This window comes from Aplidium turbinatum, chromosome 9 (assembly GCF_918807975.1).
Source record: "Aplidium turbinatum chromosome 9, kaAplTurb1.1, whole genome shotgun sequence".
Lineage (NCBI taxonomy): Eukaryota > Metazoa > Chordata > Ascidiacea > Aplousobranchia > Polyclinidae > Aplidium > Aplidium turbinatum.
Window position 1 is genome coordinate 17916664 of NC_137480.1, and position 72089 is coordinate 17988752.

Consider the following 72089-nt stretch of genomic DNA (forward strand, 5'->3'; position numbering starts at 1 on the left):
ACCTAGGCCTGCGAAGATTGAAAAACGACCTCTCACAAGCAGCAGAGCTTTCCGGGCAAACTAAGAGGATTTTAATCAGCTGGTGTATTTGAAAATAGAGAGGTTTTTCCAGCTCGGACAATGCTTGCTGTGGTAAGCTCTTTTAGCATCGTACAGAGATTTTGCTCCTGTTGCCTTTCTGAATGAATCAATTTGATAACTTATCGATTGTTATTCAGCTCTGGATAATTTTTGATCATTTCAGGAACTAAGCCGGTCTTGAAAATTCATGCAAGTTCTTTGTAGCCTACTTTGCCGAATCGGAATTCAGGGTATTTTCAAACCGTTTGGTCAGTTCAGAAATAACTCTGTCCATGAACTGATTGTAAAGTATTTTATAATGCAGTTGAGGGTCTGCAGTAGCTGCCATCGAGCCTCTCCCCAATCTTTAAGAGCCTCTTCTTTGCCGTGGTGCTTGCAAAGGCGTGATAAAATTAGCAGCAAATTTTTCCGGAAGTGAAACTGCACTTTTGCAATTGTTCTCAAACTCCAAATCACGATATTTCTCTAGAGTGATTTTCAGGGTCTAAAACAGCACTTTACAAGAGTCAATATCAAGTTTTTCTTCTTGCAGCGTGATGCTACATTGCTCCATAAGTGACAAAGGCTTCAAAATCAGCACAATTCCCAATTATGTTTTAGCTTTATCTAAGCTTGTTAAAATTCCTTGTGCTTTTATTTTTGCCTCTAGCTTAGACAGTAGACCAGACGCAACAATTTCTGACTAAGTTTTTTTGATAACATGATAGTTGACCACCGTTGATTGTATCGGTGTCACCCTGCACAACCATCTCGTTGGGCACAATGGCCGCAGTTTGCTTCAATGAATGTCGATCCTTCATTCTCTAGCAGCGTCAAATCCAAGACAATTTAGAGCTGTGATCAAACATCAATAAAAGAAAATCAACAGAAATCCGAGATGCTTGCAAACAACTAAATCGATGTACAACTTCATAGCAAATATATTTTTTTAAATTATTGGGGGGGGATGCTGCCAAAATATTCGGCACCCCTCGGCATATTAAATATTCGCCCCCCCCCCCCCCTCCCCCTACTTCGACACCACTGGTTTTCTTTGAGGATGCGCATTGTCATGGAGCGGGAAACGCCAGCGAAAACAATTTTGATGTTTCTGCTTTTACTTTCGCATTCATCAGACTAACGTTGTAACTAGTGCTAGCAAAGATAATAATTCTAATAAACACCCAAACATTTCAGTAGAGTACTCAAGAAAGGTAGGCTACCGGATTGCAAATGCGATTATATAAAGTTCAACGGAAGCCAAACGTGGGGTTTGTCAAAAAACTGGATCATTACACCAGCCTACCCTGATCGCAGCTACTTCTACTACGACAGTGGACCACATATTCACCTGATATATAAAATGACACTATGGAAACCAGGGCCTTTGAGAGGATAATTTGGTCCCGCGGTAGCCCCAATGAAATTCTCGGGCCCCGAACTCAGTCTCTTCTAAGAAAAACGCACCACATCCAAAGAATGCGCGGTGTTTTCTTCAAGTAGTCAGTAGACTCAGTACCTTGGCAAAATTCCGGGTACTGTATCTAAAATTATGCCGGGTCCAAAAGTAGGCTATTCTTTGGACCCCCTGTCAGTCAAAGTGCCTGGTACGGTAGCAACTCAGAAACTTTTACAGAGCCTTTTATAGACTGTGGTCACTCAGGTTAAGGTTTCAAAGTTGACTGCAGTAAATAATCTCAGACCAGTGGGGAAACTGTTCATGTCAGCGAAATCCCTAGAGCACCAAGGTGCCTACCACTTGCCACAATGTGTAGGCCACCTTCACTTTATTTTGCATGTGCTTATTTCATTTCTACCAGCTTGGGACACAAACAATGATTTATTGTGAGAATCTTTATTCAAAAACTGGAAAAGTTTATCTGGAAGCTTAGCTATAGCAGTTTCGTATAGTTGTAGAGACTTTGAATCCCTGACGCTGGCCCGGTCACCGAGATTGATAGAGTGACGTTTGGCTTGATGAAATGTTGTTGTATTGTCTGAGATATTCTATCTATTAGGCGTCGCTGAATGGCGAGTAGTCCTCATAATGTGTTATACAAGCGCACACTCTGAGAATCGAACCAGCACTGTTTAATCTTGACGTCTTCTCGTGCACAAAGTCGGGCGCTTAACCCATTGAATCGAGCTATCGGTGATGTTAGATTTTCAACAGGTCCTTGATAGGCCTACCTTTCGTTTTACTGCATTACTCCCGTTAATTTGTGTATTCGCCACCTAGCGTCGTTTCCCCTTCATTGTTATGTTATCGCTCTTTGCAAATGGCAACAGTCACCATGAGATTGTCATCGAACTTTCGAGACGTTTTCGTTTAGTGCTAGTTTGCCAGCTAGCCGAACTTGTTAGCTACTGTAGTTTGTGAATGAAAATTGATTGAGTGATGTTTATGCTTTGTTAGCTGCTTCTCTGTTATGTATTTCTACAGGACTTAAGTTCGACAACTGCTATGGTAGCCTAATATTTACGTGTAGGTTGAATTTCATATTTGCAGCTTGCTATCTCTCAAAGTTCAACTTACTGAGTCAATCACTATGGAATCCTCCGCGTACAAGCGCATCATTTCGCCTTACTGACCGGTTATACTACCGTGCGTCATTGGCCAACCTGTGGAACTTGTGTACCGTACAGTGGATTGAGAACTGTTAGTCAACAAATTTGAAAAACCGTATAAACTTCATTGCTGCGAAGCAGTCATTGGAAACCGAGTGATTTCTTCAAGTTGGCGTGCTTTAACAGTTGCTCATTCCTGCCGGGTGAATTAGGAAAATCGTGACGTCACCGGCGCAATTACCGTACCTGTTGTGTTCGCGTCGCACACAACATCGTTTTTCAAATTTGACATCAAAGCTTAACCATCTTTGAACTGAAGCTGATTTCGTCAATTGAACCGAACTGCTGATCTTCACTAACCTGACGATCAAATTTGCGTTTACTTACCAAGTTCCCATCAGTGTTACGTGACATCTCTCATTTGCTGAACTTAGCTTATGCTGTTACGAAGCGGATTTGCATACACAGTTATGGATTCTAAAGCCGAAGCTATTCGACAAGCAGCTGATACTTTGAGAGACAGCTACAAGCGTGGTGAACAGCTGATGAGCAAACGCGAAAACCTCACAGAAGTACAGACTATCCTGTTAAAAATTGACAAAAATTATGCCTCTTTAATGGCGCTTTGTGTCGATGTCCCTGACAATGAACAAATTCCAGGAGGTCTTTCAACCAAACGGGATTACATTCAAGGTAAAAAAGAATTTTCTGATAGAGTCAAACAGTGGTTCACTGAATGCGAGAGGACAGACACTAAAACTCCTCCACTACGCTCACATCACTCGTCCTTGCGTACTCACTCTCACCGCTCAAAATCCCGAAGCATTCGGTCATCGAGTACCATGTATAGCTTGCGTCAACGTGAAGCACATGCCAAGTTAGAACTAGCTCGTTTGACAAAAGAGCAGAATGATGCCAGGCGACGAGAGGAAGAACAACTAGTTTGCGTGGAGCAGGATAGAGTTCGCTTTGAACGTGAGAGAGCCGAAGCTGAAGACCTGCGTCAAACTAAAGCTGCCGAAACTGAAGCCGCACTCTGGCAAGATGATTCTTCTTCGGTTATCAATATTGGATCAATGACACCCGTACGATTGCCACAGCAAACCTTCACTCACAAAGACACACACCTGGAACCTCTGCGTCACGGTGATGAGCGGCACAAACAAGAACCAACTGCAACGTCTGCAAGAATGCCAGACCAAAAGGTAAATTACCCTTGTTATTATACTAGCCGACAACCTGATCTTTCAGAACGACTTCTACCTAAACCAGATGTTAAGAAATTCTTTGGTGACTCGCTCGATTTCTGGGCTTTCTGGCACCGTTTTAAGTCTCATATTTCTGATTGGTTGACACCCGACAGGAAGATGTCTTACGTCATGCAGCACTGCTGTGATGCAGTCTGTGAACAAATAAGGCACCTTGCCGATAGCAGCGAAGGTCACAACTGCTATAATGAAGCGTGGGAAGAATTGAAACGGAGGTATGGCCAACCGCACGTTATTGCGCATGCTTGCGAGGAACGCTTGAGAGCTGTTACCAGAATTTCTCACCACGAACCCGAACAATTGGAGAAGTTGTCCGTCCTGTTAAAAAGATGTTATTCATCATTGAGCTCTAACACCGAAGCTTCGAACTTGGATACCGTGCAGTTTATCACCTGCCTTGCGAATAAGCTGCCAGTGTCTCTGAAGGAAAAGTGGGTAATTGAAGCTCTGAAAATCAATGATGACACTGGAAAAGTGGCTGGATTCCAACACTTTGCTGACTTCATAACGAACGAATCTAGGATTGCTAATTCAATCTATGGCATGAAACTCTTTTCATCAAATGTCGACAAACTTAACTCTTTCGCGCCCAGCGATTTTGCACGGTTTGACCGCAAAACCCAGCCATTTTCTCTTTTTTTTCTTTAACTTTAACGAGTTGACACGCGTAACACCGATTGTGTATTTTGACATGGAATATCTCATTGGAAAGATAATTTCAAGTTCTGACTATAAATGTTAGAACCTACTTTCCTAATACAACATATTTGAAGATACAGTGTTTTCAAAATGTGCACTTTTTTAACTTTTTTGTTTGTTGAAAATTTTGTGAAAATGAAGCATCTTACAAAAAAAATACTCCCACCTTTTCTGTAGAACCTAAAAAAGATTTTTTTTTTTCAGTGGACTTCCTAATGATATGAAGTGTCAAGGAAAAATCAAACATGCCTTGTTCCTTTATATACATACTTTTATTTTAACTGTTGGTTAAAGTAAGCACACTTTGTCCAATTTGAGCAATTTTTTTTTTTGAAAAACACGAGAATATCAATAAAATAAGCATGTTACAAGGGACCAGTAAATTTATAGATATTTTGCTACAAACACAAAGTTTTATATCACGCATCAAACAGCATCATTTTAAAATGATGCTGGGCATTTCGCATTAAACCTCAGATCATTTTAAAATGATGCTGGGCGTTTCGCATTAAACCGCAAATCATTTTAAAATGATGCTGGGCGCGAAAGAGTTAACAAGCCTGACACCAAAGGGAAACAAAAGGCTTCACTGTTTAATGTAGTTACAAAACCTATTGAGAGATCTGGACAGCTCCGCATTGGCAACAAGCGACTCATACAATGTATCCTGTGCGATAATACACATTTTTTGCAACACTGCAAAGAGTTCAAAGCCAAATCCATCACTGAACGTGAGCAATTTGTAAGGAAGAACAAATTGTGCTTAAACTGTCTTGGACCAGATCACATACGTGCCGACTGCAGAAGCCGAGGTAAATGCACTGAATGCGGAAGCTCATCACATCATTCTCTCTTACATCGGTATCTGTTCACAACTGGAGAACACGTCCAGAGACGACACCCCAGCTCCATTGCTAATAGAAGAAATAGCCAGCCAGATGATCCCGGAAGAAGACCAATAGAAAGGAGCACAAATGAAGTTGTGGAAACCTTCCATTCCAGAACAAGCAACTCGGCAACTTACTTGGACATCGTTCCCGTACGTGTGACAGGAGAAGGAAAGGTAATACTGTACATACTTATGCTCTCCTAGATTCTGGTTCAAACCGCTCCTTTTGTGAACGAAAACTTGTAGAGATGCTTGAAATGAAACCTGAGCCATCTGGTGACTTCCAGGTGCAAACACTGTCTTCGAGTGGACCATATTCCTTTAATTCTTCAACTGTATCGTTGAAAGTTCTACCAACAGTTGGCGGCGAAGTGCAAGAACTGACAGATGTGATCGTCGTTGACAAGATACCTACCAAGCCAACTCCAACGCCTTCTCCGGAGTATCTGCAAACGCACAAGTACCTCCAAGGCATTGACTTGATGCAACTGGACCATGGTACAGATACACTATTGATCGGAAATGACCATGCTGTCTCCCACCGATGCATTGAAAGCCGCTTTGCACCTAACCCGAAACAAGGACCTGATGCAGCCAGGACACCCTTAGGCTGGTTGCTTAGAGGTACTCGACCAAAGGAGACAGGCTTAGGCAATTTCGATGCTGAATCCGACGTTTCAAATTGTCTTGTCCGTGACACGAAGCAGAACCCTGCTGACCAAGCTTCAAGGGGCATGACGGCCAAGGCCTTGATGAATTCTGGGATGTGGCTCAATGGTCCAGATTTTCTGAGGAAACCACCAGAAGAATGGCCCAATCAAACCGCACAGAAACCACAATCTGAAGATATCTTTGCTGCTTACAAACCAAAGAGAAAAATCGAAACCTTTGCTATTTCTACGACGGAAAGCCAAGAAACCAACAGGTTAATCTCCTACTTCTCATCTCTGCGCCGACTGAAACTATCAGTAGCCTGGTTCCTGAGATTCAAATCATACTTACTGATGCGCATGAAGAAAGAAACCCAGATTACACTGAAAGAACCAATCAGTGTGCCAGAACTTAATGAGGCAGAAATCGAGTTAATCAAGTACGAGCAGCGTCAGAGTTTTTCCTGCCTGGATCAGATCTCTATCCAAAGGAGAACACCCAAACATGCCCAAATCCAAGAGGATCCCACTCGAAAAACTCAGCCCTGTCCTAATGAAAATTGTTCTTCGTGTTAGCTCCAGAATCGACAGAGCCGACTTACCGTTCGAAACGCGACATCCTGCTATCATAGCTCCAGAGCGCCACTTAACGGATTTGATAATTGAACATTGTCATACCAACGAATCGAAGCACATGGGTGAAAGCCATACACTGAACAATATTAACCAAAAAATACTGAACAGTTGCTCATTCCTGCCGGGTGGATTAGGAAAATCGTGACGTCACCGGCGCAATTACCGTACCTGTTGTGTTCGCGTCGCACACAACAGGTGATATTTATTTGCACTTTGTCACCTGGAAAAATCAGTTTTGTCTTTCAGTCACGTTTTACATTCCAAGTAGCCTAAGCCTAATTCTAGGCCTTTCACATAGTCACATCCATCACTAGTCTCAGTCATTGAACTGACATGTAATTTAGCGGCTAGCCGCTAGTCAAAAGTACCAATCGAAGCCAAATTTTTGTAAAGTCTACATGGCAAAAAGCCAAAAATGCTGACCAGGGGCTTATCCAGCACAAAATTTCCGGAAGTAGGAGGAAAATGAGAATTATTGCACATGTCAGTGACAGTGAGTCCGTCGGGCAAAGCCCGGCAACACACCCACGGGGGTTCTGAGGAGGTTTTCCCAGAAATTTTTGAAAAAAGTCTTAAAAATTGCACATTCTGAGAGTAGGCTGTTTTCAACCTAAATCAATGGTAAGACTCTGTCAAATGATGGTGTATCAGAGGGTTAAGAGTTTAAGTTATATAAAACCAAAACAGCTGTAAGTATAAATAGAGTAGGCCTATTGTGGTTGATTTAATGGTAGGCTAAGCTTCAGTTGGTCGATAAATAGATCTTAAATGTAGCCTACACTTAACGCTTGTTCGGCGTGCATGGAAACAAACATTGGACAATACAATGGGCTTTTCCCAGACAGCAAATCAGTTATTTTTTACGTTGAATCAATGTAAAAAATAACTGATTTGCAGTCTGGGCTGGAAAGCAAAATGTTATACAGTACAACAAAATGCTTAACACTACCTCTGACTACTGTTAGTGCTCAGCGAAAGCGTATCATTGCTGAATGCCGCATAACTTGATCAAATATATCTTCTAGAAGCTTTTTTATAGCTTTTCAATATCTTAAAAGTCTATTTTAACTTGCATATAAAAACATATTTTGCGGCACTGACCAATACCTTATCTCACTTGTCATGAATGTGTAACGGTAGCCTATTAACGCATTATGATTAGGAAAAATTTTTAGAGTGCAACTGTTATTTTTATTTAAAGCTGGATGAACCTTGCAAATAGTAGGCTACCATAAACCGAGCAACGCGACCAAACTTAACATATTAACAGTTATTTTTAACAATTGCAGAAAACAAAAACTACATTAAAACAAATTTCACATCGAACGTTTTCGACATCACATGACGTACCCTTCAGGTATAACAGTGACGATCGGTGAGGAAAAGCAAGGAAAGCAGTGCTTACCTGAGCAAAAACTATGCAAAATATAATGACTGAATTCTAGGTTTAACTTCTTATTATTTTTATCACGTCTATTTTAACTTGAAAATTACTGTGTTCGTGACTAGAATTACTCGTAACGCTTGTGAGTAGTCTAAGTCCTCACCAAACCGCATGTCTTGCCTATAAATGCCAATTAACGCAAACGCTCCTGTCAGAAACAATCACTGAGGCTCCAGGGAAATCAACTTTCCAAGTTGCTTTCCCCACGTACAAAAACGTCAAAAAACGCCTTCGTTTTATCCGATCCTCACTCGTTTTGCAAAACGTCACCAGCTGCTTAGCCAATCAGATGTGTTATGGTTAGAGTTGCTTTCCTAGTGACGTCAATGCGTACAATGGCTAGACTATCTCGTCATACGCACAGAATGGTCTCTCGTCACGGTACACAGCGCAGCATCATAAAGGCGAAAAGATTGTTGCTGTTTTTTGATGTCTCCTCGCAATGTACTTTAGCCTACTAGCTTTCATAGTCATGCCTTTGCCCTTTTTACAGCGTTGATATAACGTTGCTTCGCCAATGAACCTTCAGGTGCGGATGCAATATTTAGTTCGTTAAGCTTCTATACGCAGGAGGCAAACTTATCCAGCTTTTTGTACAAATTGCTTGCGGTTGTAATGTTTAGGCCTAAGTCTTAGTTTTTGTAGTGTAGGCCTAACTGAATATCTGAGAATGAACATTCATGACGAAATAAATATTTAGACAACTATTATTCCATGTCTAACACTGGATTTTGGTCCTGCAACGTTAAAATTAAGATTGTTCATGACTTCTAAACATTAAATGGATGTATGATCACAACATAGGCGAAGCACAATTTGACAGATTTTTATTTTTGATTTGTTTTGGAAATGCTCTCAGAGCGCACCAAATTGGAAATGTTTTTCAAAAATTTCTGGGGGAGGCTCCCCAGGCCCCCCGCTGGAAGTGTTGCCTTCGGCAACACTCCTTCGGGCTTCGCCCGACGGTTACGCCCTTCGTGCCTACTACCTTGCTGCAGCATATTTCCAAGTTGCTTTCCCAACGGTTTAAGCCACTGAACGTCACTGAGGTATAACAATTCTGCAGAAATTTTATCTACATCTGAACAAAATACAGTTATTAAAGATTTAATTTATCAAAAGGAAAAAAAAAACATTGTAAATGGTAATTCAAAAATGCTTTAGTCATTGCCTTTAAAAAGTCAGAAAATGAATGTAACAAGTTGTATCTGAATCTGTTTCACAATTGAGCTCTAATATCGAAAGCAAAAAAGCTTTCCAAATGTTTTCAGTTCAGTTCAGTTGTTTTGTGAACGCACGTTTGTGCACGAAACAGACTAGCTACGTCATCAAGAAACACGTGACGATGACGAAGACAACATCATATAACGTAGTTCCTTTCAGCGTGCGCCTTGTATTTATCGCGATGTGCGTGGTTTCAGTATCTTCGCAACAATGTTTCACTCTAGTTCAGCAGCTTTGTTGAATTTTGAATCTTCTGCGAACAATAGAGCAGGCTTCGTTGTAGTCTGGCTATGAAAATCATATCCGTTTGCTCTTCGGAAAGTTTTGGGACAGTTTTACCACAGATGGTTTTGCACAGTATGCAGTTAGTACTTCGACTAGCTTTGCAGTCTACCTTTGACATGGTAGGCTACTGTTAGGGATCTAGGCAATCTTCTGCGAACAATAGAGCAGGCTTCGTTGTAGTCTGGCTATGAAAATCATATCCGTTTGCTCTTCGGAAAGTTTTGGGACAGTTTTACCACAGATGGTTTTGCACAGTATGCAGTTAGTACTTCGACTAGCTTTGCAGTCTACCTTTGACGTGGTAGGCTACTGTTAGGGATCTAGGCTAGCATGAACTTTGTATCACTGCTACCCATCGAATGTAAGGCAGCACATGACAAGTCAGAATATCAACTCTCTTCAAATTTACAGTAAGCTGTATATGTTCTAGTTTGACCAACTTGAATTACTCCTGAGTCCTGAACATACTTGTACGGCTGTATTCACTGACAAATTGTCAAAATTGAGTGATTTGTAAAGTCAACGAATCACTTTTTTCGATTTTATGCGTGAGTAAGCCTATTGTATATTACAAGGTGGACTGGACTTATTTGACAAAAGGTCGGATTTCAAGGTCAAAACCATTTCAAAAGAGATGCCTTTCGTTTGCTTGAGCGTTTCTCTCATGTTTATATTTGTTTTGATAGCTCAGTTTTGAACTCAAAACCACTCTGTAAGTTGACTAATGAAAAGTTATATAGCCAACAAGCATTCAAACTATTCAGTATAGTGATAAATATGTTCAATGATTTATGATGCAACAAGAAAACAAACAGTAATTTATTGTGAATCTTTAGCAACAGAATTTCTATGCAACATTGTTAAAAACGTTGAAACAGCGTTTAACAATGTTAAAATAAAAACATCCGCAATGCCATAATTCTTCAGCAATAAGTTCTTGAGTGGATCGATTTTATTAGTGCTCTTTTTTCTTTTGTATACCAACCGACTGCTGTTAATCTTACTTAGGCTTTTCAATTTAATTGCCTGTAAGCTGGCAAAGATGCAGCAGTAGGCTATCATAACGATATGCCTGAGCTAAGATATCGAGCTTAATTTAATTTAAGAACCTAGCTTCTAAGTAAGACCATGCTACGTAGCCTATGAAAGTTGAGCTGCACTTATTTTTGATTCTTTTTTTTTTGTCTGCAAGTGTGACACAGAAACGTAGCTACGGGCACCTGAGGTTAAACTGCCCTCAAAAATTATGTTCTAACAATGACATGACTTTTTTTTAGTAGCTACGGTTTCTTCAGTGATGCTTGCCACTGCATAGGTGGAGTTTTTGCAGATTGCAAACCAGACATTATAAATCAAGGGTCTCAAATTCAAATTGCTCTCAGGGCCAAACGAACGCTTGTCAATTAACTCGAGGGCCGCAATACTTTTTGCATTTCGGAAAGTTAAGCCTGTCTCCCTGGCTCATTTCGCCATTTTACATTTTGCGAACCGGTGCTACAGTCCACGAATTTTCGATCTACACGCTCCTTCCACAAGCACCTCGACTCCACAGCCTGGCCCCCGCAACCTAAGCTAGTGGATCTTCTCCAGGGTTCATCGCCACCCCAAAATTACACTGCTCCCCGCCACCACGGGTGTGGCACTGTGGCAGGCCGGTTCTTTGATATGTCTGACCTGGCTATGTTTATTGCGCTCTTCTCGCCGTGTCAATTCTTTTGTACTCGTGTGTTATCGATGCTGATAAGTGATAACTAGGGCGATTTTTTTATAGCCTAAAAAACTCAAAAAGGTGATATTAATTTTGCAAAACAGTAACCAAAAAATAACTTTATTCAATGAAAACAAGAAAGCGAAAAAATTGGCAGCAATTCAACATAAAAAAGCATCTAAATTAGTTTCAGTTTGTACTCAAATCAGAATTAAACATTTAAAATACACAATGTAATGTTTTACATTCTCTGGCAGAAAGTTTCCGTCAAACATTTTGCTGTTGCAGGGAAAACAAGTGGCTAAATACAGTTAACACAATTTGCTTCATCGACACGCAGCACGAACAAGCATGGGCTCGTGCAAACCTAAATTCCGTACCATAATAGAAGATATATTAAAGTCTTGGCATTACATAGAATGTAAATTTATCTCTCCAGTAGTAATGAAAGATAAATACATAGGGAAATTAGGAAAAAAAGTACGGTAATCGGTAACCTAAAAACACAAAAAGTGACTTTTGGTAACTTTATAACTTCTTAAATATTGACCCCAAAACCATGAAATTTTAATTCTACCTTTCTTTTTGTTAATTAGTACAACTAAAAAAAGTAACTTTAGTGACAAAAAATGGCCCTAGTGATAACACAGTTCATCACCGTTCAATAAATAAAATAACAAAGTAAGGTCGCAATAAAATAGATAGTTAAGAAGGAATGACCGCAAAAAAGAAACAGTACTAACAACAAACAGATAAACAACACTGTAAAAAAATGCAAACTGGACGACGGACCTGGAGAGCAAAAATCTTGTAACCCACTCTCAAAAACGAAGGCAAAAACGAAATCCTTGAAGAACTCAATGGCCCTACATTGCAAATAGGCTACCAAGGTTACTATTGCGATGATGGCACGAGAAGTGAATAGAACGTGATTGTGATGTAACAATACGAGTTTCTTACACGCAATAAAATGGCGCCACAATGGGCTAGCGCTAAAAAGTCGTGTGATGTTGAATGGGCATTTTGGATTTTTCAGCAATTTTACAGTTAATATTATCTTATAAAGTGATTAAGAGTGAGTTTTAATTGTTAATTATTTGAAAGTTTAAAACTGCATCGCAGGCCGCACCAAAACGTCTTCGCGGGCCACGTGTTCGAGACCCTTGCTATAAACAGATTAGCTAATGCCGACTACTGAAGTTTAGAAATATTACGTAAAACAATTTTTTATTTGTGTTTTCAACTTTAATGACCTATTTTAAAAAAAGTTTTCAATTATTAATAGCCTAATCATCTTAAGAGATCGTAAAGATACAATTTATTGTGACAGCTGTGTCTTTGCTATAATTTTCTTTTGAAAAAAATCTCTGACGATTATGGCTGCCAGTGACGAAGAAGTTGCAATGGTCAACAATGAGCAGTCTGTCAGCTATCCGGACATATCCACAGACGAACAATTGTTTAGAATGTATGCCAAACAAAAAGAAGAAGTGTTCTCACTGCGCGAATACATTAGTGAAACTGCGAAGCATTCCTGCACGTGTTCGGGTGAGGCGATTTAACCTGAACTGTGGTTGTGGTCATATTTTCACTGTGTTGCTGTGCTTATGTTTTTACTTGGCTTTGGGAAAATCTGTGGTATTAAAATGGAATTAACTTGTAAGTTATAACCAAACACGTTGCGGTTAGAGTTTAAATTTTATGCTAGTCTAACTTGGAGATCAATCGATCTATTTTGTGTCAGGTGCAAGAATTAAAGAAATCACACACTCTGTGTTGCCAATCACGAAGTGGTTGCCAGAATACAAAATAAAGGAAAATTTTCTTCGAGATATTGCCTCTGGTATCACTGTGGGAATTGTGCATTTACCGCAAGGTAAGTAAATTTAATACTCTGTGACTCACGGCCGTAGTCTACATTATAAGCAGCAGAGTACAAAAGTAGCCTTCCCCTGAACCATAGCTTTTCGAGAACTTCTTTATCAGCGAATTTATAATCTTGTGAACGAGGATAGAGCGACAATATAAATTTACTGGTGATTACTTTCTCAAGGGAATGTTGAGTAAGTTTTGTTTTATTTTAGACGTGCTGTCTTGTTTGGGGGTCTGGAACTCTTATTGGGCTCAAATTATGCAGAGACTGCCTACGTACCGTACTTAAATTGTGTATTTAGTATCTCACTTATGCTAATGGTGTGTCGGCTGCCATACGATGCAGATAATATCCCCCGATAGCTTATAGTTGGTTTAAACGAAGAAGCTTCAAGATCTGGGTGTGCGCTTGAGCAACGCATTCTGAGGACTGCTCGCCATTCAACGGCACCTAATGGATGGAATAAATCCCCGGCAACAACACTTCAACAATCGGAAAACTTCACTCTATCGATCTTGGTAACCAACCCTGCATCAAAAGCCTCTGCAAGTATGCGAACTATAACCTATCAAAGCTTTGTCAGTCCGAGGATAAAGATTCAAAACCAAACCAATGTTATTTTTACCCACTGGGCTTGGGTTTCGCAATTTACAGACACGTGTTTTATTCCACCCATCCGGTTTATTTGGGGAGTTTTCAAAGTAGAATTTAGTAAATAGGCAACAACTTACTTGACATGCATTTGTACATTGTTGCAAAAGCAATTACAGCAGATTTACAGCCATCTTTGAAACATCTGAGTAAGACTGACTATAGCCTACAATATTTGTCATGCAACGTTGAAGCAATGTCAGATAGCCCAAACCGCTTTTGTTTCTCAGGCAAGCTACTGACACTATGCATGTGATACAGATAATGTCCCAGACAGCAAATTAACCGGTTTTTACATTGATTCAACGTCTGCAGACATTGAATCAATGTAAAAACCGATTGATTTGCTGTTTGAGATCCTGAGTCCTGTCATGCTGCCGTGAAACAATGATGTCAACGCAACGACTGCAGGCTAGAGTGCACAATCGTCATATCCGTCAATCAAACACTTTCCACCAGATAGCCTACGCCTTGAACAACTTGTCATTGTGCAAAGGCCCGAATTGTAACATAAATTGTTTTTCTGAGAATTTATATTTTTATGAAATTCCTTTGTAAATATATTTAGTTCAAAAATGTTGTTCATGAAATACCTCGCATTTGATTGGCAAACTATTATCTCCCTCATTAGTTTGATTCAGTTTTCCAGATATTTGTTTGAATTTACAAAAACATTTTAGGTTATCACTCAAACTGACCACATTTTTGTGTTTTTGACAGGTATGGCGTATAGTCTTCTTGCCAGTCTGCCTCCTGCGAACGGTTTATATGTTTCTTTCTTTCCTGTGCTTATTTATGTATTGATGGGTACCACTCCCCATTTATCCATCGGAACTTTTGCTGTAGTGACTCTAATGATAGGGGCTGTAATTGACAAGGTACCTCATAAATGTGAAACATTAATACCACACATAATAAAGAAATGTACAGCTAATCGCCATCGAACAGTATCTTTATGTATTTATGCATTCCAGTATTTGTAATGGTAAAGCATGAAATCCTAGTAAGATACATCTGTCGTGAACCTACTGTTAGATACTGCGAGAAAAAAATGATCTCGCCAGACGTTGAAACAATATAAACAAGGCAATGTTTTCAAAATGGGATCTACTGTAGTGTGGGTTTGTGACGCGTGTTAGAATTGGCCAACTGCAATTGTAACATTTTGTAAATAGCCTACTATTTTGGTAGAGCGGTGACTTTTTTAACCATAGACATATAAAACTTAACAACCAGACGGCATTTAACATAATAACATAAAAATAAACTAAAAATTACAAACGTTTTCGGCCGTACCGACGTACTCATATTAGCCATTTTTTTTAAATAGGCTAAAGCCTCCAAAGGACGGAACGTTATGTATCGTCAGACAGGAATAAACTAATGCAAGATGATCCAACTAAACTACAGACGGTAGCTTATTTTTTTCCGCTTTTGCAACTCTTTGTCTAATCCAGTGGTTCTCAACCTTTTTGTTTTGGCAGACCCCTTTTGGTACCTTCGAAGCAGTCGCGGACCCTTAACAAATTTTTATCTGAAATTTTGGTATAGGCTATCGCTTCTCCTATACTAATGGAATCTTAGAAGAAATTTGGATGAACACTTGGAAGAATTTGCTGAACTCGCGACGCACTTGTGACGATTGATGACATTGACAAAATTATGTTATGAGCTTTTTGTTGGCACACAGCATCAAACATCAGTAATCTTATCTATATGTTGATTTGGGTTTTTTTTTATAACTTTTATCAAAAATCAATAGAATGTTGCGACCATTACAAACAATTTCTTCCTCTTTTCGTATCTAATCCATATTAATTCGTTACAATCTTTGTCATTGTAAAACTGTGAGTGGTGATAGACTGCTCACTATTAAACGGTTGCATTTCTAAGTTAAGCATTGATCATTAGACTGCTGTCTTAAAAGAATTAAGTTGAACATAGCCTTATTAAATAATTAAGTCATTTATATGATATTTTTTTTAGTTAAGAAACCAAACCTTAAGGACATCGCACCAGTTCGTTGGGAAGTACAAATAAAGCACAACCAATCAATTTTTAAATTTCGAGATTTATCAATCATGCTGTAAATTCGGAAACTTTCACGGAACCCCGGTTGAGAACCACTGGTCTAATTAAACTTAATTCAGCACTGTACGTTCAATTATAACCTATATTAACATTTTTATATGTTAATAAACCAGACTGTGCTACACCAGACTCTTTCTAATTTTATGATGTCACGGCCCACCTTTTTCATTTTGTTTCGGCCCTTAAAAGACCAGCGAGTATGCAGTAAAAAAACTGTTGCGGCTTGTTGCTAAATCAAACCAATGGGAAGTAACTTTTTGGAATAGAATTTATTTTTCATTTTTACAGCATGTTCCATCATCACTTTGTTTGGACGGTAGCAATTCCTCTGTGAATCTGCCGTCACTGTTAAACAGTACAACACCTTCATACGGACCAACAACGAGGAGTTTGGTAGAAGATTCCAACGTCTTCAATTGTGATGAGAGAAAAATTGAAATAGCAATTGCCTTGTCCGTTGCGGTAGCAGTGATTCATGTGAGCTAGGTTATGACCAGAGCGATTTTTTCATTGATCTACAAACCTTGTGGCACTATTGTAAGGGACTGTTACTCACTGTTCAAATATTAAGTGATCCCCTTCAAAAAGGAATGAGGTCAAAACCGCAATATTGAGTTACACGGATCGGTGCCATGTGACGTTTGAACAGCTTAATATGAGTTGATGAACCAAAAATGTATTTCAAACAAGTTATTGGCAACATGCACGTTAGTGTGGATTGCAGTTGCCGTAGCCTGTATTTACAGAAAATTGTTCTGGTGGTGTTGCAATATTAACGTACTTTTGATTGACAGCTTGGGATGTATGTACTTCGTCTTGGAATTATCCACGTGTTTCTTTCTAGCCACATGGTGTCAGGGTTTACCTGCGGAGCAGCATTTCATGTTTTAACGTCGCAAGTGCCAAAATTATTTGGCATTAATGTTGCAAGAAAGTCAGGAGTTTTTTCGATAATATACGTGAGTTGCGTCATTTACCACAGTTGTATCTCAAATAGTCAGGCTGTCTTACGAAATTTCTGAAGATTATTTTCGATGACCATTTTCTTGAGCCAAACTCGTAAGCGATTAAATTTCAATAAAGATCTAAAATGGCAAGAAGGCGGATGTACGGATTTATCTTTTATTATAATTCAAGTCACTGCCTAGTATTTGACAATGAACATGAATGATTTTAGTTGAAGTATTGTTTTCCAATTTTTCTAATTTTGTTGCGTCAGTTTTATTCAATCACGAATAGTTGAATAATGTAGCTAGATAGAATACCACTGATATTTATTTTTCAGACTTACATTGACTTCTTCAAGATGATTACAGCCATTAACTGGGCGACTGTAATTATATCTTTGTGCTGCATACTCGTACTTGTGTGTGGTAAGGTAAGCGATAACTAATACTTCACCTAAATTGCGACTGTGTAAAGCGAGATTAACTACATTTTACATATACCTATATATTAGTATAACACCGTAGGCCTATATGCAATATATCCCTTCCGATGATCCCGCAAAGGGTAAAACAGGCTGGTTACATTGATTGTCTAATAGTGAATTAGTGATTCAATCAACTTGATTAATACTTATATGTAAGTTATTAATTACTGCAGATGATGGCGCACCGTGTCGGCCTAAATGGCCTCATGAGTGCAATAGGTACACTGGGACCACGAGGATATAGGCTAAACCCCGTGAGGCGATTTTCAATTCTCTTTGTAATTTAAAATTTTTATTCGAAAATCGCATCATTAAGCACGTGTGACAAATACAAGACTGCATATATATAAAAAGAACTGTTTTAGTGATGATAAAAGCATAAAGAACTGTTTGAAAAAAGTGCATTTCCATCTCCTAAATCGCATTTGAAATGCTCAGCAATGCATCTCCGACTTGAATGGCCTTGTTCATGGGGTCCACCATGTCTTGATTTAAATGATTGCCTAATACGAAAATCACAAAAAACAAAATCATGTTATGTTTAGGAAATAAATCGCAGATTTGTCAAGAAGTTGCCATTTCCTCTTCCGTGGGAATTGGTGATTGTAATATTTTCCACTGTCGCTTCTAGCTTTGGTTACTTCAAGCTCAACTATGCAGTTAGAGACGTCGGTAACATACCACAAGGGTAAGCTCTGAACACTAAAAAAACTAAAACAAGGTTGTGTAACTAACTAATTATCATTCATACCAGCCTATTCTTGCTTTTTAGAATTAAAACATCAATTCCGGACGGCAGTGATGTTGGTCTTGTTATCGTGGATGCCATTCCTATTGCCATTGTTATTTTCAGCATTTCGATATCACTCTCTACTCTGTTCTCAGAAAAGCACGGATACAGTGTGAACCTCAATCAGGTTTATTGAATAATTCAATCCCTTATAAATTAGGCTTTTTTAGGTATAGCTAGCCCAACATACAGTAATGAGTATAGGCTGTTATAAAAGGTCATTGGAGTAATGTGAGTTAAACTTTTTCCGCTGTTAAGGAACTGTTGGCGTATGCTGTGGGAAATGCATTCGGTTCATTCTTTCAATGCTTTCCAAGTTCTGCATCTTTGTCTCGTTCTCTAGTGTGGGAGCAGTCTGGCGGACGCACACAGGCAAGTGGGGTGTGATTAAATTTGATGCCATTTGAGACCGTTAAATTTGTGGCTTAAATTTAAACAGTATCTGAGTTTAAAACACTGTGTTTTTCAAATTGTAACTTTCAAAGAGAGATAACCTTTATTGATAAATCCTAACTCAAAAATCATCATCACGTGCCAGCTCCGATTCAAAAATTGACTGTCAAATGCATCTTTAAATTTTAATGTTCTGTTTTTATATTGGCTTCACGAATATTCGATAAGTCAGCCCATTGATTTAGATTACAGTAGCTCTCAAGTTCTCTATTTTTTGTCATATGTAGGCTATTCCACTATGAACTTACCTTTAACGATCACTTGATGCAGTTGCCGATTCAACAATACCAATTTACCGACTCAACAATATCTTTATTTCAATGTAGATCACAGGTCTTGTGTCATCGGTCTTAATCTTGATAGCACTATTATGGATTGGTCCGTTGTTTGAAAGCCTTCCACAAGCCGCTCTTGCAGCTATTATTGTAGTGAATTTGAAGAACATGCTGCTACAGTTTAATCAAGTAAGTCTCCGAAGTGTTATTTAAAGCTGCCAGTAGCCTACATCGACGTAAACAACTTATAATGTGCACGGATTTGACATGCCAGCTGAGCTTAATTATCTTCTTTCCATACATCTAGTTGAAAAAGTTGTGGCAAGTGAGCAAGCTTGATGCGATTACTTGGGTAGTATCCTGGTTGTCCGTTGTATTATTTGGAGTTGATCTTGGTCTCTACATTGGAGTTGGATTCTCTCTTTTTACGGTTGTATTGAGAACGCAAATGTAAGTAAAAAAAAGGCTTATAAAAGTAACTGTATTGAATGTAAGAAATAACTTAGGGACGGAATTATTGGCCTATGCCGTTTTAAAAATCCGAACAGTTTCAACTTAGGCTATATTAGCCTATGCAGAGACAAAGTTTCACAGCAGAATGATGAATAACAGAAAAAAGAGTCAATGAAATGCACGTGATTTCCAAGGTTGACTGCAAAGTACAAATTTACAACTTTACTTTTTGCAGAACGTTTGGAAATACTATGGTAGAGATTCCTGATGGCCAGTCTGGAATCTATCGAAGTTCAAAACGCTTTGATGGGGCGACAGATAGCGACATACTTGTATTCAAGTTTCCTTCACCGCTTATTTACGCAAACCAACAAAGGTATTTTCGTTATAGAAAAAAAAAGCGTTGGATTTGCGGATTACAAAAAATATTTATGATAGCCTACTAATAACCCTGAATAATTGGTCCTAATTATCTGAAAACAAGTATAGACTGTTTATAATCTTAAAAAATTAATTCCAGAGTGGGGTAAATGTTAGCCTGAATCTGTACGAGAAGAATAAATGAAATCACAATAGATGTCACAACAACCGTATATTGTACCAAATTTTTCGAAGAAAGTAATAGCCTACCGTTACTTGTAAAATATTTTTTCAATATGTGATTTCTCTATAAGGCTATCTTTATAAGTGAAGAACTCTAAATTTCTCGCCGTTTTTCGAATGAAGACGAATTTTTTTTATGATCAGTGGAAGAAAAGGAAAATCATTTTCTTACAAATCAACACAGGTTCCTGCAAGACATATCAAGGATCCATTGCGTGTGGATATTTTTGCATTCAGTTCTTATGAAGACTTATTATTGTTTATCACGAAAACATTTTTAATCATCAAGCTAGAACTAGATCACCAGTTTTGGGATCTTGAAGATCAAATCACCAAAACAACGTGATCTTGAAAATCAAGATCTCGCTTTCTAAACAAAAGTTAAGCTTTTGATTAATGATGTTGCAAAAAAACAACGAATATTAGCCTACTACAGTGGTTCTCAAACTTTTTTTTGTTGCGACGCTTCTGGAAAAGTTTTCTGGACTTGCGACGCACCAGCAAATAAAAGTAAATGAAGAAACTTATGATTAAAGTTTTGTTTATTGATACAACAACAAAAAGAAATGCATATTATTTAATGTGACGTGTGGGCTTTTTAGTTCATTGAATCTTGGGAGAATTTTTGAAATTGCCACTCGCATTTCTCTTTCAGTATTTATTCGTGATCGACATTTGGTTTTATCACCACCAAGGCAGAAAATTTTGCTTCACATAAATACAACGTAGCGAATGGGGTAATAATTCGCAGTGCTTTCTTTCACCAAACCTGGATAATCGTCATTCATTGAATCCAAAAATTTGCCGGATTTCCTACGACGAAAGGATTGCGAATCCATTCGTAGTTTGAAAAATTTTCCCGGAAATATTTTACAAATTTTGACTCGAGCTTGGACAAATGTAAATAAATATGTTTCGCAAATTTGAAGGGAGAAAACGCACTTGCAACCTCAGCTCTTCACTGTGTTTTCAAAATGAAATTACACCAAGAAAAATGATTCAGAGCTTTTAATTTTTTTTTTTTGAAGGATAGACATCCAACACTACGTTAGGGTATCAGCAGTGGCAAATATTTAGTTGATTGCGGTGTAATCAGCTAAATGCATGGGACACATGTGTCCCAGCGGTCCTCAAAGGTTTAACCTAATTTTTATAATCTTAAACTGAGTTCAGCCAAGAAACGGAATTATTCTGCGACGCCCTTGGAAAAGTGAAACGACGCACCAGGGCGTCGCGACGCACAGTTTGAGAACTACTGGCCTACTATATAAGCAACCTGGGTAAAGGTAATTGGTTGATTACTAACTGTTGCTTTTAACTACTCGATCGCTGGCTTAAGAATTGTAATAAGTTAGTGACTGCTGCTATTAGGCCTATCAAGCGTTGTTGTAGTTTGCGAAGAATCGCAACGTCACACCCAAGGCTGAGGTTAATTACAGCATTAAAAAAGTCACAAAATTTGCTATAGTTTTATGCTTTTTATTTAAAAAACACTTTGAGCTGCACCATTTTTCACCCAATTTTTGTCTGGTTCGTATGGGAAGCTTTATTCGTATTACTGAGCACTTTCGATTTTTATGGGACAAAATCCAAAAATTGGTTCGAAGAAAGAAAACATTTTTTTAGAATTCACATAGGCCTAGGCCTAACAGAATTCTGAACAAAATTGAATTATTTTTTATCATAAATCGACTTGAACTATCGGCTATACAATACACGGAAGTTGATTTATTTATAACCAACTCAGAAAACTTTTTAAATTTAGAAATGATCACAGTAACAAAAGTATTGAAATTTCAAATCGACTTTTCGTGGACGCATGTCATATTACCAGTGGCTTAATGTTAGTAATTACCACTAATTACTTTTTACAGTACGGGTTCTAAAAAAATGCCTCTATCTCGTAAGTAGCCTAAACTTGAGTTTTAAAGTGATCTTGATCTTATTGTACTTCAAGATCAAGGTCACCAAAATAAAAGTGATCTTCAAGATCAAGATCACCATCTTGATGTTAAGATTGTAGCCTAGAAATCTTGTAAAATTGAAAATAGTTTATAGATATCAATCTTGTTTGTAGGTTCAAAAACCAATTAGCTGTTGCACTTGGGTTCAATCCTGCGTTTGAAATTTCGCGAAGCCAGAAATTAAAAGAAAAAAGAAAGCATCACGTTAATGCAGAGGGACAGGCTGAAGACCAATGCGAAGAAAACGAACTCCACGCCCTTGAAGGAGCGGCAACTGACGCAACAATTACTTTAGCAAGAAATAATAACGAACAATGCTGTTCGAATGAAAGAACTCTGAAAGCACTGGATACTGCAGTTGAGATAGAAGCTGATGGTCAACTTACGATCTCGAACTGTTCACAACGTATTGCAGCAACCGGAGTAAAGATTCCATCTTACGTTATCCTGGACATGAGCATATGCTCATTTATTGACAACGACGGAGTCCATGCAATAAAATCTCTTCATCTGTGTCTTTCAAAACTTAATATTCAACTCTTGCTGGCTCGCTGCACAGGTAGGATAGGCCTAACGGATTGATTGCATGCCAAATGACATAGGCAACCGGTTTACAGTATTTATTAGCGTTTACAGTTCTAATTCGCTGTAAATTCTCTACAGAAATAGCCTAAAAGTACTACCTTAGCCTATTCCTTAAATCCAAATTGTTAATTCAATGTCTTAGTTGTTTTTTGTAATCTCGTAACGGCACAGGGCCCATATCAAGCATTGAAACTTTGTGTTATCAGCGATTGGCTAATTTTTGTAATTTACATTTATTTCACTTACAGCTGACGTCAGACGTTGTCTCATTTCGGGAGGGTTTCCAGAACAAACAGAAGACTCTTCGGATGAAAAGCCAGTATTTTTCATTCGATTACAAAAAGCCGTTAATTATGCAAAATCCAAGGCCAAAACGTCATTTTATTCGGAAGAAACTTTATAGTTCATTTAGGCTACCTAATAGCGATGATGACAAACGTTCTGGCTCAATTGACTGCAAAGAACGAAATTCATCGAAAATATTTAGAAACACGTTTCAATTATTTTGTTGCATAGCCTTTAAATTACCAAAGATTGTGTGTGCAAAAAAGTTGCTTTCCACTGCGACTTTTCTGTTCCTTTTGCTTTGTTGTTGACAAAGCCTGTCATAAGAATTGATATGTCAACTTTCCTAGCTTTCCTATCCAGTGCATTATTTTTTTGTTTGTTTTTAACTTAGCCTATTTTGCTTTCGCTTTGATTCGTAACATCAGTATTTTTATACAGCAATTTATCAAAAGCTATGCACAACTATCAGGCCAGTAGCGCACCCCAGAAAAAAAAGTTAGGGGGGGCTAATTCAGAAAAGTGATTTGCAACAATAAGCCTATATGCCCATCCCTTTTATTAATATTTAAAGGCAATCATGGCCCACGACCCACCGGTTGCCTATATACCTGTGCCAGGGTTCAAGCTCCCTTGAAAAATATTGATTTAAATATTTGACTACGAGGCAGAGCGAACCACCACTTATGATCGCACAGTCTATAAAGGGTCATCAATAATTAACGTTACAACTGTATTTAACATCAATATTTAGGAATATAATGTTAATTAATTAAATATTTTTCAATTTTATGTTTTTTAGGCCTAAATTTTATAGGTCATGAATGAAAATTTGAATATAAGAATAGCTAATTGTAGAGCTCTTCAAATCGTGCAAGTCAAGGAGTAATTTTGCAAGGACTTAAAAATTAACAGAATGTTGGTCTGGAGAACTCTCAAAAAGCACAAAGAAACTGGAAGTGTCAAAAATCGACCTGGCCAAGGTAGCCCTGGAAGCGCCAGAACTTCAAAATTGATAAAAGCAACCAAAGAAAAGGTGCGAAGAAATTCCAAGAGATCCATTGAAAAACTGGCAAAGGAGGCGAACGTGGCCTATGGAACCATGTTCACAGTTCTCAAAAAGGATTTGAAGATAAGCCCATTCAAATACATGAAGAAACAGTTGCTAAATGCCAATACCATTGAGAAACGTCTCTCCAGAGCCAGAATTCTGCTCTCATGCATTGAAGGAGGAGGCACGCTGCCAAACCTTGTGTTCAGCGATGAGAAGAAATTTGATGTCAAGCATCATTTTAACAGTCAGAATGATCGTGTTTGGTCAAGAGATGGTGACGTGGAACCCTGGGTAGTCAATCGCAGACAAGGGGCGGCATCCGTGATGGTGTGGGCCGCAGTCAACGAATCAGGAAGAAGTCCATTGATTTTTGTAGACCAAAGGGTGAAACTGAACCAAGAAAACTACCAAAATGATATTCTTGAGGGTTCATTGTTGCCTTGGGCAGAAAACACAAAAACACTTCAAAAAACGTAGTTGGTCATTCCAATAAGATTCTGCCCCTTCATATGGAGCTAAGAGAACGCAAAACTGGCTTTCAGCCAATGTGCCGTTCTTCATTTCCAAGGAAGAATAGCCTCCTTCATCCCCAGACCTGAACCCCTAGCCTAGAGACTTTGGCATCTGGTTTTACCTGGAGAGCAAAGTCTCGACTAAACACCACCAAAGTTTGGAAGCGCTGAAGGCTAATCTGAAATAAGAATGGACCAAAATACCTCAAAGAGTTATTCGTGACTCTTGCAGGTCCTTTTCGAAGCGTCTTCGACTTGTTATCGACACAAATGGCGGACACATTGAGTAAAACTTGTTTTTCCTAAATATTTATTGATTTGACAATAATATTATATGTTTATCATTCAAAAATTGTTTGCCATTTGTTAAATACAGTTGTTTGAAGTTGTAACGTTAATTTATTGATGACCCTGTATCTATGATGTCACAATTTTACTTATTCCTTCGGTACTTATTCATATCTAACCCGTAAGCAAAAGGTATAAATGGGGAACATAAAAAAACTTCATTTTTGGTGGCGGGTTTGGGGGGGGGGGGGCTTTAGCCCTATGCTGGGTGCGCTATAGTATCAGACATAGTCTGTCAGCTTTGTGAAATCTAAACAGCATTTTTGAAGTCGCCTACTGGTAGTGGTTTCTGTTGTGAAGTACTTAGCGTTATTAGCCTATCAACAACGATTGTGTTTATCAGTGACCCTAAAAAAGTTTGATGTGGTTTTAATAGCACAACGGAACCTACGACGTAGAAACAAACGCTTTTAAGGCGGTAGACTATAGAAACAAGCCTTTTGAGAGCAAGTCCATTAAACAGCCAAAGAAGTGCCAAGAATGAATATAGGCTGTTGGAGTGTTGGTGTTGAGAAAGTAATGTTTGACAGGAGGACAAAATCAATGTTTGAACGATGCAACTAACCAAAAGAACGCTTCGCAGCAGCCAAGATTGATGTATTTCAGAAATCAAATAATCTTGGTTTGGTGACAGCTTTCTCCGATTGGATACCAGGTAAAATAACAAAAAAGTATCATCACGAAGTGTAGGCTATAGAAAGGCTATTTTTTCAATTTCTAAACTTTCTTATGCACAATTGAATAAAAAACATAGACCTACTTCCGTAATAACGCTTCATTTTTTTACAAGTTTTGTTGTTTTTAAATTTGATACACCGCTGGCACGGAATTCCACAATAGTAGCCGATCTTTTCTGTTAAGATTTGAAGCTAACAACAACGTTTTGGTAACTTTTCAACTGTAAAAATTCCACATTCAAAGCAGACAAAAAAAACACATTTTTTCCATTGTAATACTGACGCAAGAGTTATCAAGAAACAACACCAGCAAGTTTTTTAGAAAGACAGAACGTTAAAAATAACCGTAGACCTGTTACAAATTATTAAAACCTACCGGCAGTAGGTTTAACTGTGACGTTTCAAAGGATTCATCGTAGCCTAACGTTCGTTACAATCACATTAATTCAAAAACGCTAAACAATAGACAACCTACATCCTGTGTTTCCTTCAGTTTACCATAAAGCAGTTAAGTCGATCCCTGCTCCCATCCTCAGGATATAGCGAATCAGATCTACTGTGTGTAGGCTACAAGCAAGGTTGTCTACCACGTAAATTTGAAAAGAAAAAATATAGCTACAAAAAAATCACCAACAAAGCTTATCAAACACCTGAAAACAAAGTTTACTGAAATTGACCCAGGGCTGTTGAAATAGGCTGCCAACGTAGCTTATAATATGATCTAATTTTCTTTTCACAACTTCGTATGACGTCAAATTGGCTATAGGGCCGTAGCCAATGCAAAGATGCTTGTTTGTAGCATTGGTCTCCTAATTTTCGTAAAATTGCTGACGTGTTTAATGACAACATTGTCTAAGTAACTAGCAATTAGCCCTTCAAGCACCTAATTGCGCAAAGATGTCAACTCTAAAACCACAATAGTGGCTCACCACAGAAAGTTTGCAACTGTGCTAGCAAAAACTCTAACGATTTCATCGAATGATTAAGGAAAATTCTTGCAAACCGATAAGTTATATGATTTGCACAATGATTATTAGAAACGACCAACTTTTAGCCGGGATATCTAACATAAAAGCAAACGTAGGCTTATATCATAAATCACACACAAAGAAACTGCAGAATTTATCATTCGACAAAGACAACGGGTGGCGTTAGTCAGAAAATTGAAAAACGAAGAGATGACGAAATCAAAAGTGAGAACAGTGAACATTTAGTGACTCCTTCTATTAAATCATCTATTAAACTGAAATAATAAATCATCTATTAAACTTCTTCATCTATTAAACTGTAATTTTTCGTTTTATTCGGGCCAGTTGTAGGCCTACTGCTATAATGAAAACCCTATCTTCTCCTTCCCCCTATGCTTGCATTTAAGTATGGGACTCACCTTTTACCTGTACTGCTACCAATTTATATTGTAAGTTTTTCGTTTCGATTTAGTTGTAGGCTACTGAAGTCCTAATTGACGAAAACCGCGGTTCCGCAATATAAATTTTTATTGAAATACTGTTGTGAGTGTTAGCCTATAGCCAAATGATTTAAAGGTTTAGACTTTAGAAAAAACTATCGATTTGTTTTCTTAGAGATAAGAAAATAATCAAAAATATGTTTTTTGTGACAAAACCCATTGCTTAAAAAAAATACTTCATCACTGACAAAACATATCGATCGGTCATACTTCAATAACAACAAATGTTCTAACTTCAGCACGGTTAAAATGACAAAGGATCCCAAAGTAATACACATGCTATTGTTAAACTGCTTCTTACCACCTATACCACAAGTTTTAACTACAGCTAACATCATCCTGACAAAACTACCATCTGTGAGACTCACTTTATCCAGTTGGTTAATTTCCTTGTTGTTCGATCTAACTTGTCTGCCACTGCCATCAACACAAACGAGCAATTAGCTTATAGGCACCAGGCAGGCTTGCATGATTTGTATTGAGCTACATATGCATAAATGTGTAATATGATGAGCGAAATGGATTGAAAGTTACGGGAAGTTCAAAGTTCGTCCTTTTTCTGCAAACAAAAACATACCGAATAAAAGCCTTGCCATTAGAGAGTATTTTGAATGATATATGCAGTGTCAGTGTTCGATGTTGGTCACATTAGGCTTTACGCTGGTATAAGTTGGGCAACCTATTATCAAATCAGTTACCGTAGGTAGCCTGATAGATTAGAAAAAATAATCTTTTTCAATAGACGACTTAATTTAATTCAAGGAAAATTCTCTTACAAATAGTCAAAAGAAGAATATTGAAGTATTTCGGATACGCAATAAGGCAAACCGTGTTACAAAGATCATTTGTAGAAGAGAAGATAAATGGTAAAAGAAACCAAGACAGACCAAGAATGATTTCGACATCAAACATCACTAAATGGACAAAATTTAATTATAAAAGTGCAGTATGAACACTGAACAGCTCATGGTCGAGAACAATGGCGCATTGTATCCAACCCTCAATACAAGGAAGGAACATAATGATCATGATGGTGACTTGGTTTCGATTAAGTTCATCGAGTCACGGGGAAAGAAAAACCAATAAATCATGAAAAGTTGTCAAATGTGAACATCTTACCTTGGATGAGGCTTTGTTTGATCGATTTACGCAATTGCACTTTTTCATCGGTTGTTGAAGCTTTTCCATGGTGTCAAGGATGGTAACTGGCTGATTTTGGCGGGAAGCGTATTCCTGGAAACACGGGAGATGTAAGAAAATAGACACAAACTCCATTAGCCGTTCAAGGGAACTAGTAGTTAGTTGGAGATTTTTGAATCCGCATAAAAGTAAATATTCTTCAAAATAAATTTACCGAAACAACCTTTTACTGTTGCACAAATTTTCTATCGAAGCTAGCCATAAAATGACCTAGCATTCCTGCTTGATGTAATTGTAATATCGTACTCCACTTAACACGGAATCGTCTTACTCACACCCTCTTCAATTGAGTGCATTTATAACGAGAATGTGATTATAACATCCAGGAAAAAAATTTGCAGTATTAATTCCGTGTCGTTGTTGTACCTGAAACACTGCCAAATGATAGCATAGCACGTAGGCTGGTTGCAATATCTTTCTGGCCAATGCTGTTCCTGCTTTTTGTATCTCGTGAGCCTGAAAAATACGAGATTTCAATAGTGTGCAACAGTCACCGTACAGCGCGTGACGAATCTAAAACAGCACCTGGTTGGATGGTTTAATCGGGAAACTTGCTTCCTAAATCAACTTTTCTAGCAATTTCTGTGCGAATAGTAAAATTATAGAACTTCGCGTTGTTTCAACAGACTATTTTACACCACCTTAAGTCTTTCAAAAAGGTCGATTGGTTTCAACATAAATTTCATCTTAACAAACCTTGTCATCGTTTTTCTTTGCCCACTTAATCTTTTCTGGCACGTCGGACAAGTCACGTTTCAAAGGTATGTAGTGCACATTGGGCTTCATTTCTCGATAAAAATGTTCATAGTATTCGGAATCTTGCTTCAAGACCAGCCCATCGCCCAGCAAGAGGTAAGGGAACCGGTAAGCAGCCACAGTCCCATCTATGTTCAGCTGGTACTTGTGCTAGAGACAAGAATTACAATGAAGCGGGCGCGGAAAGTCGTCAAAGGATGTAGTCGGGGTGCTACCAGCGTGTGCTGCAAAAGGTAAGGACTGCCCAGACAGCAAAATTCGTCACTTTTACATTGATTCAACGTCTGCAGACGTTATGAAAATGAAAAAGTGACGAATTTTTCTGTCTGGGTGGGTAAAGACTACTCATGAGCGGAGTGATGACAGAAGTTGAGTTGAAGAGAAGCAGTTGGAGAAAGAAAGACATTACAAAGTTGTGTTGCAGTGATGCGGAGGATCGTGCTCACTGGACACGACTGATAGAAGTAAAATTGGTTTAACGATATTTTCTGGAAAGAATACCGCCATAAAAAGAATAAGAGGAGAATGAGAAGCTTGCACAAATGCACATATGAGAAATTGCTGTAAAAAAAAGTAGACAAATACTAATGACGTCAGAAATATTCACATTTTATCAGGCCTCCGTTTTCTACATGAAGTAAAAATAAAAACTTACTTTAAAAAAATCAAAAAACGAAATGTGTTTGACACTCTTTCCGTATTTTTCTTCGTCTTTTTTAAAAAAGAAGTAATTTGTGATCTTGGCGTCTACAATATCTGGCTGTTTCACGCTCATGGCGGCAAGATCAAGACGTTCCTGTCTGCTGTCGCGGCCACGAAAGAAACCTTTCTCAATTTTGTTTTTCCACTTTGGACCGGTGTTTGCTTGCACCGAAAAAACATCCAAGCTTACTCTGCAAATCAAAAATATCTGAAAGAGTAAAACATCTAAACTACGCCTACTACTGCGCTAGCGGAAAAATAAAAACAAAATGTTAATGCGAATTTATTGATTACCTTCCCAGCATTTCCAAGACCGAATTGGTCAAATCGTAGGTTGGTAAAATAATGTCGCTAGAAGAGTCAGAGCCGCACCATGATACGATTGGTAGAGGATTATCACGTGACTTCTCTAATGGCCAATCACCAAGATTGATGAAAAACTCAACATCGGGCAATTTCACCTGAAGCGGAAAACAGCGTTGTTACACACACACTAAACTGTTCGCGGAAGTACCATGCTTTCAGGGTCACACGAAGATAGATTAAAACCAAATTATCCTTCCACCCTATATTTATCCACAACAGAATCGTGTTAGTGACTTAGTGTGCACACAAAGAAAAGACACAGCGATCTCAACTATGCGACTTAGCCGCAACAGCAGTGAAGAAGGAAGTTCACACACATACCATTGTCAACACACTTTAAAACCTGGCAATACTGTAATACACGAGCTGCATCTTAACGCCACCAACACCCACGTATATGTTTTCTATGGCTGAGCGAAAGGTACTGCATCATTGACATGATCTTTTTCATTCTATAACCAATGGAAGTTTAGCACGTAATTTTTTCCTTTATATTAGTTTAAGCTTTCTTTTTACATAACCCGACAACATTTAAAGGATACTAAAGAGTATCCAATCTTTGGTCTCATGATCTAAGACATGGAGGTTTTCAGCAGGTTCTTCTTCGGAAAATGGTATCAAATACGTATCACAACTTACTTTTCTTGCTAGATTTAACAGCGGTGCATCCATAAACATCTTAAAGTCAATAATGCTTCCGTGGCATTCACGATACACCTGAAACATAAAAGCACTTTTTTTTAGATTCGAATAAATGTGCTTGTCCGTCAGTATAATTCAGATGAACATCTACTTCCATGTCTATCAACTAAGGTCATAGAGATATTGAGAAATTAAACGGGTCAACCGTCATGGTCACCATTAAAAAAGTTAAGAATTCAAATTGATCTGAATGTTTTTCTGCTTATTTCACAAAAAAATGGAGTTCAGTGCCAGTTCAGTTCAGTTTATTTTTTGTTTTGTTGGCGAAAAAGAAAGACACAAAAAGCAAAAACACAATAAACACAAATAATTCGCACAACAAGGATGGCAGCGAAAGACCAAAAGGTCACCAAAGTCAGCTGCCACCCAAACATTTAAACAAAAGACCCAAAATTAAGCCAGCAATGAACATATCTGTAGAACATAATTTATGTTTATGATATGTTTTTTTTTTACATTCACCATGGTCATTTGTACTTGTAGACATATCAAAAGTCAGTCTTGAAGTGCAACGTTAGAAAGAATAAACTTTTAAGTGCCCAAATTAAGTGGTACGGTGGTAGGCTTACTGGCATTTCAAATTGGCACCTGTTGCTTTAAATTACAAAGCAATATTGTATGATTGTAGACCGTTTGGGCGTTAGATGCTTAATATTAAAAAGATTAATAAAAGTAATTTGCGTTGTTCTGGTGACTATTTACTAGGTTACCTCCTGATGTTAAAGATGATAACTAGCTTTTGTATTTCCGACGTTTCGTCAGTCAGCACGACTGACTTTATCAAGGTGGCTAAAACAGGTTAACACAACCTGTTCAGCAACGATGGCACAACACAAAAACATACTGATAAAATGAATAAAGTAAAGCAGCAAGAATCAGAATTAAAACACGCAACAAGATACCTAGAGGTTAAACTAAATGCAGTGAATGCCTAAAACCAGTAGGTTACTTTCCAACAGCGTAAATTTATCTATCTATTGGGCCACCGTCAAGAAACGTTGAAAAGACATCAGACAAGACAGAAAACAAGGGGATGAGCAATAATGATAGAGAAGACGCACTGAGAATGGAAAAGGTGAAGCTAAAGTTAAAGTAATTTTTTGTACACAGAGGGGAAATTCTGACCATCTTTTTGGTTAAGAGCATGTTGTGCTTTCTGGTTTATGTACCACTTTTCTGTGAACAATCTTTTTGTATATTCCTTTTCAGTTTTAAGAATGGTAGCGTTGGTCCAAGTAATTTTATGGTCTGAATTTATAGAATGTTTGCAAAGAGCGGAATGCTCCGGACGTTGAAATTTAATAGCTCTTTGGTGCTCGTTGATTCTAGACTTAAGATCACGTTTTGTCTGTCCAATGTAGATTAAATCACAGTCATGACACGGAACTTGGTAGATAAATCCAGAAACTTCACCTTCTTTCATGGGGTCTTTAGCCGAGGGAAGGTATTTACCTAATTGTCAGATAGGGTTTCATCGCAACCTTGATTCCTATGCCATTGAGGATACGCTGAATTTTGTCAGTTACCCCCCTTATATTAGGAAGACAAGTAAAAGATTTATAAGGAGGAAGCGAAGGTTTCGGTTTGGGTAGCTGTATGCAAGCAAGTTTTCGTGGAAATCCGTTGAGCATTAAAGTGTTGTGAATGTTTTTCTTGTGGTGTGAACGTTCAGAATCATCCGTTATGTGAGTGTCCAGACTGTTGTACAATGTTTTGGCCACTGTGAGTTTTTGATGCTTGGGGTGATGTGAGTTGAACTGCAGGTATCTGTCTGTATGTGTTGGTTTTTTGTGTATGGTAGTGGCTAGTTTTTTGTTGTTGCTATGGCGAACCACTTTAACATCCAAAAATGAAATTGTGCCGGTGACTTCATGTTCTATGGTAAATTGAATGGATGATGAAATGCTGTTAAGGTGTTTGTGAAAATCATTAACTGCAGTTTTTTTGATGATGCAAAACGTGTCGTCAACATATCTAACCCATAATTGTGGAGGAGTGTAAAAAGTGCTGATGGCTTTGCGTTCAACGAATTCCATGAAGATGTTAGTAACAACTGGAGAGATGCAGGAGCCCATCAACATACCATAAATTTGGCGATACAACACATCTTTATAACAAAAAACAGTAGATTGAAAACACACTTTTAAAGCTTGAATCACATCATCTGCACAAAATTTTGTACAATTTACAAGTCAATCGTCTGCCAATAACAGGTTGGATATTAGGTCCAAGGTTTCTGTCAGAGGGACAGAAGTAAAGAGGCTTACTACATCAAACGAAACGAGACAGTCTTCCTGGCTAATGTCAATATCTTTAATTATTTTGACAAACTCCGTGGAATTTTTTATGCAATATTGATGATCGAAGAGTGGAGATAAAATATCAATTAAAAATTTTGATAATTCATAGGTAGGTGTAGGTAGGTTAAAAAGATTATATACATTTTAAAAACTAGTTGCTTGGGAAGACACCCACCTCATTATCTTTGATGACGTAATGACAAATAGAGTGATGAGCACCAAATTTCTTGAGCATTTTCTCTTTCAAAGTGGAAAGGTCAATTGATTTATGAAGTTTAAAATCTTCTTCAATCTGTGGAAAGCTGGAAGGACACTCTAATGCTTTGGTCCATTGTTTAGCATTAATTGGGCAAAAGCATTCATCACCATAAACACCTGAAAATGCACAAACTATCACTGTATAGTGAGTATCACTAATTAAATAATATGACTTAATGTGCACTTGTGCAGGTTGGTGTGATTCAGGGTTAAACAACTTGTAGGACATTGAAGACAAGACATTCGAAATGCTGTGGAGTTTAGTAAAATATACAGCATGAGACTCTGACAACCACAGCTTTGATTAAGACGCCATGAAAATGAACAGAAATTAAAATCAGTAAATGTACAGAATACCAAGAGAGTAAAACTTTTTTCAAAAATTTTGTGTTATAACAGTTGGATGTACTGTATTTCAAAAACATGACATTGTCACACCTTTCACAATGAATGGTGAACCATCCAAATGCCTTCCTTTGTGAACGATTGATATCTTGATGTCTCCAGCATAATCATACATTCTGAACCTTCCAATGTAGCTGCCATTATGGCGATTCAGAACCTGGGTCCAGCTTCGTACGCGTTCACCGTTCACACCACTGACTGACATTGTAAATGCATCATCGCCAAGATCCGTTTTTATGCTAAATGACAAACAGACAATCGTTTGTAATTTTAAAAGTTGTTTATTTTTAACAAGACACTTTAATTGAAATTTAATCACAAACTAAAAGCAATAGAAATGTTTTGCTACTTTCTCTGCAAGCAGCAGAAAGTATAAATGGAAAATTGGTACTGCAGCATTAAATAAATAATGTATCAGCTCAGAAAAATGGCAGTCGATTGTGTTAGTTGGTTAGCGCGTGACTTCTGGAAAGAAAAGCTTCAAAATCAAGCAGCGCTGGTTCGACTCTCGAGGTGTGCGCTCGAGCAGCGCACGTTAAGGATTGCTCTTCATTCCGCGGCATCTAATAAATGGAATAATTCCCCGACAACAACACTTTAAACCATAAACAGACATAACTAAGCAACAACACTACATTTAACATTATAAAAACAAAAAACAACAAGCGAACGTTTTCGGCTAGTCATATAGCCCTTTTCAAGCCTATAAGAAAAATACATTATTGAAAGAAATGCTAAAGAATCATATAGTATCACAGCAAAAATATGGTCAAATCTAAACATTTGAGAAACTGCCTCGCTCACACAAAATGTTTAGAGTTTCTCAAATGTTTAGATTTGACCATATTTTTGCTGTGATACTATATGATTCTTTAGCATTTCTTTCAATAATGTATTTTTCTTATAGGCTTGAAAAGGGCTATATGACTAGCCGAAAACGTTCGCTTGTTGTTTTTTGTTTTTATAATGTTAAATGTAGTGTTGTTGCTTAGTTATGTCTGTTTATGGTTTAAAAGAGTTACCTCTCTACCCAAATTGTACAACACTTTAACAATCGGAAACTTCACTCTGTCAATCTCGGTGACCGTCTGACCGGGCCTGTGTCAGTGATTCAAAGCCTCTACAAGTATGCGAAACTGCCAGAATGAAGCTCTGCAAGAAGCTTTCCCGGTCCAAAAGATTCAATCAATCAGTAGGGCTAGACAACATTATTTTGGTGTCTGGGTCTCATCAATACCTTTCTATTCTGTAGTCAATATCAAACTTAATTTTCTAACTACATTACACCAACGCTAGGGTGGCCAAAAAAAATCGAAATTTTTTATTTTTGTTCGCACACCCTCTCATTTGAGGAGGATTCATAAAAAAATGACATTGTGAAAATTTGAAGTCAATCCGACAAGAGGAAGTACTCTCCCACCGGCTTCTAAATTTGCTATTATTGGCAAAATTTCGAAAAGCCCCCCCCCCTAAATTTTTTTTCCATTTTCTTTTACATAACAGGCCTCGAAATTCACCGCGGACATACCCGCCATCATAGAATGTGATGTCCGCGGGAAGTACCATCTAATGATCTAGATCGGTCATGTTTGTCCGCCGAGAAATAGCACAGGAACTAGCGATACAGATCATCATTCCTCATTGCATAGCACAAACAATTGTTGCAAGAGAATATATTTTCCCGCGCATTCTAGCGCGCATCTAGAAAATGTTAATACTGTATCCCTTGGCTTCCATTCAAGCAAAAAAACTTTTGATTTTCACGTTGCTTCAACGATTGATGACATTGAATCAGCGTAACAAAGGTGAATTCTTCACTAAGAATCGATGGGAGTACAGTACTTCTACACTTATCACGCATAACTTAGTTCAAGTCTTACGTCACAATGTCTGGCTTTGATCTCCGAGTAATATTGATAAGGCAAGGTTGGTTACAAAATTAGATTATACGAGTAGGCTATTACAGCAAGATGCAGCAAAATTTGTTAAGTTTTGATATTACAGTAAAAAAGGCCCAGGGCCAAAGCCTAGTGAGACTTTGCACAGCAGAAAATAGTAGGTTAGTGTAGAAGTTTTCAGACTGTGCCCATGGCATTGTGATGCCTATAAGCATCGGATAAATTAGTAACTTGTTCTCTGAGAACAGCCTCATGAAAATTGCACCACGTTTCATAATCGATATGGACCGCATGATTTTACTTTCAATAAGATGTAGGACGCTAAATAACCTTTGAATTAATTCTTTTATTTATCCTTGCAACACAGAAGCGTAAAAATAAGTTAAAATAAATAATTACCGGTACTGTAATTTAGCAAGATTTGTATTTGTCAAAAAGAAAGTAGCAGGAAATAAAGAACAAACAGCCTGATGAAGGTAAGTCTATCTACAATATTTAAAATACACAATTATTAGGCATTTATATATGTTAATAGTAGGCTACCTTATATCACAGTGATCTTGGTAATTAGTATTATAATGTGCAAAATATTATTTAACACATTGTAACTTTTTTCCAGAAGTGCGCAGACTCGCCTGCTACACGTTCAGGAACATCAATATGGTTGGTTGGGCACCCACTCTCTAGTGTTGACTCTTTTGAGGGGCCATGCCAGCTGCCTGTACGGGGTGTGGTTCTTCGCCGTCTCTACTACGAGATGAAGATCAATAAGGTTACCCTGCCACTTGCTTGCAGTACAGTTGCAGATGAAGTGATGTTGTTGTGGGTGAAAGCTAATATCGCTACCAGTGCAAAGACTCACGTTGTTGCCAAACTGAAATGCATCCATCAAGAGCATATTCGAGTATCAAAGCACAAAGGTAGGCGAAATTCAGCTTCCCAGTTGACCTCAGAAGCTGACTTCACCCAGAGGTTAAGTGCATTATTTGATATTGCACATGCTGACTGGGAACGCCGCACAACAATGCCAGAAGACTGCCAGTTTTTGATAGACCAACGTGGTGCACGACAGATGGTGATGACAACAGAAGACCCAATGTATCGGCAAGCTGCTGCAAAGTATAGAAAGCGCAAAGATGATGAACAGAGGCGCAACAGAAATCTCATTGATCCAGCACCATCAAGTGCTGCTGCTCTCACATCTGAAAGTTCCTCAGCAGATGATGAAGATTCTTCCAGTGACCCACTTTTTGCACCACAAATCCAAACAACACCAAAACGAACGAAAACCCAGCAGGAACAGCCATTACCAAAACGCTGCATTATCGATAATCCACTGTTTAATGCAGCCCTAGACAGAACTTTAACGTCAAGTCGTCAAGCAATGATGATCGTCACCCCTGCTCTTGCTGCAGCTGGAGTTGACATAAATGAATTGACAATGTCACGTTCCTCTGTCATGAATGCTCGGAACACCTCACGTGAAAGCCTTGCAGCTGCAGTGCGGCAAAAATTTAAACCAACAGTTCCACTTGTTGCTCATTTTGATGGCAAACTTTTGACTAATGCCACTGGCACAAAGTGCGACTCTTTGGCCATTGTAGTTTCTGGTATGCATGTTGAGAAACTGCTTGGCATTCCAAAGCTGCCTGTTGGAACGGGATCACTAATGGGCCAAAAAGTAGTGGAATTCATACACGAGTGGGAAGGTGTAGCAGAGCATTTAGCTGCACTTTGTTTTGACACAACATCAAGCAATACAGGAATCCACACTGGAGCTATCACTGTCGTGCAGCAGGCATTTAATCGAAGGCTGCTATTTCTTGCATGCCGACATCATATGTTTGAAATATGTGCTTCTGCAGTGTTTGATAACTTTTTTCCTTCAAGAGGGCCAGAAATAGACCTGTTCAGCCGTTTCAAGGCTCAATGGGACTTCATAGATAAGTCAAAATTCGACTGCATTGATACCGATGGCATTGGTGCAGGGTGTTTGAACAAGCCGGAGAAAGCTTGGCTTCAGTCTCGTCGTGAAATTGTTATCGATGATATTCACCAACACTTGGTGAATTTGCAACCTCGTGAAGACTATAGAGAGTTTGCACAACTTGTTCTTCAACTGTTAGGAGCAAAAGCGGATTTGGAAAATAAATTTTATGCTCCTGGTGCCTATCACCGGGCGAGGTGGATGGCAAAAGGCATATACTGCCTTAAAATCTTTGGATTTCGCCATCAATTCAACATGAGCAAACGAGAGATTGGATCACTGCGGAGAATTTGCCTGTTTATAACCACCATCTATGCCACTTTTTGGTTTGCAGCACCTTCATCAATATCTGCCCCTACAAATGACCTAGCAATGCTACAGCTCACAGAGGAATATAAAGAAGTTGATAGTGCAATTTCTGAAGTGGCAGAAAAAAAGTTGAGGTTGCACTTGTGGTACATCAGTGAGGATCTTGCTGCACTGCCTTTATTCAGTGATAACATCACAGATGATGAAAAAAAGGCAATCGTTAATGCTCTCAAGAAAGACCCATTTCCCGAAGATGTTCGTCGTGTTGCCCCAAACAAAATTGTCAAGTTTCAACATCTCTCTTTGGCACAATTTGTAACACAGCGTTCACTTAACCTTTTCGAGTCCCTTCATTTGTCAAAAGAATTTCTAACTGCTTCTGTCGACACATGGCATGATCGTGAAGATTACAAAGAAGCATGCAAAGTTGTGCGTGATCTCAAAGTCGTCAATGATTGTGCAGAGCGGGCAGTCAAATTAGCTACTGACTTCAATGAAGTCCTTACGAAAAATGAACAACAGCGCCAGCTCCTCTATCAGGTGGTCGAGCACCACAGAAAGCTGCTTCCATCAAGTGCAAGTAAAAGCCAACATGCCAACAGCACCACTAAATAAAGTCAACGGCTTGACTCTTTACGAACATTTCTTTTGCATTTTCTGGGCAATGTGTTGTCACGTGAAGCGTTGTGATCGTGATTGGTGAACGTACCTACTTTTATGCGGTTTATGCTAAAGTTTAGTGCATTTAATTTCATACCAAACGCTTTTTAATGTGATCTATTTTGTGTATTATTCATGTTTTTCTGCATGTGGAAACACTTATTGTATCATTAATTCAGAGTAAAACAATGGTTATAACATAAAAATGCTGCAACTGCAATGTAGATAAATCAGAAAAGAATTACGTCACATATTCAAGGAATTTTGACGAATTATGCCAAAGAAAGCAAATTTAGAGGCCGGTGGGAGAGTACTTCCTCTTGTCGGATTGACTTCAAATTTTCACAGTGTCATTTTTTTATGAATCCTCCTCAAATGAGAGGGTGTGCGAACAAAAATAAAAAATTTCGATTTTTTTTGGCCACCCTAACCAACGCGGTATTGAAATGAATGCAACATAAATTACAAATACTGTAGCTTCAAAACTTTAAATAAAATACATAAATATTAACATATTAGTAGGCAAACTTATAGCCCATTTCACCCAAACATGGGATCTGTAAATAATTGAAATATCAATTGTAAAATAAAACAAGTTATAACTATGTACCGGTAGTGGTTCCTGGGTTTTTTTTTTCGGTCATTGATCGGTCATTGACCGATTTTTTAGCAAAATGTCCGAAAAAAATATAGTCAATTCGGTCAAAATGTCCGAAAAAATGTGACCAGAAAATGTGAAAATGACCAAAAAATGTGAAAAAAAGAAAAAATATGACCAAAAATGACTAAAAATTACCGAAATAAATAAAAAATGACCGAATTTTTTCAAGCCATTTCGGACAAATGACCGAAAAGTCTCTGTGATAAAAAAAAAACCAGAGTGGTTCTAGTGAGTTAAATCACGCTGTTGTGATATTAATACTTTTATTCCATTGTTAAAACAATAAATATGTCACTAAAAATACTAACATTTTGTTTTTTCTGTCATAAGCTTGTATAAAAAGATACTTTACAGGTAACCGAGCTTCACTTTTAAGTGCAGGTCCCCATACTTGTGTATATTTCCAATCAACATCAACTCCGAAAGTAAATTTAAAAACAAAAAATAAAAACAATGCACTGCAATGCTTAATCATGATTGGCATATGGCAACAACTAAATACAAAAAAACCTGCAACACAGATTGTAAAAAGAAAAAATTTGGCAAAGCAGCATACAATCCACCACAACTCAAGCCACACAAATTGCCTCAAGAACAACAAATGCCTGATGTCAAATATTTGTGTGGATGACAAACATTTACAAGAAGAGTGCAAGAATAAACACTACAAACACCATAAAAAATGTTTTGATTTTTTGTACTTCTAGCTAATTTACCAATTGATATTCAAAATATCGAAAAATTGATACTTAAAATATACCGTAGAAAAAATTATGCTTTTAAGGAACATTGGTAATTACGGTATAATTCTAAATTAAGTTAGTAGAAAAAAGATCATTGAAAATAAGAAGTTGAAGGGATGAAATTGAAAAAACCGTTGCAAACCCTTACCATACCTGTAAACTAGACACAGTCAAGAGTCAACTGCTCGCAAGATTACCAGATATTTTATTATATTTAATTTACAAGATTGAACAAGCGCAAAAGTAGCCCAAGTTTTGAAAGGTTGTGAAAATTACAGTCAAAACAGACATTTTTAGCTATGAATGGTAATTATTTTGAAAAATTGGGTTTGAAATGAAACTAAATTAACCATCACAAACCCCGTAACTGCCAACAGTTTCATGTGGCTGCGAAACAAAACTATACCAATTCTGAGGAAAACCGCAGAACTGGCAACTCTAACTCAATTATAAATGGCCACGTAGTAGGGTATTTCCCTGAGTCAAAAACGTTGGATGAAGTGCATTTGGTGCTGGGGTTGGTTGGTTTGTTTTGAATCTTTATCCTCGGACTGACAAAGCCTTGATAGGTTATTCCTGGTAGTTTCTCATACTTGTAGAGGCTCTCGACGCAGGGCCGGTTACCGAGATTGGCAGAGTGAAGTTTTTCCGATTGGTGAAGTTCTTGCCGGGGAATTATTCCATTCACTAGGTGACGCTGAATGGAAAGCAGTCCTGAAATGCGAAGGGTTGACCGCGTTTATTGTCTTCAACTATGTTTGCTTTAACTTGTGACCGTCACAGGGCATACAATACATGTCAACTGGTACACAGTAGGCCTATATCCTTACATGCCAAACATAACAGAAGTTCCAAGAAAATTAAAAGCTACAAAGCATCAATGTGCCAGAGATGTTTCGATCTACTTTTTCCAATTTTCTGACCCTGTCCTGATCCGATGGCTATGAAAATTTTAAAGATCTTGTAATTCTGTCAACATTTCTGTTTCATAAAAACTCTAATGCACAGCCTACAATCCATTAAAGAAAAAACGTGCCTGACAAGTTATTGAAGATCCATGCCAATGTTGAAGACATTTTGAATCCTGTCCTGATCCTGCTTTTCCGCGGAAATCGAGATCTTGTCCTGATCCTGCCAATTTTCAATGATCTTGCAGGATGTGGATCTTGATCTTGTGAACATCTCTGATTCTCAGTAATGTGCTTGAGATCAGCTGTAGCGTAACTAAAATTTTCACTTTTTCGCGTCTTAGAACAACAACACTTTTTCCACCCCCTGTTGATTGGATGAATTTACAAGGGTCACCGGCAGGTTATATAGCAATGTAGGCTGTTAGGACAAAAAATATGCCAAAATTAGCAACATGGACAAGCTCTGAAACAAGCGCAACTGCGCAAGCAAGAAAGTTTCCGCTTAGATCAACTCTATCAGTCATTTTCGCACACATTACGAACCAATCACAAATAAAAGCCTGATTAAAATTCGTTGGCCATCTTCAAAAAAGAAAGGCGAACATTGGGCCTTCCCACATTTTAGGCTCCATATTTTTTATTATCGGCTTAGTTAGTGGTTAGCGCGCTGCCTCTAAATCGATAGACACGGATCGATACTCTGTCGGATCATACCAAATACTTTTTAAAAGTGGTAGGCTACCGTAGTGAATCTTGTTCCTGCTTGGCACTCAGTAATGAAGTAGATTTAGGTAATAGTGTAGCCTACTCAGTTGCGCCGAGACTAGCCTATATAGGCTACGGCTGCATTGACATTATCTAATTTGTAAAGAGCTGAGAAGCAACGCATTCTGGAATGAATACAGAGCTGGACTATATAAAAACAAGCATTCTTCTTCTTGTACGATGATGTTAGTTTGTGCTTCAGCAACGAAGCTAGCAGGGAAAAGTGCGAAGCAAGCGGGCGAATAGCCTGTACACTGTACAGGTTAGGCTACAAGGCTGCATAAACCCACAGCCGATTTCTATTTACAAAAACAGAAGCGATGTGGGATAGATTGTCTATTAGTTAAAGTCTCAGGTATTCAAGCAACACTACCAGAGAAGGTAAAACAATCAGCTGAATAGGCTAAGTCGCATCCAAGTTTAGCCTACTCTCGATGGTTAAAGATTTAAATCTGTGGTTTTCAACCAGGGGTCCATGAAAATCTTTTAGTTTGCAGCATGATAGATAAATTACGAAATTAAAACATTGGTTGTGCTTCGATTTTTGTATTACAGTGATTTTCAAACTGTAGGCCTACCTCGCAACGCACTGGTGTGTTGTTTGATTTTCCTAACTAAAAAAAAAATCATATGAGTTCGGCTAAATCTTTTCATAAGGCAATGTTGGCTGGGCAAGTAGGCCTACCGGTATGTTTAACTTAATTCTGTTGAGACAGCAGAATGGCAGATTGTTGGTCAATGCTCAACTTAGAAATGCAAACGTCAGTCAGTAGTCTATTATAGCACTTACAATTTTGCCATGGTTGTGATAACAACGAATTAATATGGATTATAAATGAAAAAAGTGAGAACTTCTTAGTAGCCTAACGGTCGCAAAAATTATATTTAAAAGTCTGCGACTGCTTTGAAGGCACCAAAAGGGGTTCCTCCAACACAAAAAGGTTAGGAATCACTGCTTGAGATTAAGTTGGTGGAAAGCAAGGAAGCCAATCTTTGTGTCCTCTTTCAAGCACGCCTTTGTCCAACCGACAAGCTGAATAAGTAACCTATAGCTACGAGCTAGTTGGTCTTTAATCAAAACTCTTCTACTACTGTTTACAGCCGTCACTATGTTTACGACATTCTTTTATTTGGATTTGGAGCGATGCTTCCTGATAAATAAGCAATTGCATTTTCATAATGTTGTCAGACTGCTACTTTATCTCGCCCAGATCTGGTCAGATAAATTGGCTGTCTGGGTTGCTACTGACTTCGTTTTCTCCCATGTTCTATTTTTATTTTTTGTTAAAAAGATATTTCAAATAGTTATGGAGATTCGCAGGCATGGAGGAACCATTTTAAAAGTAGGTGGGCCCAGAGGTGTAGCCGTCAAAGTCAATCCAACTTCTGGGGGTCGAAGCCCCCCAGACCCACCATAACATTGTTGCATTTCTAATAAGTTACCTTAAATTTTTTAGACATTGTGTTTTCATGATTGCTTTTCGTGCCAATAAGCGAAAATTTTCCATTTTTGAGCCCGATTTGGCCAAAAAAATTACAAAATTGTTAAATTTCTGCCCATAAATAGTGGGCTCAACATAGAAAAGTTTAAAGATTGGATTTCATCATTGAGCTATCAAAGATATAATCAAACTAGTGTGTATCAAATAAGTGAAGGCCTTTTTTGGAAACTCCCTTTCTGATTGCCGTTTTTCCTACCTTTCCAAAAAAAAATTTGCTTTCAAAAGTGGGTGGGCCAGGCCCACCTAGAAAATGAAATAGGTGGGCCCAGGCCTACGAGGCCCACGTGGTTCCTCCATGACTGGAGATTCGTCAAGTGTTATTGATACCACGTTTGATAACATCAGGTTCATAAAAAAACACTCAAGATAGGTCACACTGCTATTACAATTTGTAAAAGAGTTGCAGGCCAAATGATTTTGCGGGTTGGGTCTAATTGAACTGAACAAAACTTTATTAATCAAACGAAAGCATCTAACTCAAATGCAATGTCGTAAACAGTCAATGTGGAAACTCTGTTTACAACGTAAAGTTGGTGGTCCATGTTATAAGGCTAATACAGATGATAGTATGGAAGTTATATCCAATGGCGAAGGCGGTCTTTTGACACCAATATCTCCTCTGAGTTCCAAGGCTCCCTGCAACAGATGAAGTGTTTGTTTTCAGAAAATATACATCAGCAAATAGCATATCGCTTTACACGAAAAGTTACTTTTGGCTAACTTACAGCTTTTGTAGTGCCTTAAATAATTGAACTATTACTATAAGTTAGCACTAATGTTTCTGCTGTTTAAAAAAAGCTTAGCCTATTCAAATTACTTTTAGTACGGTAATCATATTTTAATGCTTGTTTTGGCAGCTTATAATTCGTGACCATGAATACCATTTAACTGCTACTTAAAACAACGCTTCAATTGTGTAGATATTGTGAAATATTTTCCTAAACCATTTTTAAACTCATTTGTCTGTTAGTTTGTTGCAATTTTAGACCATAACATCCTTCCTAATGGCTGCATACAAAACGTGAAGGTGTAGGCTAAATGACAACTAAAAAGATCGCAGCGGCCAAATTTTGATAAACACTGCTCATTTCATCAAAAATTGGGGGACAATAAGCCACTTGGGGGAGGGGCTTTTAACATGAAGGTTAACAACGAGGTTGTTTGTTCTCTTGGTCCTTTTTTTGCACACTTCATCCTCCTCGTATTTTCAAAAGCACTCTCACACACCCACTTCATCTGTCAGCCTACACGGTTGCACCAGGCGGGAGTTACGATTCAATTTAGCCCAATTGGCTAATGATGTGTAGGCTACCAACTTACGTGGCCAACTTAGGTACATCATGTGTCACAAAACCTGTGGCTTATAAATAATTAGGCAACATACAAAATATGATGAATAGGAATAGTTATATGTGAATAACATTTCTGAATATGGTTATCTTACGTTAAGAAAACTGAACTCGACGTCGTAGAGATTAAAGCCCAACCCAGAAGGAATTGAAATACCATTTCCTAAGAGTTCTGCAATGATAATAATGTTACTCGTTCTAGTAGCCTACATCAAAATTACTTTTTAGAAAGAATTATCTCATTGTTTAGTGTGTTTTGAAATACAGTATAGCCTATTTACAAATTAGCTTCGGTGTTTTAATACAGACCTAGAAGATTATTCTTTTGCCGAAGCTGGTTATTTAGAATTCAATGCAAGCTGTATAAAATGCATGAAAATCAAAAATCCATAGGCTACATATTCGTAAAAGCAAAATATTCTTCAAATACAGTGATTGCGTGTCAAGTAGCCTACATGACAACCGTTTGCTATTTATTTGAGGAAATTATATGTAGTGAATGAAAGAATAAGCTTGTTGCAACAAAATTTACGATTGATGGCAGGTAGTAAAGTTCCTGGCAATGCTCCTCCAATAAAGAGTCGTACAATCCCAATGTTTATAGGTCCAATGTTGCTGCTTTTTGTGGATAAATCTAAATCAAGATCGTCTATGGATCCTGATATTGTTGCGTTGACCACAGATATTCTTCCAGAAGCAGATAAATCCTGCAAAAGAAAAAACATAGCAATTTGCAAGCCACTCAGGCGGGAGAGTGGATATTGTTTGCCTGTAGATAGGGAAGGACGAGTAATCATGTGCAGCAACGTATTTCTCTTTAGGTATCATAGCTGATACAGACCTCGATGTACAATGATGTTCCAGTTTGATCGATCTCGTGCGTCTTGCCAAATTTTAGTAGGGTATTTGATATGTGGTTGAAAATTGTGCAAAAATGTGAATCTTTGAGCTCCTCTTGACCGTTTTCCTAGTATTTTTCCACTTAAATATAAATCTTCAAGTTCGCCTTTCCTTATGATGTGACCCAAGAACTTCAGCTGCCGCATTTCTAAAGATGTCATTAATTGCTGCTCCCGGCCCATCTGTTGGAGAACTGCTCTGTTAGTTCGAAAAGCTGTTCATGGAATTTTAAGAATTCTTCGGCAACGTATAACAAACAACGTGTAACAACGTATAACAAGTGAGCAACGTATAACAGTAAAAATTAAGTTGAGAAACTAGTTTACATAGCCGAGTGGTATGAGTGCTAATACGACGCACGAATGGGCACCGGTTAGACACCGCTCAAGAGCATGCGGCTGTGTCTTGGCAGCAAGGCCTATGAGAGAGGGGTACGGAGGGTACGGCGTACCCTTGAGGGCCCAGGCCTGTGTTTGTTGGGGGGCCCAAAATTGTGGTTTTATAGTTTACGCGCAAAAAATGTTTGGTTAAAACCATCCTAAACGACTGATTTCAAGCATAAAAGTTGTGATTCTTTAGTCCTCGGGGCCCGTAATCTAGCAAAAGGGCCCAGAAAGGCAATCGAGTGCTTTGCGAGCAAATTAGGGGCCCAAAGTGATAATTTGATGCTTTACGTGCAAAAATGTTCTGTTAAAAGCACCCTAAATTAAATCATAAAAGTTAGTTATTCTCCTGTCCAGGGGGGGGGAGGGGCATAGTGTAGCAAAAGCAGGTTTGAGCAAAACCCGGGCAAAAAGCCCGGATGTTTTTGTTTTTTTTGTGTGTTATTTAAAAACTATTTGACAAAGTTAGTTACTCGCTTATTTCACTTCAAAATAAATTTTGGAGTTGGAGCAGGACCGGAGCCGGAGTCAAAAAAGTGACTTCTCTCGTTCACCTCTGCTAGTGCTGGGCATGTGGTGAATGCAAAAGTTAATGAAGAAAGGTTAGGATTGATCAGATGATTAACTTGATTATGTTTTAACAAGATGTTATGTTTGAGCTTTGGTAGAGAGCAGCTTGGCTTGTAGCCTACCAGATACATATAACACTCAGTAAGGTTAACGAATTTAACATTAAACACACAAAATAACATGAAAAAACTACTAAATCTAACGTTTTCGACATCACATAGTGTCCTCTTCATAGGCGTAGCCAGGGGGGGGGCAAAAGGGGCCATGGCCCCTCCCAAGTTTTCAAAGTTTGGATTCCGAAGTTGAACCCTTTGTTGAAAATATAATATAATTTGTATAAATTTATATTGTTTTTCAAGACATCTGGCTATTAACACCCTCCAGGACTTGTTTTAGACACACAGAAAGACACCAATGAGTTTTGCAAATCGTAAATCGCGCAAAGTTTACGCGATTTACGCTTCTTTTAATTAATCTGTGGAAGCAACTTCAGGATCGCTTACTCTGTTGGGTTTTTTTGTAGTTTTTGTGTAGCTAAGTTTTTTTGTGTTCTCTAATTTTAGCCGCAATTTTGCCCGTTTGTGTGTAACAGCTACCTTTAATAAGTTAATAGCTGTTTATCTGTCTATAAATTTCATACAAATATTCCCTGAAAGTGTTTCCAGAAAGCGCTATAATCCATTATTTGAGTGTAATTTAAATTTTCCGGGGGAGCATGCCCCCGGACCCCCCTAGTATACGCGTGCCTTCGGCACGCTCTAACCCCCCATCAGCGTTATTGCTTTTCTTTCTTAACCCACCAGGAAACGCCACTGCAGATGTCTTAAATTAAACACTTTGTCGTTCTCTTCAATTCATCAAATATTTGGCCCCCCCAAAATTTTTTTTCTGGCTACGCCACTGGTCCTCTTCAGAAATAATTACAAGCTACATCTAAGAGAAATAAAAAAATGAATTTAAACACTTTACATTAAAGCTGTAGGCTACAAGCGACACCTCTCAACAGCACCATCAACAAACTGACACACGAATTCAATGCAGGATACACAAATTGGCGAGGGACAGATCACATGATGCACATTGCACAAAACACCAAATACTAGTTTCATTGCAGCCTGATAGCCTACTATTATTGCGCACAGGTGTCCAATTCTGCAGTAAAATGTTGTGTGGTGTGCAATACGCTTAAGCAAACATCACACTTTTTGCTCAAGACAAAGGGGCCCGGAGTGAGAGGGGGGCCCGGAATGACTCTTCGTACCCCTAGTGAAAATTTCTCTCAGAGGCCCTGCTTGGCAGGACATGACATTCCTGAATATGAACACAAATATTGGCTTCTTGTCTTCCCACCCACTTATTCTAATTTATCGTTCATTGGACGTAGGCCTAAGCCTGGTATGACAAAAAGATACAATAGAAAACGAGTGACACCTCGAATCGACTTAAATGCCTTGATGTTCTTTATGATGTTTTGGTTGCCTCATTCTTGAAAGGGAAAACATGTAATCTAATTTTTGACTCCATCTTTAAGCATACAGTAGGCTGAGATGTACATAGGCTATTACGCCGCAATTTCTACGCCGTAGACTTGCGGCGTAGACTTTTTGTTTACACTAACGCTTACGGCCACATTTTTTTGGATAGTTGTCGCTTGAGGCTACGCCGTAAAGTTTTCGCGTTTTTTTAGCGTATAGCGTCAACGCATACTTTTTAATGTCTCAGCTGTTGCTTGCAATTTTTTTTTATCAAACTACGAAACGTTTTTTCGCTACAACACGCCAATACCTTCCAGCGCTGCAGTTGAAAGAATGTTTTTAAATGGGCAAAGACATATTGAAACCAAAACGCAGCAAAATGTCAGATAAACACTTTCAGATGCTTGTGTTTCTTCGTGGAAATTCAAAATAAAACTTATTTGTTTCGAGTGGTTTATACCGTGTGAATGTTTGGCACCTAGCAAACAAAATGAGTTTACGCTGGTGTATGCGCTGACGCTGACGCCGCCAACTTTTTTTGCAAGTTACGTTAACGCATACGGCGTATGGTTTTTCGAACGTTTGCGTTTGCGCTGACGGCGTCAATATTGTTTGTATACTCGTACATCACTGACCGTAGGCTACCATTCCATGTATTACTAGCGGTTCAACATAGGCTATTTATAATCAATTTGTTTTGAAAGATGATTATACATTTCCATTTCTTTGTTTGCACACCGGGGTGTTATCGATTGGTTTGCTGAATGAAACAATGGCTTGGCAATATATGCTACGTGTAGATGTTTCAATGCAATGAAGTTTACGATGTTCTACCAATCATACGAATCAATCTCAAAAAATAATGTTGGAAACTTACCGCTTGCAAAGTGAAGGCATCTACCGATGGTCTGTCTTCTTGGCTGTCGTTGATCACGGCTACGATAATATCAAAGACCCCAGTCATGCTAATCACTGAGTTTTGAATGCTAATAGTCGGAGGCTTTGAAGCAGCTGTTCGAATACGGATGGGTCTACAAGAAAAATAAAACGTAACCTACAAGTTTGCCGATAATTTGAAAATTGGGCAAATGCAAATGGATGAGAAAATAAAATTAACATTGCGCGAAGCGAAACATATTGCCCATCAACATGGGTCATCCGCTTCCTTTAGCCATGGTTTTAAACTAGCTTGCCCAGTGTCGCCAAATTGAGTTCGGCCCATGTCTGGATGTGATGTCATCGTCTTAGTGGTCTGCCTCGGTTTCTTTTTCCATTGACTTTATCTTCCATGCAGATATTGCTGACTCAGTATTATGGCCAAACAGTTTTATAACTTTTTATTTTATTGTTGCTGCAATTGGTAGTAGCTTCGTTATAGTTAATAGGTCTTTAATTTTCATGTGGTCAAGTAGCCTTTTGTTGGTCATGCTTCTTACGATGCGATTTTGGAAAGTGGTGAGTTTTTTAATTGTTGTGGACGTCCAATGCACGTATTCTAAACTGTATATCAATACTGGTAAAACATAACTGTTCAAAAATTTTTTTTTAGTTTGATTGAGAATCTATTGAAAGTTAAAATCTTTTTATTCTTTTCAAACGCTACCCAGCCTATATCGATTCGGTGTTGTAGCCTACTGCAGTTTCTCCATCGTTGGTCGAAGATAGTTTGTTGCCAAGATATACCAATTCTGATATTTGTTATAGTCCATTCGCTTTCGTATACAATGAGATCAAGTGAGTTGTCAATTGGATCGGTTGTCATAGCCTACATTTGATTTGTCATACATACAAAATGTCATATTGACATATGTACAGTATATACTGTATAAAGTAACTTACAAATTACCAATGTCATACTCATACAGTTGTCATACATAGGCTACAAATTAGTATTAATTTTGCTTAAATTAACGTTTACTCATTCAACGTATTGTATTGCAGGCTATTACTTTATATTTAATTCAAATTGAACAAGTTTGAAACTATGCTATACCTATTTGGTCCGGCCAGATTTAATAATGATGGAATTATTCTGCCTAGGAAAGTGGAATCCAGCTTGAAAGGAAGAGCAATGTCCAGCTACAAAATAAATAAGATAATAGCTTACTCCGGGTGTTGGGCCTGTCGATATATCATGTGGTGTCAGGTTAGATGACAAGAGCCAATTGTAATTGTTGTGGAAGTAGTAAACCAATTGGATACTATCTATTGAAGAACACATATAATGGTCTTTCGTGTGTGAATTATAGCAGCTCTTCCTTAAAAGTGTCCAGTAGTGACAGCACTTTCTCCAGGGTTGGAATTTACTTTGAAGCCACATGAAAAAAATCTTAAATGTTCATGGCTCACTATTGCACATAATAGCAAATATATGGCACTGTCTATTCACATTCATGTTGCGCCAAAGATAATCTTCTTTTTTGAAAGCAGTAAATTAAAATTACGGAAACTTAAGAGATGGTCTCATTGGCATTAAGCCTAATATAGGATACCATATTGCAGTTTAAATAAAAAGATAACCATACCTCCAAAAAATTTGATTTAGATACCAATGGATCAGCTTTTGTTATAAAAAAAGTCGATAAAGCTAAATTTTTTTCAAAATTCAAAGTGCGACATATAAAATCCAGGGACCTGCATGAAGATGATGAGTCACTGATTTATTTTGAAATTGCTTTTCTTGTGAAGAATTTTGTTCGTTTCGAATCGCTTTTTATGGATTAAAATTTTAATTCATTTCGACCAGAAAAGTACGTTTGGCAAAGGTTTAGATTCTACAATAAAAGCCCTGTTGATTGGAGGACAATAAATATTTACCAGTTTATCAAATAATTCAAAATACGGTAAAAGAAAAAAACAGTAAGAATTCTGATATCCCTATATTAGGGTGGTAAAATATGCATTTCTACTTCAAAAAAATAATTTAATGCTTTGTGTAGACCTTTGTAGGATTTCAAAATGATATTTTAAAAAACAGATCAACCAAGAATGCTATGAATGAATTTTTTGTAAATAAAATCTTGAATTTTTGAACTTGTCAACAATTCACCATATCAAGATCAACTGTGATGCTGAAAACTCCACTGGCAAATAGCGAATGCAGACATGTTTGTAAGACATAGTTTCCAATAAGAATTTGGCCCATTGCCGTTGAAGATGTTGGTTCCGGAAGAGCTTCTCTCTCGTATGGTAGTCTGCAAATAATTGTTACATCTACAGTACAGTATGTAAGATCACAAATTTTAACGTAAGCCTATGCCTTAAAAATAAACTCTGTGTATTTGAAAGTCACACAACGATTTCTATGTGAAGAAGGGGTGTTCTTCCCGGCCATCAGCACAAGGCTGATCACTCGCTAGTACAGCGAGCAGCAGTAACGCTTCGCTAACCATAACGGTGTAGTGTTAACGGTGTAGTTAAACTGACTGGTAAAGCGGCGGTCGATTACCGAAGTGGCAAGAATACGGTGCGATACTGATGAGCCCAGCCTCATGGGCGAAACACGTGTCTATCGCTGTCTATTCGATGCTACAATCGGCTGCCCAGAAACTCAACGTTTTCTAATTAGAAAAAAAAAATTAGTTGGTTTGGTTTGGTTTTGACTCTTTATCCTCGGACTGACAAAGCCTTGATTGGTTATTCCTGATAGAATTTGCGGCGTATACGTACATCCAAGCCCGCAACCAGGGGAGGCATTGGGGGCATTTGCCCCCCCCAAAATTTTTTGAAAATTTTTTAAACGTTCTGTGCAGTATGAAATGTACTTGTAGAGTGTAGACTATCGAAACCGAAAGTAGGCTACGTTGGTTGGAAGCCATGCTAACGATTTTGTTCGATAAATTAGGCTGGCATCCTCACTATCCGTTTCGTTAGCGTAGCCTATACATAATGTCAGCATCCATCATCACCATAAAAAGCGTTTAAAAACAACTAAATAATTCGAGATCAAAAGCAGCTGCGATAGCGTGGTGAATAAGCTACTCAGTTGGGCTTAGGCATTTGTAAATACGTCACATAGAAACATTTGTATCACAATTTCACAAAAAATTGCCTTGTTCTATGATTGAGTAGATCGAAGGCTGAAGCGCATTTTGAAGTTAAACTGCTACAGTAACAAGCGGCATGGCAAATAAACAGAATTCTATATTGAGTTTTTTTCCAAAACGAAGAAAAATTGATAACTCAGTCGAAAAATCGATAACTCAGATAGTCTCTAGATGCAATAACAATACCTAGGAAAGCTGGTCGCCAATCAATGAGAGCAAACTACGAGACAAATGATCCGGAAGATTTCTATCGTCAATCTGTATACATACCGTATGTAGATGGCCTTCTACAAGAATTGCAAGGAAGATTTCATGAGCATTTAAAAAAAAGCTGCCCAAATTCAACTCATTGTGCCTAGACATGTCGCTTCAACAAGGTATAGTGACATTGACAATACAGTAGGCTACAATTTTACAAAGGAGACAATAACTGCGAAGCCATGATAGATGAGCTTGCCAGGTGGAAAATTAAGTGGGAACGAATTCTTGAAAGTAAAAGGCCAGCAAGTGCGGTTGATGCGGTGTCAGCAATAGAATCCCAAAAAGAGTTTTATCCAAACATTTACAAACTCTTGATAATTTTGGCTACACTTCCAATCACAACTGCTTCTGCAGAAAGAACATTTAGCTGTTTACGGTGCTTGAAAAGTTACCTTAGAAAGCACTATGGGGCAGGACAGGCTTTCTGGACTCGCTCTCATGCAAATCCATCGTACTCAAAATCCAAGCGCGGAATTGGTGTTAAACAAACTTGCCAAATCAAGTAGAAAGTTAGACATTATGCTCTAAATTAAAATGTCATTTTGCATTTGCAAAGTCAACTTCTTTGGGCCTACAAACATAAAAACTTGTTGAGCCAACAAAATGTTTCAGGATTGTAATTTGTAATTACCGTGTTGAGTTTATTCATATGTATCTGTTTGTTTATGTTGATGTAAATATATGTTATTGATTAAATTATGACTCCAGTCGTGCCAATGCAGTTCGTAGCCTACAGATGTTGTATTTTATTTGTAATCGACTGAACACATTACTGTATTATCGTAATTTTCTTCCTTGGGTAGTCATAGCTAAATGAGAAAAGGATACAAAGGCTAGTTTCCTTTAATGCTGTACTAAACAAAAACGTGATTGACATAAGTTATGACCACTGAACCGTAACATGGTAGTGCCACACACTCTGTCAATGGGCGTGGACATTAACATAAAAATGTCACAATGCATCATTTTAATGTTTGTTCTTTGATAAAAATTAAATGCCCCCCCCGAAAATACTTGCTGGTTGCGGGCCTGCGTACATCTCTGGTGCGTTCTATGCACGGATGACAAAGGATCTGTTTTCATGTTTAGAAAAGAAAACATATCCCTGTCAACTTTTAGACAAACTTCTACATAGTCACTTTCAAGTGCTATTATGCAATTGTCAAATCACTAAATAATTGCATATCACACACAAATTGTTTCTATCAAAGTTTTCTTTCATGTTAGCTTGCCATTTGCTATTCAAGACAAAAGTCTATTTATTGCTAACTTGAAAGTCGAACGTTGATAAACTTGAATCACCTCTGCAGACACTTGCGGCAGTTTAGTGCAGTGAATATATGCTTCTAAAAGAAAAGAAGTATTTTAGTACCGGTACATAAAAATACGTACGTCATGTCGGGTTGGTCCAAAAGATAGCATTTTCCATCAAAATTAACGTCGAAGTAACTGTTGGAAGCTACTGGTGATCCTACAAGAGATAAATCCAGTCCAACACCGGAAAATACTGGAATATCAGCTGAAACAATAATAACATAATTATGATGGAAATATGTTTACAATCAGGTTAGACTGTTAATTTATCTCCTCTTTGCCACAAACAGTAGACCATTTAAGATGAGGACAATGGAGAAACGATCCAAGAGAAAATACTGTCAGTGCGAAAAAAAGATGGAAAAAATTGTTTCAATTAGTTTTTCATGTCAACGCTACGAAAAATGTCACAAGTTTTCTGCTTGTTACCTCGTACACCTCCAATAAACTTGTTGAATATGCCCAGGGATGCTTCAATTAATGTCGAACACAACTGAAACGTTATACAGTAGCTTTGTTAGAGATAACAATTAAATGATTCTGAAACATAACAGTAGCTCAAACAAGAAACAACACTGTAACTCTAACCTTTAAAACATCCACCAAAGATCAATTGGTTTTTGTGAAGGTTTAACAACAATTTGTTAATTAATCGTTTATAATAAATTGGTTTATTGTAAGCCAAGTAACAAATTAATTATTTGCAATGCTAAATCAGACAAAATAAGAAAATTACGAAATGTAATAGGCTACTGCATGTGGCACAGCAAACAGTGTACAAGCAAAACTGTTTCCATTGTTTATCTAGTTAAACTTACTGAGGCAATGAACAAAAAACTAGTTTAGTTTTAGCAACCTACAGCTGAAAATTGGGAGTTACTGTAAGCAGTTCGATTAATTCACAAGGAAACTTTTTTATTTTTTATTTTAATTAACACAAGAACTTTTTAACTGTTTTTAGTATTTTATTGTCTAATTCATCGTAAAATCGTTTCTGTGACATATTTTTTCTATCGTTAAAAAATCGTCAAATAAAACAAATTGATAAACAGGTCTATTACTCTATATTTACTTAAAATCTTATAACTTTGCAACCGCAATCAGGTAAATTAGTCTACGATGAAGTCAGGTTTTCGTTCACCTCGGTTTGCAGCAGTGAAATGAGGTCTTCGGCAATTACGTCTTGCAATGCAAAGTTTGAATCCCCAATGTCTGCCACTCTTGTTGCAACATTCATTGAATAGATTTGCGTTACACACTGAGGAGCCGTAATGCCAGTCTGAAAAATACAGTTTGACATAGTGAATATGGGCATAGCATGCCATAACCTAATAGTTAGAAACACGGCATATGGCAAAGGTAACCCAAAAATTAATTTTAATGGAAGGCTATTGAACTTCGTAATGTTTGCAATACTTTTCTTTACTATAACCTATTACCACAATACAGTACGGCCATACAAATATTAGCTTTACGTACCTAAACATTTTAGACATAGGCCTACCGATGTATTATCATACAGTAGGCTATATCCAATTTTCAACGTAGTCTACAAGTAAAAATGGGGCAAAAACAAGTGATCAAAATTATACCTTAAACTAGCATTCAGTATCAGCTTAACATTTCTATGCTATTTTTTTATGTGAGAAACTTTTGCTAAACTTTGCATCTTTGAAACGTATGACTCTCTGAATAAGCCAAAACAACGTCGACTATAGCGTTTGATATTGTAGAATTTTGAATCATAATTTCTTACCAAAAACTGGTTTTCACTTTGTCCCAAACTCAGAGATACAAAAATTCCACTTTGAAAGGTGGCTTCGAAAAACCCAGCGTGTTGTCTGGTGACAATTCTAAAAACAAAGAAGTGAAAACTAGACAAAGTGGTTTTGATTGGCAGACTAAAGCAGGGGTCACCAAACAACGGCCCACGAGACAGATCCAGCCAGCGAGGTTTGTCCGTCCGGCCCGCTGAACCGTATGTTTATGTAACCTCGCCGATTCGTTGGTAGATAGGCTACACAGCATGAGCAAAATAATTAATATTGAATAAACATTCCATCAAAAGCTAACGCTATGTGAAAGTTGAATTATTTGATTTGCCTTTTTCCATCCTTATTCTACTATTCAGATTAAATGTCACTGAAACGGCACAGTATAGCCTAATTACTTCAATTTCATAATGGTAGCCTATACGTTACGTAATAGCAGTAGCGTTGACAGGGCGTTCAGAAGATGCTTTAGGTTCTGGGTCCGAAATGGGTTTAGGGGTCTGTAGCTCATCCTTTCCAAGGAACTCGAGGAATTTAAGAAACTACAGCGTATTTTTTGGATATAGTGCGTTTCTCTTAGAAGTGTTTTGATTTGTGGCCCAAGGATTCCATTGGTACCAGGCTCAAATTATCCTTAGTAGTGAACGGTAGTAAATAGATTAGAGATAAGTTTTAATACTTATTTAGGCTGATATTGACGTTGTGTTCTCCCGATATCATTCCTTCAACCATGCTTGCGTTTAAAAATAACGATTGAGGAGGATTGGGAAGCATTTCTGCATTCCTGAAGGACAGCCGTTCCAATACTTGTCTGTTGAAACAAAGAAAGTCATTTTATTGCAAAGGCCTATATTAACTTGTCTTATTTCAGTCAAGATGGCTAACGTGCCAAGATAGCTTGTTTTTTCTCATTTCACCTACAGGCTAAACAACGACCATGTCCAAAGCCCCTGCAAGTACTTAGCGCCACCATACGAGACATTTGCACAAGAGCATGGAATCGCAATAAAAAATACTCCATTTTGCTTCTGTTTTTTTTTTTTTTTATGTGGTTACAACTCTAAACATGCTAACAAAGAAAATATTCTACAGCCCTGTTTTGAAGAGTATTTGAGTGTTTTAATAGTAGACTGTAGACTGAGTGTCTAGCTAGTGAAATCGTCTGGTCGTCGCACAAGAAACTGTAAGTTTGACACCGATCGATGCCAAACGTCATCTGGGTCTTGGCAAGACACAGAATGGTATTTTGAAGGTGGATATAAAAACCAGATACCTTGCTTTCACAGTCTTTTAAACTAAACCCAGTCTAAACCTTCATTCAATGGGCATCGTAATGTATGCAACAAAAAAGTAGACATCACACAAAAGAAACACAGCTTACCCAGTTAATGCGAAATCAGCACCAGCGGTAAAAAAGCTGGTCCCTATTTGTCCACTTGCCAATATTTTTGTTGTTGACAGTGAAGATAGTTGCAATGGAACAGCATCTCTCTCGACAGTGTTTAAGGCCACGTCCTTAACTGCACAATAAACGTGTCATAATGTGATAAACTTTACAGATCTGTTTTCTGCTGTATGTCTAATTGTCTATTGTCTATGGTGGAAAAAGGTTGATAGATGATACTGAACTTACTGAAGTCTATGCCTCTTTGATTCATTCGAAGCTTCAAACTCGACATTGAGTGGTTTTCCTGAGCAGCGATTGCAGTGATCAGGATCAGACCACAGGTTGAAAAAAGTGAAAGCTGCATTCTCAGCACTTTATTGTTGAAACACTCAAGCCTATGAGTCTGGTGAGAAATATTACACATTTTCTAATGTAGTAGTTATCATCCGTAGGCTATGAAGCAGAAAATTTGTGATCAGTCGAATGGAAGGACTTGGAGCCAATTTTTCGTCAGGTCATCAAGTTTGCAGAGGCCTGTTATTCCGTTGAGAGGGGAATATATGGGACAACCAAAAATGATGAGATTAGCTGTAGTTCAGTTCAGTTTATTTTTTGTTTTGTTGGCGAAAAAGAAAGACACAAAAAGCAAAAACACAATAAACACAAATAATTCGCACAACAAGGATGGCAGCGAAAGACCAAAAAGTCACCAACGTCAGCTGCCACCCAAACATTTAAACAAAAGACCCAAAATTAAGAACATTAACACGTATAGCACAATACCAGCACTTTACATAATACATTTACAATGGAATAACACAGGGCAACATAAAAAAAAAAACTGTGTAGAGAAATAAGCGGATGATGCGTTTCAGGAGTGATCATTGTACAAATTCTTTAATAAACATTTATATTTAAATTTAAAAACATTATAAGACTTTTCTTTTATTTCTTTTGGTACTTGATTCCATAGTTTCACTCCATTAAAACATAGCATCTTCTTACCAGAGTTTGACGTTGTAGAAGGCAAATATAAATCATTCTTTTGGTTCTGACGGGTTTTATGATGGTGAATTTCGTTTACAAAAATAAAGCAGCCAGCAAAGGCCTGGGGCAGCATTTTGTGCACATATTTGTACATAAATTTTGCAGTTTCTAATTTGATAATATCGTCAATTCTGAGCACATTAAATTGATGATAAAGAACAGTTGTATTTGTTGACCTCGGCAAAAGTGTAGATTACATTTGCTCCCGTCGCGCGCACTGACACGCTGCAGATGCCCTCATCCTCCATCGTGCCAAGCAAGCTGCAGGGGTTGAATGTACCAGCGGAAAACCGGTTTCATTCAAATCAACAAAAAGTGCACGGTTAGCTTAACCAAAAGGACTGATGCTAGCGAGCTCTAACATTTCCAGAAAAAAAGTTTAATTTGTAAGCTTGCCAAGATGTTAAGTAAACTTAAATCTGTTCTACTCAACTTTGCAACAGTAAGAAGAACATCTGAGATAAGACACCACTTCTTACCAGAAACTTGTTTTTTTTTTTCAAAAACGGAATTTCTTGTAAAGACGGCTCACTAAGAAAATAATTGTGAGGTCAACGTGTGCCCCAGGCTCACACTTTAAACGTCACAGAAAAGTTGAGTTCTGTGAAACAGCACGAACAGAGCACTTCGCCAAATTGACATTGGGTTTTAAAATACAAAATAATCTTTCGATGGCTTCTTCAACATAGAAAAATACATCAAAAAATACACTACGCAACCTATCACAGTCACACAATCAGAAAACCAATTTTTTGATGTAGGTGAGCTCCTACTTTTTTTAATTATGCCAAACGTCATTTTTCTTCTTAAAACGAAACAAAAATCGTTTTCTGTAAAGAAAATATTCGTACTTTTATAGCCATAATAATTAGGCTACTATTTTTTTCCGACAACATCGATTTTCGAGTTGATATTGCCACGCTCTTGTTTTGTAACAAAACATAATAAGAAAACGTAAAACAATGCTTCAACAGCAGCTTGTTACTTTTGGGTAGCCTATGCTAACATTTGTTTTAGCATTAGACTACTTCTTCCACATTACTGCTTTATGAGTTCGTGCGAGGCAGGTTAGTTGAAAAACATTTTTTTCGCTTTTTGATATTTCTCTTGCTTTCGAATAAGATGTCGTGGTCGATGAACCCGACTGGGCCTACTGTAGCCTATTTCTTAAATCAGTAGCCTAATGTTCGAGTTTTGGGGTCTTGTTGTGCTATATTCCGCTGGACTACGGGTTCACGTCGTAGGCTATTGCTAAGCAGGAATATCAAGTTATCATAAAAACGAAGCTTTTTTTAGTTTTTCCAGCAATTATTTCAAATTAGGCTACATGTAGACAAAGCATTTCAATTTTTACATATCACATACGAAGACGCATAATAGGCTAACTACGTTTAGTGTTAGCCAAGTTTTTGGAGCAATGGCATTTATTGCTATGCTTTGAATTAAAATTCCTACATAGACACTGGAGATATTTTTGCAATAAAATTTAAGTCACATAATAACACAGATCTCCAGTCAGTTGCAGATCTTTTCAAAAGCTTCAACAACATTTCAAACTACCGGTAGGCCTATATTCAAACTTTCGTCAAACTACTTGCAGCTCTATCTCTTACCAAAAAAGCTATGACTTCATATATCGAATCCATCGTAGCTCTAAAGACAAGAAGATCGCTTTTTTCCTTTTTCTTATGTTTCTGAAGATTTTAATATTGTCCTTACCTTATACATCATCATCGATGCTTGACAGAAAAGTAATTGCATGTTTTTCATGTTATGTAACAGCAGAGATGATTGAGTTTCGCCTTTAGCAGCATGATCGAACCTTAACCCACAAATGTAGCCTACAGCAGATAAAACAAAAACCTCTTTAACCACAGTGAACCCGCAGTATTAGCCTGAAATAGATTGCTTCATCTACACTTGTAAAAGTTTTCATTTTGTGTGTTTATAAAACTTTTTCCAAGGAGTCTTTAGTCTGTAAGTGGCCTAGTATCGTAGATCGAACCCCAAGCTGCAACGTTTCTTGAGTTGACACGTTTTTTTTGCGATTCATGAAACGTCAGTAAGTTTTGCTAGATTGACTTTCTAAGGCTTGTTTCAAAATCTGTTCAACAATGAGTGCTGTATTTTCCAGACAGGAGCAGAACTTTGCAGAACTTTAAAACAAATATAAGCAGCCGGAGATTTAGCCGGTGTCTTGATATTTAACCATTTTCTGCCGTCCCGACCAACTGGATACTGATGGAAGTTTTTCTGAAAACTTTTTTCATCGTCAACATAACAGGTTTGCCTTGTTTGGAGCTGCTTAAACACCATTCCTTCAGTGATAGAAAAAGTACAAATATTTCTCGACGCTAAATGACGCTCGAGAGTAAAGAGTAATTTGAATATTCATCTTTGTACTTGCAGGCTACCACTACTTTGCAGTCTAAACATAGGTTACAGTTTTTGAAATCAAATTATTAAATTAGTGCTCTTAAATTATTTCAAAAAATAAATTTGCTGCAATTTATAGATTTATAGGATACCGTACGTAAAAATTGTCTAGTATTGCACAAGCATTGTGTCTCACAAAGTTTTCCAAGTGGAAATAAGTTACTCAACCATCTTTTCATAAACTTTTCATGACAGGCACAGCCGACAAGAAAACTTTTGTAAAGAATGAAGCAAAATTTATTTAGTCTTTTATGGCACGCTCACTTACACTGCTAGACCAAGTGTATAAAAAACTGTGTTTTTTACTTTTGATTAAAATTTGGGTCTTATTCAGTTGATAGATGTTTTAACGAGAAATTGCCTGTTTAATGTCACCATGCTACAGTGGACAAACTTTTGTCAACAACTGATTCAGGCTGTTGTAGAAGCCTATGCAGGATTGTCTCAATGGGACATTCAATGTCTCAATGGGACTTTTAATTTTTTTTTGGAAAGGAAACAAAAACGAAATGAACAACTCCCACGTAGACGACGTGGTTGGCTTACTCAACCCAATGAACCACGCGTATTGGGGCTATATAGGCTAATTAGGCTATGTTCAATGGCATATGCAGGATTTTCTTACTGTGGGAGGGAAGCGTTCGATACAATGACATTTTTTTTATCAAAAGTAGTCTAATGCTACTTTATAGTTTGACCAAGCTTTAAGGTAGCGGAGGCAATCTGTAGGTGAAATGTAAACTCTCACCGTGTGACGTAGGCTGTGTCACTGTATTTACTGATTGAATTATTAGATAGGCCTATGTGAATAAGAAATGCATGATAGTAGGCCGAAACGGATAAGTAAAAACTGTAATAGTTCGATTAAAAGGCAAAGTCCTTAGATTAGACTAAAGCAAAAATCAAACCTCTCTTTGAAAGTTTAAATATCGAATGCAGTTTATAGTACCGTAAGCTACTTTAAACACAAATTATCAGACTCTAAACAAGTATCACGAAAAAGAAGGCCTACCCTAAAGAGCCAAGTAAGCACCATCTCCAGTGAGCAATTTTTGAAATTCACTAACTAGTGAGGCTCTACTTTTTAATAGAGGTGCCTAAAATGTTTTTCAAACCATAGATTGTGAATTTGGAGCAAAAACATCAGACTGACCCCACAATCTGTTGAGACTCCATATTGGACTCCATAACAATGCAAAGGGCTGTTGCTATTGTAAACTAAAGTAGCCTAACTAAAGATTTTATTTCAAATACCCGAAAAACGTTGCACCAACTAGCCTACATGTGAATATAGGTGGGTGCCTAAACAGAGGTGTGCTCACTAACCGGAGTTTTAAAAGCGGTAAACATGGCCTTGGATGATATAAGCTATTGAATATCGAGCTTCTACAGCAGTATTTAATTTACAACAGTTTTTCATGTCAAAAAGCCGAAAAGACATTAAACAAACTGAAATGAGTGCACCCCATCCCCTCCGGGAAGATACGAAAGTCGGTGAATAGCCTACAGCCTTACTAACCAAGACCACTCTTAAACAATAAAATGTTTGCACTAAACTATTACAATGCTAACAAAAGTCAAAATGTTTTGAAGGAGAGAGGAGGGAGGGCCCAATGGCCCTGCGCTGCGAACGCCACTGGGCCGTTACTTATATGTGGCTGCATTTGCACTGTACGTCTACTTCCAGTCTTGTAGGCTACTCAAGCCAAAACATACTTCCACCGTTTTTTATACTCACAAAGTAGCTATGTAAAGCTAGTTTGGACTTTAGACCAAAAAGTAAGATATTATTGGTGCAGTAGAAGTAAAATACAAGAGGTGCAAAATATAGATAGCAGCTTTATCACAATAGCTTCCATCAATATCTTGATTTGAGACAACTCAAGAACGATCTTTTTAAACAGTTGTTTACTTGACTTTGTCAATAACATTGTATAAACCTCTCAATTAGAGATGTCGTTGCGGATTTATCTATTCGTATTTTTCGGGTCAACTCTCACCGTGCTGTATGTTCGTTTCAATACTGTTGTATTTTTAGGAGCGTAAGCCTACTGCTTAGACAAATACCTTACTACAAAAATTACCTCAGCGCTATCTCACCACCTTGCATTTGATTTCTCATATGTATGAGCATTCATATTTTAGTTGCAAACGCAGGAAGAAGTTACAGATAGAAACGAGGCCAAAATGAAAAAAAAAACATCGATCAAGCTTGAAAGATTTGGGTCAAACTATTGGTCGCCCTATATATCAGCTTCTACTGTAACGAAGATACACAAACACAACTTTGAATGACGTCAATCGCACGCCAATGTAAACCGTATTCATTTGCTGCGTCAACGACTTTGCAGTAACATTCCAGGTTTTTCTACTTAGTACTTAGTTTTTCCTCATGAAATTTGAAACATGAAACTTATCACCGCCACGGCCACATGCTCATGAGCGGTGTCGAACTGGCGCCCTTTCGAACGCCGTTCCAGAGCTCTCACCACTGGGCAATACAGCCGTCGTTTAGCTGAAGTTACTTTTTTAAACCTTTCGTGTGGGCAAAGATTTCAGTCAACGTTCCCACGTTCAAAGGTGCAATTCATAAGCAACGTTGTTGACGTGGGAGTCCAGGGAGTGCTTCTAGCCTAAAACCGGGCTCAAGGTGATTTTGGACACCTAAAGGCCTCCCAATAGGGCAGGGAAATTAAAAAAGAATCCGTATTCTTTCACTATAGTATGTTTGAAACCAATAAAAAAAACAGTTTAGAGGAAGACTACTCCTTTTATCGATGGCTTCATTAATACTGTATTTGCCTTCTTTTAGGTAGTTTTCATCATTGCTTCAAAGCTGTCGTGTTTTGAAAGAGATGTCGTGTTTTTGAGACTCGATTTCATTGAGACTGGCCCAAATACCCTGTCAACGGCCCTGACCATTGTGTTCATGACGGGAGATGACCTGACGACAGGGAAAGATCTAGTTAGTAGCCTTAGGGGGCAGACCTTCCCAATCGCCCCCCTCTTCTGAATCCGCCACTACCTGACAACCTTATGCGGGTCCCATGGTTATTCTTATCGCTCGGCGAGGCAGCCGCTATTGACCTTGCTGGAACCAGTCGACTGAGAGCGATTTATATTTAATGTGTTAGTAAGTAAAATTGCTGGCTCTGCTGTTACTAGCCTACTTAATCAGTTAGTACCGGTAACTTCATTTCTTTGATTTTTGTTACCATTGTCTATCGACGTTGCAGCAACGTGTGGAAGCAATTAAACAGCCGAAAGACCAGGAGAGAAGAAAGCGGAAAAGGTTCAGCTTGCCTTGTGAAGTGTCAGGTTGCGTTCCACAACAGCAGCTAAACTGGGAAGGTTTACAAGGCAGTGCAATAAGCGAATAATTGCTTTTTTATTTCCAAGAAAACTATGCATAAGAAGCCCAGTCAGACCTTTCTGATGAAGAAAGGTAAAATCTTTTTCTTTAGGTAAAATCTTCCCCGGTAGTAATTTGAAGATGATAGAGGGACTTAAGCAAATACAGTTAACTTAAACCAGCTGTTTGACAGTTTGCAATCTCATAATGTAGAACCAAACCTGAAAGTTGTTGCCTTTTGTGATCCCAAAGGAATTGCATCACAAGCCGAGTCGAGAATAAATCAATGCACCGCCATAATGAAAAGCACAATCGATCAGCCAACCCTAGGCTAAAAAAACAGCTTGCTGTCTCCCAGCATGAATTTTAATATTTACTATTGAGATGCATTAAATTAAACAGTTGATTTTAGATTGAATGTATTTTCACTAGCTCAGCAATTAGGTTACAAGGTCAGAAAGGAGGTTCCAGTCAGTAGCCTAGCTATACAGCAGCGAGGAGCTTGAGACTAAAATGGGGTAAACAGCCGAACCTTGAATAAAGAAACACAATTGATCGGAAAAGAAAAATGTTTTAGAAAGACCGTGGTTCGCTGTGTCAAAAGTACATTTGAATGGCAGTCAAAACTTAAAAGTGTTTTATGTGGAACTGAGGGCATACAGTTAAGTTTCATCCATTTTCTTTTTTGTAAAAACGAGCAAGGCGCGGTACCTAAAAAATACCTCACTAAAGAAGAGCTTGTGTAGCAGTTTATATCAATACGCGTTAGTTGAAATAAACTACGTTTGTTTCTTGGTAGAAGCTATTTAGGAGAGTTCTCACTAGATAAAACGAAATTTTCACGTCGAAACTAAATTTGCAACGAAATCAACACTGACAGAGTTTTGTGCAGAAAGGGATTAGTTCGAACTTTCAAAACATAGACAATATGTTTAAAAGCCTGAGAAATACTAAACGTTACTTATTAACTAAATTGCGACTGTATTGGTGTACCTTTCCCAGCCAGCAAAATTGTTCCTTTTTACATGGATTTAACGTCTGCAGACGTCAAATCATTGCTGAAATTGGTTGATTTGCTGGCTGGGTTTGTCTACAATTTGGCCAAGCTTTCTTGTGAGCAACAACTTTTTAATGAATCTTATATCCGGTTCTAAAGTAATTTATTTTAACTTGAAACCACCTAAAAATTAACTTTTTTTTACATCGATTCAACGTCTGCAAACGTTCAATCAAGAATTCAACAAAACATTGGAACCACTACTTTGCAGCGTTCAAATTGATTTGCTTTTGTGCCGTTGATGCAGGAGTAACATGTGCTCTAAATGCGTATATCAACAGAAAGATCAAGCTGCTCACAAAATGGATTTTAAACTTTACTTTAGGCCAGTGGTTTTTAACCTTTGCCTTGTCGGCACCACCTTGACATTACCAACCAGTTCTCGCACCCCTCCTAGGATTGGCTGAAAAGTAATAGTTGCCTACAGTTCAAAATTTTTGTTAAATCCTGGTAAAAACAACTTTGTTTCTTACATCTTATGAAAACAAACCTTGATAATTCAGCATCCCCGTACCGCCTAGCAGGGATGGAGGAACCACGTGGGCCTCGTGGGCCTGGGCCCACCTACTTCATTTTCTGGGTGGGCCTGGCCCACCCACTTTTAAACGCCAAATTTCTTTGAAAAGGTAGCGAAAACGGCAAATCAGAGAGGGAGTTCCAAAAAAAGGTCTTCACTCATTTGATACACAGTAGTTTGATTATTATCTTTAATAGCTCAATGATGAAATCCAATCTTTAAACTTTTCTGTTGAGTCCATTATTGATGTGCAGCACGTGTGGATGTGGTTGGGTGTGACTGGTGGTCTGGAGCAATCTACCAATCAATTTAATTATTTTCTATGGTCTCTATGGCTAGAACAGTGATATCATTACATATGCACGTAGCCTACTGTATAATGCTGCATATTATTACTCCCAGGTGGCATTATAACTGTGTGTGTATTGTTGTTTTTTTATTTGTATGTACATCGCCATATTTTGTAAAGCGCTATAGAAAAATTTAACAATTATATATGTAATTTTTTTGACCAAATCCGGCCCAAAAATAGAAAGTTTTGCCTGTTGGCACGAAAAGCAGTTATGAAAACGCAATGTGTAAACCAGGGATCGGCAACCTTTTTCTAACAGCGGGCCAAAGCCAAACTTTACATGGTCTTGGCGGGCCGTAGCCTATTAATACCAGTTTTGATAGATTCAAAGGCATGATTTCAAGGCGTTGACGTAGCCTAATGTCTTCAGAATATTAGCTAGTAATATCCTTGACGCAAATCAGCTGAACAAATTCTTAAACATCAAAATCTTTGTTTACTGCACGCACAAATACTGCCAGCTCAGCTGTAGGCTTATCTGTCGTGTCTGTGCTCTCATCTATAATTGCCACTGCGAAGAACTGTAGATATACAATAACTTTTTGCTAGATGTTACGTTCTCCGATATCTCTAATTTTCGTCGAGATACGATTCTTGTTGAAAGACTTAGGCCTATATCTGAAAAGTAGTTTTGTTTTTTTCTCTGGACATATGTTTTCAATAGCATCCATCTTACACTTTTTCCCAAATTCTCCATCATTATACGATTTCTTGTCGTTTGCTATTGATTGTGCTACCTTGTAGCTAGCAGAAGAATTTTCTGATTCATTGGTTTTCCTTTCCTTTGTAACAGAGAAATTTGCTGTTTTAAAGCTATTTTTGAGTAGATTAACCTTGCCGTTCCTTGTTTGACACATTAACTTGGAAAAAATAATATGTTTTGCATCATAATGGCGCTTTATGTTGAGTTATTTGTTTGTACAAACAGAAACGTTGCAAACCAAAGACGTGGGCCTACTAAAATGATTAATGAAAAGTACTTGTTCTTCCATTCGATTATACTGTAATAAACCACTGGCCTGGCCACATATTATTATAATTTGTAAAGGAGCGGCGGGCCGGATGATTTTTGTTGGCGGGCAGTAGGTTGCCTACTTCTGGTGTAAACGATGTCAAATATCTGCAATGCAACAATGTTACGGGGGGTCTGGGGGGCAAAGCCCCCCAGAAGTAGGATTGACTTAGACTGCTGCGCCTCTGGGCCCACCTACTTTTAAAATGGTTCCTCCATCCCTGCCGCCTAGGCACAGGTCTCACACCCCTTAGTGGTGCGTGCACCCCTGGTTAAGAACCCCTGCTTTAGGCCAAGGGTCTCAAACTCAAATTGCTCTGAAGGCCATTGAACACTTGTAAATTAACCCGAGGGCTGCAATACACCATAAGAAACCAGTAAATAAAATAACACAGTTAAAACGCAATAAAAAAAAGTAGTAAGAACACACCAAGAACGTTAAATCGCAATAAAAAGTAAAAAAGAAAAAGAGATGGAAAATACTGCATGAAAGCAAAATAGCAAAGGAAAAAGAAAAACAAAAAAGAAGGCAAACGAAACGAGGGACCTTGAGAGTAAAAATCTTGCAACCAACTTTCAAAACCGCAGAAAAAACTAAACTGTTGAAGAATTACTGACATCAGCAAATACCAAGGGAACTATTGCGAAACGACACAATAAGAATAAGTGAATATAATGGTTAATCCGGCACTGTATATAGCCTAACTAACTTACCATATATCATGATAAGTGTACAACAAAACATATAAACCTGCATATCGCTTTGTTGTGTAAAAATGACATTAAATACTACAATATTATTATAAATGGATCTTTCTTTCCGCAAACAAAATCATCAGAAGCTGTTGGCCCGCTGACACTTCCGTATTATGAAATCTGGCCCGCCTGAAAAAAGTTTGGACACCCCTGCCTTAAGGTGTCTCTTCAAGACATTTGCGTGCTTTCATCGGTGTCGAATTGATGCAGCCGACAAATTATCCTATTGTCCTGGACTCCTGGTTATCTAGGTCGCGTTCATGTTCCTAGGGCTTGCTAGCTCATCCCCCAGAATGAGGAAACATTGGATGAAATGTGGCTTCGTGAGAGTTCTCACCCATCCCTGGCCATGACAACTTGGAGTTTAAAAAAAGTTTATAAATACAGGTGCTCCTATCTTAAGAACAGAATGATTGTGCGATTGTGCAGCTGAAAGGCTGAGCTATCAAATAGATAGCCTATTTCTAATTTTAGCAAGAATCATATTTCTTGACATTTGGATTGTTCAGCAGAAACGCTATTTTATTGCAAATTCATGTTTTTTTTAGATATTTTTTGCCAAAGTGTAAGGTATCAGGTATGTCTTGTGCACGCTGCACAGGTATTTCTAAAAGTAGGCTACAGCCAGGTAAATTTTTTTTTTTTAGAGTAGAGTGTGCTAAATAAGAAACTTGTTAGATATTTCAGTCTTAAGCTAGGCCTGTGCTTTATTATCTCAAAAGTAAACCAATGCTTATTCAGCAAATCTATCTTATAATTTACAAAAGCAAATGACTTCAATTTATCAGCTCATGATTGTCATAGTGTTTTGAAATTTAAGCTGTTCCTAACAATTGTACTACAGTAGCCTACATCCTGAAAAGATATAAATTTACCAAATAAGCTTACCATTACGAAAAACCATCATTTTATTTAATGGTAGCATTTTAATGAGTCCAGTTTTTAATGCAATGTATTTTAAATGTATAATTTATTTTTCAATAGTGATTTCTACTAATTAGCATAATTTTAACAAGACCGTTATTTTGATAAGTTAGTTTTGGCACAATGAAAGTGGCACTCTGTGTCCACCGAATGTGCAAAATCTATGCTGTGTTGTTCTTCTTTTTCAATTGTACAAATTCTTTTCAACTAAAAGTATTCAACAAACTTAACAAAGAAAGTAAAAGACTGGTTGCTAAATCAAGAACGAAACGAGAAACGGACGAAATCTTTGGAAAAGTAAGTTCATAAAATCAGCAGTTTTATTCATGCATTTTCAAACATTTGAATGAAAAATATCGAAAAGAATGCTGTGACCAGGATTCGAACCTGGGTTGTCACGGCCACAACGTGAAGTACTAACCACTATACGATCACAGCGTATGTAGCAGAGGATGGTTTCGATCCATCGACCTCTGGGTTATGGGCCCAGCACGCTTCCGCTGCGCCACTCTGCTGAGGGCCGGGACAGCGCGAATTTTGTATGAATTCTTCGGCAAACAGTGTCTGCCTTCCGCGTAAACGTTTTGTAACAGACACCACTTAATGACGTCTTGGATTGTAGCGAAGAAAGCTTTTCACTCGGTCTTATTGTTTGCTTCATTTTAAAATCAATGGATTTTTTGTTCTCACAAAATTGACGTCATAGCAATGTTTTACTCATGCAAGAAAAATCACTTTTTTTTAAAGAATTTGCGTCGCTGCTAATGCTCAACTTATTGACGTAAGCGTAAATAAAGTTAAAGCCTTTTTGCATGACTCAAAAGATATATTAGATTTTATAAAATCTTGTTAGACATTTATTAATTTTATATGTTTGTCTAATGTCGGACGGCATCATCTTATCCTTATTAAAAAATGTTAAACATTTCACTTAAAGCGTGATGAAAGTATCCGTTTTCAATAACAATATAATACAACGAATATAAATCGTCATAGCTTCACCAAGGTTTGAAGAATGCATAGAAACTACGTAAACGAAAGTTGTGATAAAAATTTGTTTAGTTTTATTTCTTTAAGGTGCATTATGTAACAAACAACATTCCTTCGGATGACGGTCGTTCCGCGTAATTTTACTGGAATTGTTGTTAGGTGTTATGGCTCAATAACCAAACATTGGTTGGGTTAGTAATTTTGCTACCGGGAAGTAAAATGATAAAACCTCGTCTCCAAGACATAGTTCTACTCCTAAGAAAAAGTAAATCATTAAAGTCGGTTGGTTGTACGGCAAAAAGACGTTCGTTTTATGTTCTGAATCTAACTAATTTACACTTTCGAAGTTTTGTTTTTGAAATAGGCCTTTCGCTAACATTGTGAATCGCCTTGGTTAAGATTAAGACCCAGCTACTTTGGCAACTTGTTTGGATATTGTTTCTTCACCGGGTGCCATTTTATACCATTTTGTGGCAGTTGACACTTGATTGAATTGAATCCTTAGTTGCCTGTGCTTGTCAAGCTCATTTATACTAAAGTTGCAAATTCTGTGCTACGGTTTAGGCTTTTGTGTGTTTTGATAATAAAGTTTTGTCGTTAATTGTCTACTAATTATTCGATTTTTTTCCCACTCAAGATAGTTTAAGTTGTTTCAAGTGCTCAAATGGAGATTTGATTTGTAACAAAGTTTGGAAATTTTTTGGTTTTCCCTTTCAATTCGCCATGCCTAATTGCATGATGACGTAATCCATGGCGACCAAAGTCTGTCTGGAAATGACTAACCTACATAACAAGAAGATGCATTTTGCTGTAAGATCGATAACGTCACAAAGAAGAAAGATTACCCAACTTTTTATGGCTTTGACGTTTTCAAACGTTGAAGCGAGATCAACATAAAGCTTGTATTTTCTCGCTACCTGCCAGCAAAACTTTCTATCAAATTGTTTTAATTCTTTTTGACGTTGAAATAATGCACAAACTGCAAACTTTGGAAATTGTGGGATTAGCCATTGGATTAGATTTTTTCAGAAAAGAATAAAGAAGGCGAGGCTTTTTAATGCGATGGACTGACTCTAAAATATTAATCTGGCCGATAAAAATATTTCTTAAAAATCATAGGGTTGACTGTGCCGCATTGTGATCCAATTATGATTCATTGTTTCCGACGTGCACCTTGCATTTGACCATGTTCATTGTTCATCACAGCTAAATTTTTGTAGAAGTTAGAGTTAAAAATCTTGATCCAACATTACAGTTATTTGAAACAACGATAGAGCAGGCTTCATGTAATCACAGAAAGGCACGTACAGTATAGTTTGAACGTAGAATGACTGCACACATAACATAGACTACGCCTACCTATGCAAAAATTGCTGCAAAAGTTGTTTTTTAAGCTGCTTACTATTTTTCACAATGATGTTGCATTGGCACGGAACAGACAGTTTTAGAAAATCCGTCCGACGTGTCTCAAACCTTCTCTCATTTGGCTACACTGCTTATTATTAATGCAATGTGATTCAGCGAACGAAACAAGTGAGAAAACTGTGCGAAAGCCGAAAAATAATTGAATTTTATTTTTCTGGGGGGGAGGGCACTGGCACGTGACCAGCTCGTTCGAAGCACCCAATTTGGAACACTACCGTTGGAAACTTTTTAGAAACAAAATATTTCAAAATGTTTTCCCAGTGAAACAACGTTGATGACGATAGCATTGATGATGATTGATAACAATGATGATGCATAAGGTCATTGAGAACCGTTTCTTGATTCATTCATCTTACCACGGGAATTATGAGTGCAACACTTTTTGCTTACTATGCATGCAGTCACTAGCAAGTGGCAATAAGGTTGTTTTTTAGACCGTGATTTCCTATGATAAAGATGGGTCCTTTGGGAGAACGGCTACCATTAAGCATGCACTGTTACTTTGGTGTTCAACAACTTGCTAATCATCGGCATGTAATGTTGATTACAACAATTTATTCTTGTCTTCTGAAGATAATATCTGTATGTTTAGCTTGGGTAAGCTACAAACAAAGTAGCTTACTCAACAAAAGTTGAGCCTATTCAATTTAGCCTACAGTTAAATACTAAAAACGCTATTCAGTTTGTCACAACAACGCCACAAGCTTTTGGCAAAAATGCACACAACACACACCATTATCTCAAGACTTAAGTTTTGTGTCGTTTCAATTGAAGTAGGCTAGTATTTTTTTGAGGGTCCAAAAACGTTATTTGATCTGAAATTTATAAGAAGAAATGTTGATTCTACTCACAAAGTTGTTTAAAGAAACTTATGTTTTATTTTACAGGATTACTTACTAAAGTACGGATATGTTCCGCCGGATTCCTTACGGAACGGCGGCCACGAAGCAGCTCAAGTTAGCTGGAACAAAGCACTTATGGAAATGCAATCATTTTTTGGCTTGGACGTAACGGGCAAACTAGATGACAAAACACTAGAACTAATGCACAAGCCCAGATGTGGAAACCAAGATAATGTAACACATTCGTTACTATTTTTTTGTAAAAAAAATTGTGAATAAATTTTAAAATTATCCTTTCTGTTTCTGTCATATAAGCCTACTGCACATTTATTATTTCATTTCTGCTACATTTTTGTCATTTTAAAAACTTGAAACTAATTAAACCATTTTACTGACTTAATGTGTCGTAATGTTTTCTGACAGCTTTCGAAATGATAATTTTTTTTTCATTTGAAATTGGTTTTCAGGTTTCAATCAATAGCAATTTAGAAAGGAAAAAGCGTTATGTAAACGTCGGCTCCAAGTGGCGATCAATGGTAGTCACGTATTCGTGAGTAAAAGTGTTTACATTTCATATTACTTTTGTGGGAGTTCAAATACAGATCAAAATACATACATTACCTACACAGCAAATCAACCGTTTTTATACATGGATTCTGCAGAAGTTGAATCAATGCAAAGAAAAGGTTGATTTGCTATCTGGGTAGGTCTGTGTTTGTCCAGCCAAGTCTGCACTGGTAGTTACTCTTTGAAGCTGTATTGTAATTAGCCATTAGAGCTGTACAGGAATACGCTTGAAAGTACAGTACGTGGGTTTGACAACCTATCAGGAGAGGTCGGCTGTATTTTGGC

The 72089-nt window shown here is 37.8% G+C and overlaps 4 protein-coding genes and 1 non-coding gene across 6 annotated transcripts in view; 2 read left to right on the plus strand and 3 right to left on the minus strand.

Annotated features, from left to right (window-relative positions):
• Positions 1-12865: 12865 nt before the first annotated feature.
• On the plus strand, positions 12866-23019 carry LOC145777348 (prestin-like). Its single transcript, XM_082588710.1, has 14 exons — positions 12866-12979; positions 13176-13307; positions 14676-14833; positions 16335-16523; positions 16841-17005; positions 17332-17424; positions 18024-18166; positions 18251-18395; positions 18527-18640; positions 19048-19185; positions 19304-19446; positions 19685-19825; positions 22130-22575; positions 22850-23019. The coding sequence occupies exons 1-14, from the start codon at positions 12898-12900 to the stop codon at positions 23002-23004; spliced, it is 2244 nt and encodes a 747-aa protein (XP_082444836.1). The 5' UTR covers positions 12866-12897; the 3' UTR covers positions 23005-23019.
• A 4367-nt stretch (positions 23020-27386) lies between these two features.
• Positions 27387-39653, minus strand: LOC145777157 (protein O-glucosyltransferase 2-like). The gene is made up of 10 exons (XM_082588461.1): positions 39458-39653; positions 33668-33873; positions 33147-33346; positions 30609-30686; positions 29898-30064; positions 29557-29794; positions 28842-29051; positions 28512-28601; positions 28065-28178; positions 27387-27504 (listed from the first exon to the last, which is right to left on the minus strand). The coding sequence occupies exons 1-10, from the start codon at positions 39631-39633 to the stop codon at positions 27487-27489; spliced, it is 1497 nt and encodes a 498-aa protein (XP_082444587.1). The 5' UTR covers positions 39634-39653; the 3' UTR covers positions 27387-27486.
• A 3037-nt stretch (positions 39654-42690) lies between these two features.
• LOC145777530 (bactericidal permeability-increasing protein-like) lies at positions 42691-56920 on the minus strand. Its single transcript, XM_082588933.1, has 13 exons — positions 56774-56920; positions 56522-56660; positions 55820-55951; positions 55125-55221; positions 54510-54647; positions 53798-53861; positions 53447-53573; positions 50797-50941; positions 49741-49826; positions 48625-48778; positions 44952-45126; positions 44515-44591; positions 42691-43706 (listed from the first exon to the last, which is right to left on the minus strand). Exons 1-13 carry the CDS (start codon positions 56889-56891, stop codon positions 43614-43616), a joined length of 1545 nt encoding a protein of 514 aa, XP_082445059.1. The 5' UTR covers positions 56892-56920; the 3' UTR covers positions 42691-43613.
• Positions 56921-68113: 11193 nt separating this feature from the next.
• The window catches only part of LOC145777091 (matrix metalloproteinase-14-like), a 15360-nt gene continuing 11384 nt past the window's right edge, over positions 68114-72089 (plus strand). For both annotated transcript variants that reach the window (XM_082588379.1, XM_082588380.1), the window contains exons 1-3: positions 68114-68277; positions 71283-71471; positions 71705-71787. In XM_082588379.1, coding sequence (XP_082444505.1) covers positions 68131-68277; positions 71283-71471; positions 71705-71787 — 419 coding nt within the window. In that variant the 5' untranslated portion in view covers positions 68114-68130. The remainder of the gene's footprint in view (positions 68278-71282; positions 71472-71704; positions 71788-72089) is intronic.
• Trnah-gug (transfer RNA histidin (anticodon GUG)) lies at positions 68347-68418 on the minus strand. Its single transcript has one exon. It is a non-coding gene; the product is annotated as a tRNA-His (tRNA).

Coding starts and splice junctions, on each gene's coding strand:
- LOC145777348 (XM_082588710.1), top strand. CDS start 12,898: ATGTATGCCAAACAAAAAGAAGAAGTGTTCTCACTGCGCGAATACATT. Junction 18,641..19,047: donor AGTCTGGCGGACGCACACAG/GCAAGTGGGGTG, acceptor ATTTCAATGTAG/ATCACAGGTCTTGTGTCATC. Junction 19,826..22,129: donor ATTTACGCAAACCAACAAAG/GTATTTTCGTTA, acceptor TCTTGTTTGTAG/GTTCAAAAACCAATTAGCTG.
- LOC145777157 (XM_082588461.1), bottom strand. CDS start 39,633: ATGCCAATCATGATTAAGCATTGCAGTGCATTGTTTTTATTTTTTGTT. Junction 33,347..33,667: donor TTCACCATTCATTGTGAAAG/GTGTGACAATGT, acceptor GTGCATTTTCAG/GTGTTTATGGTGATGAATGC. Junction 30,065..30,608: donor TGTTAAATCTAGCAAGAAAA/GTAAGTTGTGAT, acceptor TTTCCGCTTCAG/GTGAAATTGCCCGATGTTGA.
- LOC145777530 (XM_082588933.1), bottom strand. CDS start 56,891: ATGCAGCTTTCACTTTTTTCAACCTGTGGTCTGATCCTGATCACTGCA. Junction 49,827..50,796: donor TCACAGTTGATCTTGATATG/GTGAATTGTTGA, acceptor TTTATTTTGTAG/CTGGACATTGCTCTTCCTTT. Junction 48,779..49,740: donor AATCTGGCCGGACCAAATAG/GTATAGCATAGT, acceptor TTTTTCTTGTAG/ACCCATCCGTATTCGAACAG.